The sequence below is a fragment of the Salvelinus alpinus genome, chromosome 5 (assembly GCF_045679555.1).
Source record: "Salvelinus alpinus chromosome 5, SLU_Salpinus.1, whole genome shotgun sequence".
NCBI lineage: Eukaryota > Metazoa > Chordata > Actinopteri > Salmoniformes > Salmonidae > Salvelinus > Salvelinus alpinus.
In genome coordinates, this window is record NC_092090.1 from 77,678,216 (window position 1) to 77,746,552 (window position 68,337).

The following is a 68,337-nucleotide window of genomic DNA, read 5'->3' on the forward strand; positions in this document are numbered from 1 at the left end:
GACTGGAGACGCGACCACAGACTGCAGGTCGCTTCGGGAAGGCACAGGCCGTAGCTGACATAGACACCTGCTCACACGCAGCATCTGAAGAAGGCAAAAACACGACAGGGCGGAACAAGGACACAGAACAGCAAACATCAAACAAGGATCCGACAAGGACAGAAGCGGAAAACAGAGGGAGAAATAGGGACTCTAATCAGAGGGCAAAATAGGGGACAGGTGTGAAAGAGTAAATGAGGTAGTTAGGAGAATGAGGAACAGCTGGGAGCAGGAACGGAACGATAGAGAGAGAGAGCGAGAGAGGGAGAGAGGGAGGGGAGAGAGAGGGATAGAAAGAGGGAAAGAACCTAATAAGACCAGCAGAGGGAAACGAATAGAAGGGAAGCACAGGGACAAGACATGATAATCAATGACAAAACATGACAGTACCCCCCCACTCACCGAGCGCCTCCTGGCGCACTCGAGGAGGAACCCTGGTGGCAACGGAGGAAATCATCAATCAACGAACGGTCCAGCACGTCCCGAGATGGAACCCAACTCCTCTCCTCAGGACCGTAACCCTCCCAATCCACTAAGTACTGGTGACCACGTCCCCGAGAACGCATGTCCATGATCTTCCGTACCTTGTAAATAGGTGCGCCCTCGACAAGGACGGGGGGGGGGGGAGGGAAGACGAACGGGGGCGCGAAGAAAAGGCTTGACACAGGAGACATGGAAGACAGGGTGGACGCGACGAAGATGTCGCGGAAGAAGCAGTCGCACAGCGACAGGATTGACGACCTGAGAGACACGGAACGGACCAATGAACCGCGGAGTCAACTTGCGAGAAGCTGTCGTAAGGGGAAGGTTACGAGTGGAAAGCCACACTCTCTGACCGCGACAATACCTAGGACTCTTAATCCTACGTTTATTGGCGGCTCTCACAGTCTGCGCCCTGTAACGGCAAAGTGCAGACCTGACCCTCCTCCAGGTGCGCTCACAACGTTGGACAAAAGCCTGAGCGGAGGGAACGCTGGACTCGGCGAGCTGGGACGAGAACAGAGGAGGCTGGTACCCAAGACTACTCTGAAACGGAGATAGCCCGGTAGCAGACGAAGGAAGCGAGTTGTGAGCGTATTCTGCCCAGGGGAGCTGTTCTGCCCAAGACGCAGGGTTTCGAAAAGAAAGGCTGCGTAATATGCGACCAATCGACTGATTGGCCCTTTCTGCTTGACCGTTAGACTGGGGATGAAACCCGGAAGAGAGACTGACGGAAGCACCAATCAAACGACAGAACTCCCTCCAAAACTGTGACGTGAATTGCGGGCCTCTGTCTGAAACGGCGTCTAACGGGAGGCCATGAATTCTGAACACATTCTCAATGATGATTTGTGCCGTCTCCTTAGCGGAAGGAAGCTTAGCGAGGGGAATGAAATGTGCCGCCTTAGAGAACCTATCGACAACCGTAAGAATCACAGTCTTCCCCGCAGACGAAGGCAGACCGGTAATAAAGTCTAAGGCGATGTGAGACCATGGTCGAGAAGGAATGGGAAGCGGTCTGAGACGACCGGCAGGAGGAGAGTTACCTGACTTAGTCTGCGCGCAGTCCGAACAAGCAGCCACGAAACGGCGCGTGTCACGCTCCTGAGTAGGCCACCAAAACCGCTGGCGAATAGAAGCAAGCGTACCCCGAACGCCGGGGTGGCCAGCTAACTTGGCAGAGTGAGCCCACTGAAGAACAGCCAGACGAGTAGAGACAGGAACGAACAGAAGGTTACTAGGACAAGCGCGCGGCGACGCAGTGTGAGTGAGTGCTTGCTTTACCTGTCTCTCAATTCCCCAGACAGTCAACCCGACAACACGCCCTTCAGGGAGAATCCCCTCGGGGTCGGTAGAAGCCACAGAAGAACTAAAGAGACGGGATAAGGCATCAGGCTTGGTGTTCTTATTTCCCGGGCGATAAGAAATCACGAACTCGAAACGAGCGAAAAACAACGCCCAACGAGCTTGACGTGCATTAAGTCGTTTGGCAGAACGGATGTACTCAAGGTTCTTATGGTCAGTCCAAACGACAAAAGGGACGGTCGCCCCCTCCAACCACTGTCGCCATTCGCCTATGGCTAAGCGGATGGCGAGCAGTTCGCGGTTACCCACATCATAGTTGCGTTCCGATGGCGACAGGCGATGAGAAAAATAAGCGCAAGGATGGACCTTATCGTCAGAATGGAAGCGCTGGGACAGAATGGCTCCCACGCCCACCTCTGAAGCGTCAACCTCGACAATGAATTGTTTAGTGACGTCAGGAGTAACAAGGATAGGAGCGGATGTAAAACGCTTCTTGAGGAGATCAAAAGCTCCCTGGGCGGAACCGGACCACTTAAAGCACGTCTTGACAGAAGTCAGAGCTGTGAGAGGGGCAGCCACTTGACCGAAATTACGAATGAAACGCCGATAGAAATTAGCGAAACCGAGAAAGCGCTGCAACTCGACACGTGACTTAGGAACGGGCCAATCGCTGACAGCCTGGACCTTAGCGGGATCCATCTGAATGCCTTCAGCGGAAATAACAGAACCGAGAAATGTGACAGAGGAGACATGAAAGGCGCACTTCTCAGCCTTCACGTAGAGACAATTCTCTAAAAGGCGCTGGAGTACACGTCGAACGTGCTGAACATGAATCTCGAGTGACGGTGAAAAAATCAGGATATCGTCAAGGTAAACGAAAACAAAGATGTTCAGCATGTCTCTCAGTACATCATTAACTAATGCCTGAAAGACAGCTGGAGCATTAGCGAGACCGAACGGCAGAACCCGGTATTCAAAATGCCCTAACGGAGTGTTAAACGCCGTTTTCCACTCGTCCCCCTCTCTGATGCGCACGAGATGGTAAGCGTTACGAAGGTCCAACTTAGTAAAGAACCTGGCTCCCTGCAGAATCTCGAAGGCTGACGACATAAGGGGAAGCGGATAACGATTCTTAACCGTTATGTCATTCAGCCCTCGATAATCCACGCAGGGGCGCAGAGTACCGTCCTTCTTCTTAACAAAAAAAACCCCCGCTCCGGCGGGAGAGGAAGAAGGCACCACGGTACCGGCGTCGAGAGAAACAGACAGATAATCCTCGAGAGCCTTACGTTCGGGAGCCGACAGAGAGTATAGTCTACCCCGAGGGGGAGTGGTCCCCGGAAGGAGATCAATACAACAATCATACGACCGGTGAGGAGGAAGAGAGTTGGCTCTGGACCGACTGAAGACCGTGCGCAGATCATGATATTCCTCCGGCACTCCTGTCAAATCACCAGGTTCCTCCTGAGAAGAGGGGACAGAAGAAACAGGAGGGATAGCAGACATTAAACACTTCACATGACAAGAAACGTTCCAGGATAGGATAGAATTACTAGACCAATTAATAGAAGGATTATGACATACTAGCCAGGGATGACCCAAAACAACAGGTGTAAAAGGTGAACGAAAAATCAAAAAGGAAATGGTCTCACTGTGGTTACCAGATACTGTGAGGGTTAAAGGTAGTGTCTCACATCTGATACTGGGGAGAAGACTACCATCTAAGGCGAACATGGGCGTGGGCTTCCCTAACTGTCTGAGAGGAATGTCATGTTTCCGAGCCCATGCTTCGTCCATAAAACAACCCTCAGCCCCAGAGTCTATCAAGGCACTGCAGGAAGCAGCCGAACCGGTCCAGCGTAGATGGACCGACAAGGTAGTACAGGATCTTGATGGAGAGACCTGAGTAGTAGCGCTCACCAGTAGCCCTCCGCTTACTGATGAGCTCTGGCTTTTACTGGACATGACATGACAAAATGTCCAGCAGAACCGCAATAGAGGCAAAGGCGGTTGGTGATTCTCCGTTCCCTCTCCTTAGTCGAGATGCGAATACCTCCCAGCTGCATGGGCTCAGTCTCTGAGCCGGTGGGAGGAGATGGTTGAGATGCGGAGAGGGGGAACACCGTTAACGCGAGCTCTCTTCCACGAGCTCGGTGACGAAGATCTACCCGTCGTTCTATGCGGATGGCGAGTGCAATCAAAGAGTCCACGCTGGAAGGAACCTCCCGGGAGAGAATCTCATCCTTAACCTCAGCGTGGAGTCCCTCCAGAAAACGAGCGAGCAACGCCGGCTCGTTCCAGTCACTGGAGGCAGCAAGAGTGCGAAACTCTATAGAGTAATCCGTTATGGATCGATCACCTTGACATAGGGAAGCCAGGGCCCTGGAAGCCTCCTTCCCAAAAACTGAACGATCAAAAACCCGTATCATCTCCTCTTTAAAGTTCTGATAATCGTTAGAACACTCAGCCCTTGCCTCCCAGATAGCTGTGCCCCACTCCCGAGCCCGACCAGTAAGGAGTGATATGACGTAAGCGATCCGAGCTCTCTCTCTTGAGTATGTGTTGGGCTGGAGAGAGAACACAATATCACACTGGGTGAGAAAGGAGCGACACTCAGTGGGCTGCCCAGAGTAACATGGTGGGTTATTAACCCTAGGTTCCGGAGACTCGGAAGACCAGGAAGTAGCTGGTGGCACGAGACGAAGACTCTGAAACTGTCCTGAGAGGTCGGAGACCTGAGCGGCCAGGGTCTCAACGGCATGACGAGCAGCAGACAATTCCTGCTCGTGTCTGCCGAGCATTGCTCCCTGGAACTCGACGGCAGTGTTGCGAGAATCCGTAGTCGCTGGGTCCATTCTTGGTCGGATCCTTCTGTTATGCTGGTGAATGAGGACCCAAAAGCGACTTAATAGAAACAGAGTCTTTATTCCAGTCTTAAACAAAAAACGATACTCCTGGATATTATCTTAGGTAAATCCAAAACAGGAAAACTGAAATCCTCTCGTCAGTAGAGAGGAACGACTGGAGACGCGACCACAGACTGCAGGTCGCTTCGGGAAGGCACAGGCCGTAGCTGACATAGACACTTGCTCACACGCAGCATCTGAAGATGGCAAAAACACGACAGGGCGGAACAAGGACACAGAACAGCAAACATCAAACAAGGATCCGACAAGGACAGAAGCGGAAAACAGAGGGAGAAATAGGGACTCTAATCAGAGGGCAAAATAGGGGACAGGTGTGAAAGAGTAAATGAGGTAGTTAGGAGAATGAGGAACAGCTGGGAGCAGGAACGGAACGATAGAGAGAGAGAGCGAGAGAGGGAGAGAGGGAGGGGGAGAGAGAGGGATAGAAAGAGAATCTCCACTGAGATTCTCTGCCTCTAACCCTGTTACAGGGGCTGAGTCACTGGCTTGCTGGTGCTCTTTCATGCCGTCCCTAGGAGGGGTGCGTCACTTGAGTGGGTTGAGTTACTGACGTGATCTTCCTGTCTGGGTTGGCGCCCCCCCTTGGTTTGTGCTGTGGTGGAGACCTTTGTGGGCTATACTCGGCCTTGTCTCAGGATTGTAAGTTGGTGGTTGAGGATTTCCCTCTAGTGGTGCGGGGGCTGTGCTTTGGCAAAGTGGGTGGGGTTATATCCTTCCTATTTGGCCCTGTCCGGGGGTTTCTTCGGATGGGGCCACAGTGTCTCCTGACCGCTCCTGTCTCAGCCTCCAGTATTTATGCTGCAGTAGTTTGTGTCGGGGGGCTAGGGTCAGTTGGTTACCTGGAGTACTTCTCCTGTCTTATCCAGTGTCCTGTGTGAATTTAAGTATGCTCTCTCTAATTCTCTCGTTCTCTCTTTCTCTCTGAGAACCTGAGCCCTAGGACCATACGTCAGGACTACCGGGCATGATGACACCTTGCTGTCCCCAGTCCGCCTGGCCTTGCTGCTATTCCAGTTTCAACTGTTCTGCCTGTGGTTACGGAACCCCTACCTGTCCCAGACCTGCTGTTTTCAACTCTTAATGATCGGCTATGAAAAGCCAACTGAGATTTATTCCTGATTATTATTTGACCATGCTTGTCATTTATGAACATTTTGAAAATCTTGGCTCTCTCTAATTTTCTCCTTCTCTCTTTCTTTCTCTCGGAGGACCTGAGCCCTAGGACCATACGTCGGGACTACCGGCCGTGGTGACTCCTTGCTGTCCCCAGTCCGCCTGGCCTTGCTGCTATTCCAGTTTCAACTGTTCTGCCTGCGGTTATGGAACCCCTACCTGTCCCAGACCTGCTGTTTTCAACTCTTAATGATCGGCTATGAAAAGCCAACTGAGATTTATTCCTGATTATTATTTGACCATGCTTGTCATTTATGGAAATTTTGAAAATCTTGGCTCTCTCTAATTTTCTCCTTCTCTCTTTCTTTCTCTCGGAGGACCTGGGCCCTAGGACCATGCGTCGGGACTGCCGCCCGTGGTGACTCCTTGCTGTCCCCAGTCCGCCTGGCCTTGCTGCTATTCCAGTTTCAGCTGTTCTGCCTGCGGTTATGGAACCGCCACCTGTCCCAGACCTGTTGTTTTTCAACTCTTGATGATCGGCTATGAAAAGCCAACTGAAAATTATTCATGATTATTATTTGACCATGCTTGTCACTTATGAACATTTTTGAACATCTTGGCATAGTTCTGTTATAATCTCCACCCGGCACAGCCAGAAGAGGACTGGCCACCCCTCATAGCCTGGTTCCTCTCTAGGTTTCTTCCTAGGTTTTGGCCTTTCTAGGGAGTTTTTCCTAGCCACCGTGCTTCTACACCTGCATTACTAGCTGTTTGGGGTTTTAGGCTGGGTGTCTGTACAGCACTTCGAGATATTAGCTGATGTACGAAGGGCTATATAAAATAAAATTGATTGATTGATTGAAAGAGGGAAAGAACCTAATAAGACCAGCAGAGGGAAACGAATAGAAGGGAAGCACAGGGACAAGACATGATAATCAATGACAAAACATGACACCATCGGTCTTAAATGGAAGAAGTTTGGAACCATCAAGACTCTTCCTAGAGCTGGCCCGCCCGGCTAAACTGAGCAATTAGGGGACAAGGGCCTTGGTCAGGGAGTGACCAAGAAACTGATGGTCACTCTGACAGAGTTCCAGAGTTCCTCTGTGAAGATGTGAGAACCTTCCAGAAGGACAACCATCTCTGCAGCACTCCACCAATCAGGCCTTTGTGGTAGAGTGCCCAGACGGAAGCCACTCCTCAGTAAAAGGCACGAGCGCCGCTTGGAGGCACCTAAAGAACTCCGCTCATAAGAAACAAGATTCTCTGGTCTGATGAAACCAAGATTGAACTCTTTGGCCTGAATGCCAAGCGTCATATCTGGAGGAAACCTGGCACCATCCCTACAGTGAAGCATGGTAATGGCATGCGGTGGGGATGTTTTTCAGCGGAAGGGACTGGGAGACTAGTCAGGATCAAGGGAAAGATGAACAGAGCAAAGTACAGAGAGATCTTTGATGAAAACCTGCTCCAGAGTGCTCAGGACCTCAGACTGGGGTGAAGGTTCACCTTCCAACAGGACAATGACCATAAGCACACAGCCAAGACAACGCAGGAGTGGCTTTGGGACAAGTGTCTGTATGTCCTTGAGTGGCCCAGCCAGAGACTGGACTTGAACCTGATCGAACATCTCTGGAGAGACCTGAAAATAGCTGTGCAGCGACACTCCCCATCCAATCATGACAGAGCTTGAGAGGATCTGCAGAGAAGAATGGGAGAAACTCCCCAAATACAGGTGTTCCAAGCTTGTAGCATCATACCAAAGAAGACTCAAGGCTGTAATCGCTGCCAAAGGTGCTTCAACAAAGTACTGAGTAAAGGGTCTGAATACTTATGTAAATGTAATATTTCATTATTTTTTTAATGTATAAATTTGCTAAACTTTCTAAAAACCTGTTTTTGTTTTGTCATTATGGGGTATTGTGTGTAGATTGATGAGGGGCAAAAACGATTTAATTAATTTTAGAATAAGTCTGTAACGTAACAAAATGTAAAAAAAGTCAAGGGGTTTGAATATTTTCCGAATGCACTGTATGATTAAGTCAGTTGTCATTATTCCCTGTACCTTGCACTCCGCCACACTAGCAGTATGTTTAGTGGAATGATCTAAATCATTGTTTACTTTGAGTTTGTAAGCCAGATATCAGCTCATAACTGTTGACAGTACCAGTGCTGTAGAGCAAACTATTGTATCTATTCCCCCTTTTACATGGGTGGTAGACATTAGATTGTGTATGTTGACAAAGATTATGGCTAACATATTAAGAGTACCTGTCTATACCATGGTTTAAGAAATGTGATTATTGTTTCCTATAAATTACTCACCTGAAGAGCTTGATTTAAACACCATAAGGCTAGTCACTGGATATATTGTCCTGTGTCATCTTCATTCTCATAAAATTATGTTCTGCACTATAACACATACGGACTACAATATAGGATTGCTATCCCAAGCTACTTAGTGTGAGCACTGTGAACTGACATACACTCTCTTTTCCTCCTGTTTTCTCCCATATGAATCACACCGTACCATCAGTTCTAAGGCAGCAGTACACTTTGCTCAAAGTTAAGTAAACAGACACATTTGAACTAAATTTAAAGGGAGCGAAGCAAGCATACAGCCACACCGTTACATGTGTTTGTCTGTGGAGCAACAGGATGCACCCTGCTTCTCCTGTATTGCTCTTCCAAGAGTCCTGCCTGAGGCTTAGATATTGCACTTTCTATGTCATCATCTTCTTGATCTGGCTGTGTGAGATGCCTTTATTTCAGAGTTCAAGAGTTGTTGTTTGAATTTAAGTTTTTGTGGAGAGGAAGTCGTTTTGAAAAGGGGCTAATTTGTCTTGTTAATGGATATTTAATGAAAGGTGTTTGGGTTCGGTCGTATCATCATAGATACTTTCTTCAGGGAGTAGGCACCTCCTCTGAATTCAGCCCAGTAGACTCCATCTTGGTAGCGACTGCGGTAGTGTCCTCCTCTGTACCATACTCCGTTGAGGTTAGAATGAGCACATGCATTGTACCACCAGCCTCCCTTCTGGTAGTGGGCACAGTTACCTGGGTTGAAGCAAATATCAGTTAGACAACATTGTAGAATCTCAACAAAAATGTATTGTGGGCTTACAGTATGGACTAGGCTAATTGTTAGTTAACTGAGTCAGAACTCAGAACACTAGAAACGTTATCTCGTGTTTCTGTTTCAACGTGACTGCGTGAGTGTGTGCTACCTGTATATGCATCATGGTCTCTGTCCAGCGTAGTGAACTGTTTGCCACTGTGCCAGGTGAGGGAGTCTCCGGCGTTGCCATGGTAGCGGCCCACCCTGAGCTTGTAGAAGTCTTCCTCAGGCTCCAGCCTGAAGCTGGCGTACTCTGCAAACACCTTCCTGCCAGACCAGTCTTCCAGAGTCACCAGCAGCTTGTAGTTCCTCTGGTTGGTCAGCCAGTAGATGTTCTCCAGGCCCAGCCAATACTCTCCATCGATGTTCCCAAAGCCTTGCTATGAGGGGCAAAGTGAGAATACATACAACACAGTCAGCATGATGGGCTTTACACAAGTCCCTTCAGCTGAAAGCAGTTGGTCTTGAGGTCTGGGGGATAATTCAGAGCCTCTTCTCTAGTCGGTGCCCCGGAAGTACTGAGATAAACAGTCCCTCTAGATGCTCTGACAGTAAAGGTCAATATGAATCTGTCTTAGAGTGTTGTTTATTGTCAGGGAAGGTACCAGCAAATAGCCCATGAGCCTACTACACCATAGCCAGTATTCAGTGGTCAGATCTTCACTGTCTTGCAATTATAAAAAATTATTTAATGGCCTGTAGAGGAGAATGGGGGATCTACAAGATGTGTGCTGGTCTGGACTGTTCTGCCTCAGTTCCGTGTCAGGACAGGTCACTGGATGTGATATGTTTTACATTACATTGCACATGCTTTGAATCATGGGAAGATCTGGCAATTGTACACATTTAATTCCCATGTGTTTTAATGTGTATTGTAAAGGTCTTGGAAAGTTCTCTGGCAAGGATTTAAACAAGATTCTTGCAAATTGTCTGTCTGCCCTATGATGTTTGCACTCAAATTGTTTTGCCTTGTTGCAGTACTTTAGATCCTTACACTAGCCAGACCCTTTTCACCTCATTCCCCACTGGCAATATTCATCCCTTAGTATTTCATGCTGTCCTCATGACTGCCTGTGTAATGTTGTGTAACTACCTGAATTCAGACATTTATTTTTCCTCAAACCATTGCTATGATGTAAATATAAATCATTTTCATGGACCATGAATAATTTTTCAGTGGGCAATATTTATATTGTGGCATTTATTTCCAGTATGGCAGCTTTTCATCCACATGTTTCTCATTAAGCCTGTATGCGTCCTGTGTGGACTAATTTCACAAAGACCCAACTCATGTTGACGGATGGTATGAGTCATCGGCCAGTGGTGTGACTGACAGGTGCAAAACCCTGTAGGTACAGGCAGTGCAAGAGACCATTCTCCTCAAACCTCAACAATTACTTAGTTTATTTATTAGTTTATATCGTTTTAACGTCAGACACACCAGACATAAGTCACCTGTTTCACTTCGAACTACAGCCAATGTTCAGCATACAGACACAGTTCTACATAGAACCTGCCTCCCCCTTTTACTAAATGAGTTTGCCTTAGAGTGGGGCTGTTTACATACCTTGTAAGTCTCCCAGTTCCTGAAGAAGTTCACTGAGCCGTCCAGTCTTCTCTGGATGACGGTCCAGCCACCAGGGTCGTGTCTCTGGTCACACCACACCTGCATTAGTTTGTTGGCGTTCTCTGGCTTCACCAGGTACATGCCACTGGCCGTGTGGCCATCCTCAAGGGCCTGTAGGCAGTCCTTCCATGGCCCTGCATGGGACAGGAAATGAGACAGACACAGTGGTTAGACAGAAAGCCTGGTGGAGCCAGTGGAGGTTGTCAAAGGATATTTTTTTCTATAATATGAGTCATTTTTATATTCATAATTAACCCTTGTGTGGTGTTCATGTTTTTGTTATTCACCCAATGTTTGCGGGTCTGGACCCACAACATTATTGGGTTTTTAAAACAATACAGCCATAACAATTTTAGAAAAAAATACTTAACACTTAATATTTATATGTTGACTGATATCAATTACAAGGAATATAGACAGCATACATGATTAATATTTGCCATTTACCTCTGCTAGATCACATTGATCAATAAAAGGGCTATTCGTTTTTTTAAATAAAATGTGATTTATGTAAACAAAAATCTATTATAATCAAGACATGGGTGTAAAAAAATCATGTTTATCTTGAACAAATATAAATGAAACAAGGTTTTCATCACTATTGATGTTTATTGCTTTGAACTGAACACATTGGAAGGACAAATGTTACATACGGTATTTTATGGAAATGATAAATGAGCCCCATTGAACACAAATTAAGGCCGGTCTACACACCACATGAGGGACAGAGTTTTACTGTGTGTGTGTTGCAAATGTATTTATTGCATTTGATGCATGTGTACTGTGTCTTCCTGTCCTTCTTGGGTCCACACACATCGCAGTGCTTCTTCTTGTTGCTACCGGTTGCAATCTAGAATGATGAAAACACTTAGTTCAGGAATTTTACTAACATCTCACTCACTCGCATATATAGTTACAGCAGGCCAAGGTAGGAGAGTCAGACACACACATGCAACAACATCACTCACACTTACTTCCGGGATTGGAGTTGTTGGTTCTGTGGGTCGGACGGATGGGGCACCAGCATCCTCCTCACGATGGCTGCAGAAGCTGGGGTCCTTGGGATATGTTGCCTCCTCTGGATTTGAGGTCTTACCAATGCCTTGCCCAGCTCCTAGAGAAAGTGCCATCTCCTCTGGAGCTTCCCTCTGTTCCAATCTGGGTTCAAGGCCATCCAGATGACAAACGGGTTGTACACCGAGATGTCCAAGATGTTGAAGAATATCGTAGGGTTCTTCTTTTCAGCTGTAGCCAGTCACCAGCTTCTCTAAATTGTCCACCCCTCATTTTGTGGCATTGTAATAAATTATGATTTCTGTTTTTTGATGTTCCTGGCCACAGCGTACTCATGAGTACCACATTTTTGCCTTTCTTTGGCACGTAGGACACTAGGGACGTGTAGGCCGTGCACACAAATGTAGAGGAATTGATAGGCCTGTTCTGTGTATTCAACAGCTGAGTTGGGAGCTCTGGCTTGTTTTTTCATACTGTTCCTACCATCGTCAGCTTCATCTTGGGGATCTCCTGTCCCAGCTTGTGCGAAGTAAAAAAATTATTTCATATGATGTTGTGGCCACGGAGTCCCTGTGTCACGTCCAGGACAACCCACATCCCTTGGTTATTCTCAGGGGCTCTTCCATCTGGCTTCCCCATATACACTTGCAAGTTCCACGCATATGATGAAGCAGCATCACAGGCAGCCCAGATCTTGATTCCATATTTTGTATGTTTAGACGGTATGTACTGCCTAAAGGGGCAGTGTCCCCTAAATGGTATAAGCTGCTCATCAACAGTAACGTTGGGCCCAGGGTTGTGAAACAGGGGGAGGCGGTCCACCCACTTGTCCCACACTGACCTGATTGCAGCTAGCTTGTCTCTCTGCCGCCGAGCTGGTCTGGTGTCTCGGTTATCGAAGCGAATAATCCTGGAAATAATGTGGAAGTTTTCCAGAGACATTGTTGAACGGAAAAGTTCTCTGCCAGTTTCTGCATCCCACAGGGATTCCCAATGTATTCCCCAATTGGATCTGAAAACACCAGCAAGGATAAGAACCCGAAAGTATGCATGTAAATGAGTTTGGTCCATCTCATTCCATCGCTCTCCAAAAACACGCTTTCCCTCCAAATTAGTGCAGTCCAGAATGATTTTCTGGATTGTGACTGGGATGAACAGTTCAAAAGAAGACTTTATGTCCTGCCCATGAGTAACCGCCGTCGGCCCTGGTTGCATCCTTATCACATTGACAGCTATGCAGGGTGGCTCATTCCTTGGGCATTTTTTTTTACATCCATATTTCTCCTCCTGCAGGCTGCTGATGAGCTGGTTGCTGACAGGCTGGTCCTGGGGTTGGCTGCTGACGGGCTGGTCCTGGGGCTGGCTGAGGGTCAATCTCATCCTCTTCTTCCAACTCACTGTCAGACTCCGAATTGACAAAGACATGATCCTCATATTCGGAAAATTCTTCATCTTCCAAAGTGAAAGATGCTCCTTCCACACTAGCTTCTCTCTCTACAAACATTATTTCTAAGGTCCTCTGATCAGAGATTATTTTTTACATACTGATTGATTGTGGTAAGGAGTAGACATGCAAAGCTATTTATTTGTTGAGTCCCTCCCCCAATTTGCACCTGGCTGGGGTAGAGTGTGGGAAAATACTGCATGTTTTACAATGTATCGAAATAATGTATTGTAATAACATTGTGTAGGTTCCCGCAAGACATTGTGTAGTTTCACACACTACAAAGGGTAAAGAGTGTGAGGAGAGGAGAGTGCGGGAGACAGGCAGGGAGACAGACAGGTTCTTGGTGCTTTGTTGAAACAGCAGGCCCAGGGAGGAGGAAGACAGGGTGAAGGCACACAGCAAACCTTTTTGTTTCATTTTTACTTGTTTTCACCTACACACACACTTTTCTACACTTTTTTATTAACCTCGGGTCCAGTGGACCCAAACACCACATACTGTATGTAATATGCATCTGTAGGGGGGTGCACAGTGTGCACTCAATGAACATGTGTTATTTTACATGTTCTTCACAGAAAATGAGCCAAGGCCAATGAGTCTCAGGTTGAAAAAATAATTAATTAGATCATTTTTCTTTAGTAAACATTAAAAATGGGTCCCACAGACCTGAATACCACACAAGGGTTAATACAATGTTCTTATTGTGTGACCATCACAGTACTGGGGATAGATGCTATGCATCCTAATTGAAAAGACCACAGCATCATGTTACTGCTGCTACTCCCATTTTACAGTAGGAAAAGCTTTCAGTTTAAGGCCAGGATTGACTTTGGTTGCTGCTCTCACAAGTGAAATGACTGCAGGCTGTGCAGCCAAGAGCAACATTGGCATATGGCTATAGGGAGACCTGATTGCTGAATGATGCAACAGTAGCAGATACTGTAGATCAGCAGGTACTGTAAAGGTCCCTTGTTGATGAATGATATCATGGGCATTGGGCTGTAGAAAACACTCTTTTGTTGAAGTAGAGTTGGAAAGTCTCTTAATATTTAATCACTGTCTTCCTGAACCCCTATTAAACCCTTGCATGTTTCTTATGTTGTTATTGTCAATGGGTGTTTTGACCTACCCCATTGGAGGTCAAACCACATCCTCTACTATACTGACCCAGAGAGCAGTTGTGCTGTCATGCAGATCGGAGACATTCTATGTGATTGATAGTGTTTTCATATAGCGTGTTATCTCAGCAGTGGGCTTTAGCTCGGCCATTCTCTGGTAATCTAATCTCAGATATCAGCCATTAAAACTCTACTGAGACAATGGCCTCCTTCATCTGGAAAGGCCTGTGTATTTGTGGACACACAATGTGCCATACAGCTGTCTGTCCACCTTTCAGCACAATATTGTTTTGAACATTTGTTTTAGGACTGATGCCCAACTGAGCGTTCTACTCAATGCAGTCTTTTTTATTAATTGAACCTTTTTTTAAGAATGTGAAATGTCAGAATAATAGAGAGAATGATTTCTTTCAGCTTTTATTTCTTTCATCACATTCCCAGTGGGTCAGAAGTTTACATACACTCAATTAGTATTTGGTAGCATTGCCTTTAAATTGTTTAACTTGGGTCAAACGTTTCAAGTAGCCTTCCACAAGCTTCCCACAATAAGTTGGGTGAATTTTGGCCCATTCCTCCTGACAGAGCTGGTGTAACTGAGTCAGGTTTGTTAGCCTCCTTGCTCGCACACGCTTTTTCAGTTCTGCCCACAAATCTTCAACGGGATTGAGGTCAGGGCTTTGTGATGGCCACTCCAATACCTTGATATTGTTGTCCTTAAGCTATTTTTCCACAACTTTGGAAGTATGCTTGGGGTCATTGTCCATTTGGAAGACCCATTTGCGACCAAGCTTTAACTTCCTGACTGATGTCCTGAGATGTTGCTTCAATATATCCACATAATTTTCCTGCCTCATGATGCCATGTATTTTGTGAAGTGCACCAGTCTCTCCTGCAGCAAAGCACCCCTACAACATGATGCTGCCACCCCCATGCTTCACGGTTGGGATAGTGTTCTTCGGCTTGCAAGCCTCCCCCTTTTTCTTCCAAACATAACAATGTTCATTATGGCCAAACAGTTCTATTTTTGTTTCATCAGATCAGAGGGCATTTCTCCAAAAAGTACGACCTTTGTCCCCATGTGCAGTTGCAAACCGTAGTCTGGCTTTTTTATGGTGGTTTTGGAGCAGTGGCTTCTTCCTTGCTGAGCGGCCTTTCAGGTTATGTCGATATAGGACTCGTTTTACTGTGGATATAGATACTTTTGTACCTGTTTCCTCCAGCATCTTCACACGGTCCTTTGCTGTTGTTCTGGGATTGATTTGCACTTTTCGAACCAAAGTACGTTCATCTCTATGAGACAGAACGCGTCTCCTTCCTGAGCGGTATGACGGCTGCATGGTCCCATGGTGTTTATACTTGTGTACTATTGTTTGTACAGATGAACGTGGTACCTTCAGGCGTTTGGAAATTGCTCCCAAGGATGAACCAGACTTGTGGAGGTCTACAATTTTTTTTCTGAGGTCTTTGCTGATTTCTTTTGATATTCCCATAATGTCAAGCAAAGATGCACTGAGTTTGAAGGTAGGCCTTGAAATACATCCACAGGTACACCTCCAATTGACTCAAATTATGTCAATTAGCCTATCAGAAGCTTCTAAAGCCATGCCATCATTTTCTGGAATTTTCCAAGCTGTTTAAAGGCACAGTCAACTTAGTGTATGTTAACTTCTGACACACTGGAATTGTGATAGAGTGAGTTATAAGTGAAATAATCTGTCTGTAAACAATTGTTGGAAAAATGACTTGTGTCATGTAGATGTCCTAACCGACCTGCCAAAACTATAGTTTGTTAACAAGAAATTTGTGGAGTGGTTGAAAAACAAGTTCTAATGACTCCAACCTAAGTGTATGTAAACTTCTGACTTTAACTGTATTTCTGATTAACTTTGCTAGCTCATGGCAACCTTGCCATCTCTTTAAAGTAAACTTGACCACATCATAATGATGACAAAGTTGTTTTAATCTACTTCAGCAATGTCCAAGCAGCAATGTTTCCAAGCCATTATAGTGTACATTTGATGAAACAGTCATTAGCCCCCATTCAGAAAGACTTGGCATCAACCATCAGCCAAACATCAATATGCTGCAGCATCTGTAGAACGTTTATAGAAATCGCAACGATGCAACCTAGTGCCGGGGGTGCAACCCATGAATATGCTAGCCCCTTTTCCAACTTGGAGAAGTACAAATACAGGCTATGCTCTGTCTTATGGTTGCACCTCCGTCGAGTAGAAATCATCATAACAATTCTAATAAATGCAAGAGTTGGGCAATAGATGAAAATACTGCAAATGTTTTCTTTTTTTATAATCCATCAGATTTGGACTTTTTACTGACATAGACAAATAATGTATGGAGTTCAGTGATTTTGGTGGGAATTCAGTGTCACGTTCCTGACCTATTTTTATGTTATTTTGATTATGTTTAGTTGGTCAGGGCGTGAGTTGGGGTGGGCATTGTATGTTGTGTGTGTTTGGTTAGTCTATGGGTGTTGTATGTGTATGGGATAGTGTTTGTTAGGTTGTCTAGTTATGTCTATGGCTGCCTAGATTGGGTCTCAATCAGAGACAGCTGTCATTCATTTGTCTCTGATTGGGAGCCATATTTAAGGTAGCCATAGGCAGTAGGCTTTTGTGGGTGTTTGTTTCCTGTGTCAGTGTTTGGACCACACAGGACTGTTTTGAGGTATGTCACGTTTGTTGTTTTGTAGTTTGTAGTGTTTTCTTGTTATTTACATTAAACATGTACAATTACCAATCCGCATCTTGGTCCGATCCATGCTCCTCCTCGTCTGAGGAGGAGAACGACTTTGACAGCCATTACAGAAACACCCACCACAACAGGACCAAGCGGAATGAGGAAGGAGGGCAAGAACTAAAGCAATGGAGAGAAGAGGAATGGAGTTGGGAGCAAATTTTCAATGGAGAAGGACCCTGGGCTAAGGTGGGAGAGAATCGCCGCTCTCGGGAGGAGAAGGAGGCAGCCACAGCCCAGGAGCGCTGGTATGAGGAGGCAGCACGTATGAGAGGCTGGAAGCCCGAGAGGCTCACCCAAAAATGTCTTGGGGGGGGGCTAAAGGGGAGTGTGGCGAAGCCGGGTAGGATACCTGAGCCAACTCCCCGGGCTTGCCGTGGAGTGAGAGGGCGTCGTACTGGTCAGACACCGTGTTATGCGGTAAAGCGCACGGTGTCCCCAGTACGCGTGCTTAGCCCAGTGCGGGCTATTCCACCTTGCCGCACTGGGAGGGCTAGGTTGGGCATCGAGCCGAGTGCCATGAAGCCGGCCCAACGTATCTGGTCTCCAGTACGTCTCCTCGGGCCGGCGTACATGGCACCAGCCTTACAGGTGGTGTCCCCGGTTCGCCTGCATAGCCCAGTGCGGGCTATTCCACCTCGCCGCACTGGCAGGGCTACGGGGACCATTCAACCTGGTAAGGTTGGGGAGGCTCGGTGCTCAAGAGCACGTGTCCTCCTTCACGGTCCGGTATATCCGGCGCCACCTTCCCACCCCAGCTCAGTACCACCAGTGCCTACACCACGCACCAGGCTTCCAGTGCATCTCCAGAGCCCTGTTCCTCCTCCACGCACTCTCCCTATGGTGCGTGTCTCCAGCCCAGTGCCTCCAGTTCCGGCACCACGCACCAAGCCTCCTGTGCGTCTCCAGAGCCCTGTGCGCACTGTTCCTTCTCCCCGCACTCGCCCTAAGGTGCGTGCCCTCAGCCCGGTACCTCCAGTTCCGGTACCACGCACCAGGCCTAGAGTGCGCCACGAGAGTCCAGTGTGCCCTGTTGTTGTTCCCCGCACTAGCCTGAAGGTGCGTGTCCTTAGCCCGGTACCTCCAGTTCCGGTACCACGCACCAGGCCTACAGTGCGTCTCAGCCGGCCAGAGTGCTGCCGTCTGCCCAGCGGCGCCTGAACTGCCCGTCTGCCCAGCGGCGCCTGAACTGCCCGTCTGCCCAGCGGCGCCTGAACTGCCCGTCTGCCCAGCGGCGCCTGAACTGCCCGTCTGCCCAGCGGCGCCTGAACTGCCCGTCTGCCCAACGCCGTCTGAACTGTCCGTCTGCCATGAGCCTGCAAAGCCGCCCGTCTGCCATGAGCCTGCAAAGCCGCCCGTCTGCCATGAGCCTGCAAAGCCGCCCGTCTGCCATGAGCCTACAGAGCCGTCCGCCAGACAGGAGCCGCTAGAGCCGTCAGCCAGACAGGAGCCGCTAGAGCCTTCCGCCAGACCGGATCAGCCAGAGCCTTCCGCAAGACCGGATCAGCCAGAGCCTTCCGCCAGACCGGATCAGCCAGAGCCTTCCGCCAGACCGGATCAGCCAGAGCCTTCCGCCAGACCGGATCAGCCAGAGCCTTCCGCCAGACCGGATCAGCCAGAGCCTTCCGCCAGACCGGATCAGCCAGAGCCTTCCGCCAGACCGGATCAGCCAGAGCCTTCCGCCAGATCTGACCAGCCAGAGCCGTCAGCCAGCCATGACCAGCCAGAGCCGTCAGCCAGCCATGACCAGCCAGAGCCGTCAGCCAGCCATGACCAGCCAGAGCCGTCAGCCAGCCAGGATCCGCCAGCCAGCCAGGATCCGCCAGCCAGTCTGGAGCTGCCGTCCCTCAGCCCGGAGCTGCCGTCCCTCAGCCCGGAGCTGCCGTCCCTCAGCCCGGAGCTGCCGTCCCTCATCCCGGTGCTGCCCCTTATCCCGGTGCTGCCCCTTATCCCGATGCTGCCCCTTCAGTTAGGTGGGTTTAGTTGGAGGGTGGTCATTGGGTGGGGGATACGGAAGCGGGGAGTGACTATGGTGGTGTGGGGACAGCGTCCAGAGCCGGAGCCACCACCGTGGACAGATGCCCACCCAGACCCTCCCCTAGACTTTTGGTGGTGCGTTCGGAGTACGCACCTTGAGGGGGGGGTTATGTCACGTTCCTGACCTATTTTTATGTTATTTTGATTATGTTTAGTTGGTCAGGGCGTGAGTTGGGGTGGGCATTGTATGTTGTGTGTGTTTGGTTAGTCTATGGGTGTTGTATGGGATAGTGTTTGTTAGGTTGTCTAGTTATGTCTATGGCTGCCTAGATTGGGTCTCAATCAGAGACAGCTGTCATTCATTTGTCTCTGATTGGGAGCCATATTTAAGGTAGCCATAGGCAGTAGGCTTTTGTGGGTGTTTGTTTCCTGTGTCAGTGTTTGGACCACACAGGACTGTTTTGAGGTATGTCACGTTTGTTGTTTTGTAGTTTGTAGTGTTTTCTTGTTATTTACATTAAACATGTACAATTACCAATCCGCATCTTGGTCCGATCCATGCTCCTCCTCGTCTGAGGAGGAGAACGACTTTGACAGCCATTACATTCAGGCATTGCATTTATTGTTGAATTTCACTTTTTCTTAGAATGCAATCATATATACATTTTCTTAATGTATCAGATATTTCGTGTTAAAATAGATAACTATTGGGCATATTTGCATTAATAAATTTACACAAAGGGATGGAACAGGGCTGAACATGGCTGCAACCATCAAACACTTTGGTCTACCCTACCTGCACTTACCTGTTCTGTCTACCCTACCTGCACTTACCTGTTCTGTCTACCCTACCTGCACTTACCTGTTCTGTCTACCCTACCTGCACTTACCTGTTCTGTCTACCCTACCTGCACTTACCTGTTCTGTCTACCCTACCTGCACTTACCTGTTCTGTCTACCCTACCTGCACTTACCTGTTCTGTCTACCCTACCTGCACTTACCTGTTCTGTCTACCCTACCTGGGGAATGTGTTGGGGTGTTCCAGCATCAGACTGTGTGGGTTTTGCAGCACTACAATGACACTTTTTGCAAAACATTACCTCAACTCAGATTTTCCTGAACCTTTTCAAGTGTACACTATTAATCTGGTTGTTTATTTAAGTTCATTTTACTGAATTGGACTAATTTAAGATAATCCTACTACATTAAAATCCTTATTTTACCTCAGTAACTCTGCCAGGGAGACCGCTGGAACTTATCCCAAATTCCAAAATGTTCAACCTTTCACTTCACGTTTAATTTATCTGACATAATTCCCAACTTGGCAGTTGGTTGTTTTACAGAAGTACTGTGATGAGGTATTTAATATGGCTATATTTTGAAGACAAATTTGAAAACTGACCATTTAAGCAATGTTGTGTCTTTCTGTAGGTTAAAGTATGTTTCCTTATCTCTGAAACATCCTCCACCACCATAGATGTTCTAATGCATTTAGCAGCATATGTAATATGATTCGCTGCATAGAAGTAACAGAACTGTATGCTAAAATGGATGCTCTGACAGATACCAAAGTCTGAGCAGGATGTGTTTTCTATTGTTCTGCAGTATAACATTTAACGAGGAATGAAGTTTATGTTAAATGCTGCACGTGTTTGGTTTATTAGTCTCTCTTGGTGTTCTCTTTGAAACTGGTTCATATCTGTAATAACATTAATTGGCTTATTGCCTGTTAGCCATTACTCTCCACTCAGAAGAGCTCTAGTCATCATACTTGGAAACCGGCTTATATTGGGCCGCTGGTGTAACAGTATAGCTTCCGTCCCTCTCCTCGCCCCTACCTGGGCTCGAACCAGGGACCCTCTGCACACATCTACAACTGCCTCCCACGACGCATCGTTACCCATCGCTCCACAAAAGCCACGGCCCTTGCAGAGCAAGGGGAACAACTACTTCAAGGTCTCAGAACGAGTGACGTCACCAATTGAAACACTATTAGCGTGCACCCCGCTAACTAGCTAGCCATTTCACATCAGTTACAATGGCTCCACTTCTCTAATTGGATGTGAAAGTATTTTCCTATTCAAGAGTTTACACTAGTGGTCACCAACCTTTTCTGCGTCAAAATCACTATCGCAGTCAAAAAGCAAGCCGAGATCTACCGCTCAGATTTTTTTTAAACATGTATTTTTTATTTACATTAACCTAATAAAAACTGTTCTGTAGGAACGAGGTTTGTGCAGTAGGCCTAATATATTATCCCAGCATATTGGCTATATACCTGGCCTGCCAATATTGTTCTTCTCAGACCAAATTATATTTGAAAACTCAAGCTTTCATAACATAATAGATAAGTTGATGTGCGAGGCACAGCTGAGTATAAATTGAAATAATTAGCTTTTTTATTTTACTGGACTGATGTTACCTGCATCTGATGGTCATGGTGCTTTCAAAACAATTGGGAACTCGGAAAAAAACTAGGTCAAATCATGATGTCAGTGATCTTCAGGTCGGAAAGTTGGAGCTCTAGAAAGATACCCATGTGTTTGATATATTTGATACCATTCTGCTGATACCGCTCCAGCCATTACTACAAGCCCGTCCTCCCCAATGAAGGTGTCACCAACCTCCTGTGGTATCGATACACTTGGCTACACATTTGTTGCAGCTGCAGCGCGAGTGGAAGTAGGGAGAAGCGCGCTTTATGTTTTGTAATAGTGTTGAATAAAAACAGTGTTGACAGTGCTGAATAAAAACATGAACTGGACCAGTTGGTGACCACTGGTTTACACTGATATGATTAGCCAACTGACCCTGTTTAGAACAAGATGTACATTTGTACAGAGACAAGAGGAAGAGAGGTATACACACAGAGACTGAAGGAGCTAGTCTGTGTCCAACCAGGGAATGGAAGCGAGCCCTGGTTTAAATTACTAGGAAAAGGCCGTTTGTGTGTGTTTGTGTTTGTGTGTTTGTGCGTGTGTGTGTGTGTGTGCGTGCGTGCGTCTGTCTGTCTGTCTGTCTGTCTGTCTGCGTGTGTCTGTGTGCGTGCGTGTGTCTGTCTGTGTGTGCGTGTGTGTGTCTGTGTGCGTCGTGTCTGCGTCTGTCTGTGTGCGTGCGTGTGCGTGCGTGTGTCTGTCTGTGTGTGTCTGTGTGTGTCTGTCTCTCTGTCTGTCTGTCTCTCTCTCTGTCTGTCTGTCTGTCTGTCTGTCTGTCTGTCTGTGTGTGTGTGTGTGCGTGCGTCTGTGTCTGTCTGTCTGTGTGTGTGTGAGAGAGAGTGTGAGAGAGAGAGTGTGAGAGAGAGAGTGTGAGAGAGAGAGTGTGAGAGAGAGAGTGTGAGAGAGAGAGTGTGAGAGAGAGAGTGTGAGAGAGAGAGAGAGAGAGAGAGTGTGAGAGAGAGAGAGAGAGAGAGAGAGAGAGAGAGGGAGAGAGAGAGAGAGAGAGAGAGAGAGAGAGAGAGAGAGAGAGAGAGAGAGAGAGAGAGGTGATGATCAGATGAGCTCCTGCATTTTTCAGCATTTTCTTTAAAAAAGATAGATTTAGAGTTAGTTAAACTTGGATTTTTTGTGGAACTGAGAGAGATACAGCTTCAACTGTATTCAACTGTAACTGACTTGATACAGCTTCAACTAGCACTGACGTGTCAAGTGAGAGGTGTCAAAGACCATTAGCCCAACAATGGCAGGAGAGTCGAATAGTCTACCCCAACCAAATGGAGAGGCCTTAGAAGCTCCCTCCTGCTGTTCAGAGGTAATTAAAATACAGTACCCTGTGAGTGTAAAGAATGATAAGGCAAGAAAAGAGCACAAAATGAAGCTCCTTATGGAAAATCAAGAGACACTTTTTGCTGACTATTACAAAAATGGGAACATCAGCAACCTTATCTTCCACACAAACCATCCCCTGGCATGGCACAGTGCTATATTAGCACACTACCCCTCTGTTAAGAGAGGGGGGGTTAACGAGGGGTGGAAACTCAGGATACTTGACAACGAGGACTCTGAGTCAGCTAACATAAATCTATATAAGTCTGGAACAGTATTGGTACAGGGCAACCCCAAACAGTTTCAGCTGGACTTTCACCTAATCAAAGAATTAGCCCAGCAGGAGAAGCTCTCCCTTGATAAAGATACCCCCACCCCAAGCGGGTCAGACCAGACCTCTTCATCATATAACCCCACAGACGAGCAACCCTCAGCAGACAGTCAACCTCCCAGTACAGAGCACTTCTCCCTCATTGAAATGAAGGATAAATTCACCCAGCTGGAGGTAAGGCAGGTGGAGCTGGAACAGCAGGTGATTACACTCCAGTCAGCACAGACCCAGACAACAGTCCAGCACAACAACCCCTTAACCAGACCAGGAGAGCTGGAGGTGGAGAGAGACATATCTGCACTCTGGACAGTGGTGAGACAACTTCAACAGGAGAAAGAGCAGAAGCAGGAGCAGAACAAAGCACTAGAGGAGAGGATCAGACTGCTGGAGGAGAGGGAGAGGGGGATGGAGGAGAGGATCAGACTGCTGGAGGAGAGGTTGAGGGGGATGGCATGTGACAGAGAACAACCCACTAGGGAGGTGGCCATCCCCACAGAGACGCCAGCAGAACAGCCCACCTCAGCACCGGACAAAAGTCTCGACACCACAGCAGAACAGTCCACACCAGACCCTGACCATAGAGTCAACATCACAGCAGAACAGACAAAAGAAAAAACCCAAGCCCAGCAGCTCTCACCCCCCCTGAGCACCCCCCCTGTCAGCCACCCTGATAGCCCTCCTGACAACCCCCCCACACCCACTGAGAACAAACACAAGACACAGATTGTTCTCCTTATGGACTCAAATGGGAAATATATAGAAGAAAAAAAACTTTTTCCCAAACACAGTGTGTCTAAACTCTGGTGTCCAAACACCCAGCGCGCCCTAGACCTTCTGTCTGAGGACAAACTAGGCTCACCTAGCCACATAATAATACACACAGGCACAAACGACCTGAGAGCAAAGCAGGAAAGGGTGGCCACAGCACTGAAGGGAGTGATTGAAAAAGCTTCTTCTACTTTCCCCAATGCACAAGTGGTTATCTCCACCCTGCTACCACGAAAAGACTTCCACCCTGCTACAATACAGCGGGTAAACGCAAGCATTTCCCGTGACTGTGCCTCAAAACCAAATGTTTTCCTGGCCCACCACTCCACCCTGGACTTGAACAGCCTCTATGACCAGGTCCACCTCTATAAGGCAGCAGTGCCCACCTTTGTCCGGACTCTAAAGGACATCGCTCTCAAACGCAGCCCCAACACTTCACACAGGAGCAACAGATCAATAGACACCCCACCCAGACCAGCGAGACACCCTCCAAGACCTGCAGGACCCCCCCGTGGACCTACACATAGAGGACCCACGCCAAGAGGACTTACATCCAGACCACAGCACCCCCAGACACATCCACACCCCCACCCCAACCAATCAACACCCCCCCACATCAACCATGCCCACACCCCATTTAGGCCCCCTCAGATCAGACCTATGCCACTCCTGCCCACCCCATGCACCCCACCCCCGCAAAGAGAGCATCAACATGGAAGTCACACATACGCCCAGGTAGTGAGCGGGCAAACAGGCCCAACCCCCACTCTTACACTCGCCCAAGCCAACGGCATGTACCAGATGCTCAGCAGGCTCTGCTCACACTTACTGGCCTGAGGCCAAACCACACGGCCAACAACATTGGACACTTTATGGAACAAAAAGCCTTCACTATATCATCCTGGAATATCCAAGGCCTGTGGTCATCTGCCTTTGGCCTAAAGAGCAGGAACACGGACTTCACCAAAGAAATCGGTAATGCAGACATTGTCATCCTGCAAGAAACATGGTATAGCGGAGACGGACCCACTGGTTGCCCTCTAGGTTACAGAGAGCTGGTAGTCCCATCCACCAAACTACCAGGTGTGAAACAGGGAAGGGACTCAGGGGGAATGCTAATTTGGTATAGAGCAGACCTAACTCACTCCATTAAATTAATCAAAACAGGAACATTTTACATTTGGCTAGAAATTCAAAAGGAAATTATCTTAACAGAGAAAAATGTCCTCCTGTGTGCTACCTATATCCCCCCACTAGAATCCCCATACTTTAATAAAGACAGCTTCTCCATCCTGGAGGGGGAAATCAATCATTTCCAGGCCCAGGGACATGTATTAGTCTGTGGCGACCTAAATGCCAGAACTGGACAAGAACCTGACACCCTCAGCACACAGGGGGACAAACACCTGCCTGCAGGTGACAGCATTCCCTCCCCCATATGCCCCCCTAGGCACAACTATGACAACATAACCAACAAAAACGGGTCACAACTCCTGCAGCTCTGTCGCACGCTGGGTATGTACATAGTCAATGGTAGGCTTCGAGGGGACTCCTATGGTAGGTTCACCTATAGCTCATCTCTTGGCAGTAGCACTGTAGACTACTTTATCACTGACCTCAACCCAGAGTCTCTCAGAGCGTTCACAGTCAGCCCACTGACACCCCTATCAGACCACAGCAAAATCACAGTCTACTTGAACAGAGCAATACTCAATCATGAGGCATCAAAGCCAAAGGAACTGAGTAACATTAAGAAATGCTATAGATGGAAGGAATGCAGTTTGGAAACCTACCAAAAAACAATTAGGCAACAGCAAATTCAATCCCTTTTAGACAACTTCCTGGGTAAAATGTTCCACTGCAATAGTGAAGGTGTAAACTTGGCAGTAGAAAATCTTAACAGTATATTTGACCTCTCAGCTTCCCTATCAAATCTAAAAATCTCAAATAGAAAACCGAAGAAAATGAACAACAATGACAAATGGTTTGATAAAGAATGCAAAAATCTAAGAAATAAATTGAGGAACCTGTCCAACCAAAAACATAGAGACCCGGAAAACCTGAGTCTACGCCTTCACTATGGCGAATCACTAAAACAATACAGAAATACACTACGGAAAAAGAAGGAACAGCACGTCAGAAATCAGCTCAATGTAATTGAAGACTCCATAGACTCTAACCAATTCTGGGAAAATTGGAAAACACTAAACAAACAACAACACGAAGAATTATCTATCCAAAATGGAGATGTATGGGTAAACCACTTCTCCAATCTTTTTGGCTCTATAACAAAGAATAAAGAACAAAAACATATACATGATCAAATACAAATCCTAGAATCAACTATTAAAGACTACCAGAACCCATTGGATTCTCCAATTACCTTGAATGAGTTACAGGACAAAATAAAAACCCTCAAACCCAAAAAGGCCTGTGGTGTTGATGGTATCCTTAATGAAATGATCAAATATACAGACAACAAATTCCAATTGGCTATACTAAAACTCTTTAACATCGTCCTTAGCTCTGGCATCTTCCCCAATATTTGGAACCAAGGACTGATCACCCCAATCCACAAAAGTGGAGACAAATTTGACCCCAATAACTACCGTGGAATATGCGTCAACAGTAACCTTGGGAAAATACTCTGCATTATCATTAACAGCAGACTCGTACATTTCCTCAATGAAAACAATGTACTGAGCAAATGTCAAATTGGCTTTTTACCAAATTACCGTACAACAGACCATGTATTCACCCTACACACCCTAATTGACAACCAAACAAACCAAAACAAAGGCAAAGTCTTCTCATGCTTTGTTGATTTCAAAAAAGCCTTCGACTCAATTTGGCATGAGGGTCTGCTATACAAATTGATGGAAAGTGGTGTTGGGGGTAAAACATACGACATTATAAAATCCATGTACACAAACAACAAGTGTGCGGTTAAAATTGGCAAAAAACACACACATTTCTTCACACAGGGTCGTGGGGTGAGACAGGGATGCAGCTTAAGCCCCACCCTCTTCAACATATATATCAACGAATTGGCGCGGGCACTAGAACAGTCTGCAGCACCCGGTCTCACCCTACTAGAATCCGAAGTCAAATGTCTACTGTTTGCTGATGATCTGGTGCTTCTGTCACCAACCAAGGAGGGCCTACAGCAGCACCTAGATCTTCTGCACAGATTCTGTCAGACCTGGGCCCTGACAGTAAATCTCAGTAAGACCAAAATAATGGTGTTCCAAAAAAGGTCCAGTCACCAGGACCACAAATTCCATCTAGACACCGTTGCCCTAGAGCACACAAAAAACTATACATACCTCGGCCTAAACATCAGCACCACAGGTAACTTCCACAAAGCTGTGAACGATCTGAGAGACAAGGCAAGAAGGGCCTTCTATGCCATCAAAAGGAACATAAATTTCAACATACCAATTAGGATCTGGCTAAAAATACTTGAATCAGTCATAGAGCCCATTGCCCTTTATGGTTGTGAGGTCTGGGGTCCGCTCACCAACCAAGATTTCACAAAATGGGACAAACACCAAATTGAGACTCTGCATGCAGAATTCTGCAAAAATATCCTCCGTGTACAACGTAGAACACCAAATAATGCATGCAGAGCAGAATTAGGCCGATACCCACTAATTATCAAAATCCAGAAAAGAGCCGTTAAATTCTACAACCACCTAAAAGGAAGCGATTCCCAAACCTTCCATAACAAAGCCATCACCTACAGAGAGATGAACCTGGAGAAGAGTCCCCTAAGCAAGCTGGTCCTAGGGCTCTGTTCACAAACACAAACACACCCCACAGAGCCCCAGGACAACAGCACAATTAGACCCAACCAAATCATGAGAAAACAAAAAGATAATTACTTGACACATTGGAAAGAATTAACAAAAAAACAGAGCAAACTAGAATGCTATTTGGCCCTAAACAGAGAGTACACAGTGGCAGAATACCTGACCACTGTGACTGACCCAAACTTAAGGAAAGCTTTGACTATGTACAGACTCAGTGAGCATAGCCTTGCTATTGAGAAAGGCCGCCGTAGGCAGACATGGCTCTCAAGAGAAGACAGGCTATGTGCACACTGCCCACAAAATGAGGTGGAAACTGAGCTGCACTTCCTAACCTCCTGCCCAATGTATGACCATATTAGAGAGACATATTTCCCTCAGATTACACAGATCCACAAAGAATTCGAAAACAAATCCAATTTTGATAAACTCCCATATCTACTGGGTGAAATTCCACAGTGTGCCATCACAGCAGCAAGATTTGTGACCTGTTGCCACAAGAAAAGGGCAACCAGTGAAGAACAAACACCACTGTAAATACAACCCATATTTATGTTTATTTATTTTAACTTGTGTGCTTTAACCATTTGTACATTGTTACAACACTGCATATATATAATATGACATTTGTAATGTCTTTATTGTTTTGAAACTTCTGTATGTGTAATGTTTACTGTTCATTTTTATTGTTTATTTGACTTTTGTATATTACCTACCTCACTTGCTTTGGCAATGTTAACACATGTTTCCCATGCCAATAAAGCCCATTGAATTGAATTGAATTGAATTGAATTGAGAGAGAGAGAGAGAGAGAGAGAGAGAGAGAGAGAGAGAGAGAGAGAGAGAGAGAGAGAGAGAGAGAGAGAGAGAGAGAGAGAGAGAGAGAGAGAGAGAGAGAGAGAGAGAGAGAGAGAGAGAGAGAGAGAGAGAGAGAGAGAGAGAGAGAGAGAGAGAGAGAGAGAGAGAGAGAGAGAGAGAGAGAGAGAGAGAGAGAGAGAGAGAGAGAGAGAGAGAGAGAGAGAGAGAGAGAGAGAGAGAGAGAGAGAGAGAGAGAGAGAGAGAGACCAGACAGGGGGATGTCAGGCTTTCATAAAGAGTTCACACTGACAGCCTGGCTGTATCGGAATAAAAAGGAGGGAAATCAAGGAGCTAATTCCAAGTAGGACTGTCACAGACAGAGACAGAGGAACAAAGGTTCACATTGTAAATTACCAGGCTAAAACAGGTTAGGTTGTGCTTGGATTGCATGTGGAAAGTAATCCATCAGCTAGCCTCCTCCTCTCCAGTGGGCTTTGTGGAAGAGCTGTGTTGTTCAGACATAAACCAGAGGGCTGAGCCTGCCACTGTGGCAGAACATTTGACTGATACAAGCCTGGTGGGGATGGAATAAATGACATCACACAGATATGTATTCATTATCTTTCCTCTGTCTTTTGATACCCTCTATTCCTTACTCTTGCTCTCTTTCTTTCTTTCTTTCTTTCTTTCTTTCTTTCTCTCTCTACCACCCCACCTCTCTCTCTCCCTTCCTTTCTGCATTGTATAGGACTCCGTTTTTGTGTGAGGAGTTTGTATAACCTTTGAGGGGTGAGTTGCAGTCGGCCCTGACAGGAAATTGCTTGCCTCCCTTCAAACACAGTCAGGAAAGCACACTGTGGAACACAAACATTTATATGGAAAGAGCTGTACAGCATAAGCCAGTGTTTCCTACTACATTCAAATTACATGGTATCTAGTGGATGTATCTGTTAACAAGAAAATACTTATCAAATCATTTTCAGTTGATTTGGCGAATTCCTTATGGAAGCCTCACCGAGTCTCATACATCCTCTGGACAATCCGTGGCAGAGTGCTGCTAGTCTGTGGCGGGGATTCCCTCATAACTGAAACGCTATATTTACCATGCTACCATTGTCAGGGATAGATTGACCATGAAATGCAGTGTAAGCTGGCTTCGCCCCCTCAGCAGTCGGCTTGTAGCCCATGGTGAGTTGAGACCACACAAACCCTGTCTCTAAACTTCCCTTCATCTGGTGTCTGTCCGCTGAGACACATCTGCTTTTCGCTCAGTCCATTTGAAAAAATACTATAGTATACTATGGTATAAATACTATATTATTCACTGTAGGGTTTTTGCTGACTTTAATGTAACTGTTGTGTTTTTGCGGCCATTACTGTAGTATACTGTAGTATTTAGAATTGACTAACACTGTTGTAAAAAAAACTGTAGTATAAACTAGTAGTTACTGTACTGTTTTTGGTAACTGTAGTATATACTATAGTAATTACTGTAGTTTTTTTGCTGACTAGTATACTGTAGTATTTACTGTAGTGTTTTTGTGGACTGTCGTATTAACTGTAGTGTTTTTGTGTACTGTAGTATACTTTAGTATTTACTGTAGTGTTTTTGTGGACTGTCGTATTTACTGTAGTGTTTTTGCGTACTCCTAGTATACTTTAGTATTTACTGTCGTGTTTTATAGCGGACATTACTGTTGTGTTTACTGTAGTGTTTTTGTTGAATTATCTTTGACATAGAAGTGGGGTCTTTCTTCTTGAGCAAACCTACTGGACAAATACTAAAAGAGCACATTTTCCATAACATGTACAGTAGGTAGGTAGGTAGGTAGGTAGGTAGGTAGGCAGGCAGGCAGGTAGGACTGGGGTCTGAACGGATAGTTCAGAGCGTCTGCTCTTTTCTGTAACCTATAGGGAACACAATATATGGTCTATACTTGGCATGTAGGTTTCTCACTTATCGGTGGCACAAATTGGGATATGGAGGAGGGGAATAGGCAGGGTATATGCAAATGAACTGCTATAGTATTACTGTAGTTTAAAAAATAGTTATTTTTTTTTTCGAACTGTAGTGTTTTTGCGGACATTACTGTTGTATTTACAACAGTGTTTTTTTGCGGATAATACTATAGTATTTACTATAGTATTCTACAGTATACTACAATAATCTATAGTAAGTACTACAGATGATCGAGGGATACTACAGTGTGTAGTATAGTATTCTACAGCAGTGGTTCCCAGACTTTTTCACTCGGGCCCCCCTTCCACCATTGGTGAACGTCAGTAAGTTGAAAGCCTGACTGACTTCCTTAAAAAAAAGACAATTGGGGGGGAAGGGGAACTCCACGCCCCCCTTGCTGATCTCACCTATAGTTTGGGAACCACTGTTCTATAGTATATGACAGTTTACTACAGAATTCTATAGTAAGTACTGTAGTATGTTATAGTTAACTGTAGTGTTTTTTTCATGTCGGAATATTCATATCCAACAGCAATAGTCCCTCGCACAGACATACGAGCTAATATTTCACTGTTAACAGTTAAATATGAGGAATAAAGGAATACAACTTTAAGGACAGTGATATACTGTAGGTATTAGTCATGTTTTGTTGAAGACCAGTCAGATTGTTTTACTTCTCTTATCAGATAAAGACCAAGTTAACTCGCCAGACACACACACAGCTAGAGTACATGACAGACAGCCTTATCCAGTTGTGATCCCTGTTGTATTTAGTCAACTATACAGTTAACTAAATCTATCAATTAATCATCCACTTACTTAAGCTTCATTAAGTGTACCAAATCAGGGAGGATAGGTTCAGACAGCTCCACTTTCACTGGCCTCAAAACCAGAGGGCTCTAGTCCAACCATCCATGAGCACACACAAATATGTGTGTTAAGATTCTTGTGTGGATTGTAATCAGCTGACTGTAGTATCAAGCCCATTAGATGATATGCATCTCAAAGGGTTTTAGACAACAACAGCTCTGTTCTCCCTTCGAGGCCTTTTCTCAGGGAATGTGTGGAACTTATTATTCCCATAGACAATAGTGAGAAGAATGGATAAAGAATGGAGAGCTGCTGTTGGCTGATGATTAAGAAATACCAAACTGCTCTCACACACAACCCTCTGTTTCAGACTGGCGTAGACATTAGTCTGATGAGTGTTCATAGAACATGCCAGCTTCTCTTTTTCCGCTTGACCCCTCATATAAATTTAACTTCAGACCAGATCTGTATCAAGGAATATTCATTTCAATTGGTAACATAAAACAGTCAGGCTGCTCAATGAAACAGAGAGACTCACCAGAGGGTTTGGTAGTGATAGAGGGGCTGCCTGTGCCGCTGGGCATGGTAGGAATGACAGGCAGTACAGACTTCTGGTCACTCTGAATCTCGTTGGTGATCTGGTTGGTGAGGCGTGGGTAGGTGGGAGGTTGGTAGGGCTTGTTGATGGGTGGTGATGGTGCAGGTGGGGGTGGGGGCTGTGGCCTTGGCTGGGGGACGGGAACAGGGCGAGGGGGGCTGACGGGCCGACCCTGGCACTGCTCCTCCAGCAGGGCGATGAGGACCGACTGGTTGTTGGCCAGAGAGGCCAGGTGCTGGTACTTGTGCTCCAGGTCCTTGTAGCGGTTAGTGAGCTGCCGCATCTCCGAGGTCTGGTTGAGGATGCGGTTCTCCATCTGGGACAGCTCCAGGGCGTTGTCCCTCTTCCTGATGATCTCGTGTAGCAGCTGCATGTAGAGCTGGGTCACCCTGGAGTTCATGTTCCTGCTCTCCTTCCTCAGCAGCTTCACCTCGTTTACGATGCCTCCGTCCACCTCCACTAGCTGCTGCAGCGTCTCGATCTGCCTCTTCTGCTTCTGCAGCTCCTCGTTCAGCAGCTCCAGCTCCTGCTTGTTGACGCGGTTCTCCAGCGCTGCATCCGGCTCCTTGCGGTTCACACAGATGGCCCCTGTCACCTTCTGCTGGGGAACGATAAAGGTGTAGGAACATTGGTCAGGCTGCTGAGGTTCGGCGGGGGCTCGCCTGCTCCTCTGCCCAGCATACAGGAACTCTCTCTCCAGGCCATCCTCACTGCTCTCCCTTTCCTTGCTCCTGGCCTGGGGGTTGCTCTCCTGAGGGTTCCCCTGACCCTGGGACTGCTGGGCTCCAGAGACAAGACCATACACTAGGAACAACAGCACCACGGGGAGCTCCATCAGTCTGGGAAGGGCTCTCACTCACACACACCTTAGGAGGCATAGGGATTTAGAACAACAGGAATGGATGGGGAAAGAGAAAGGGAGGTCATTGGTTTGGCACAAATAATGAATTGTTTTAAAAATACTGTGGCATTCCACCCTGTGGTCAGCTATCTCATTCAAATGATCTCTAATCGCACAGTATAGGCCTACCGTTTTGATAAATGGATGAATGTGTTATAAAACCTAAACAAACTCATTTGTATAATTCAAAGGAAAGGTTCACCCATTTTTTATTTTATGTTGTTTTTGTGCATCTCTGAGTGATCTATTGATTCCTTGAGTCATGTCATGTTTTCATGTTTTTGAGCTAGCGCCCAATAGACTCCCATTCACTCCTTGAAGGAGAGCACTCTTTTTCCCAGAATACACCTCACGGCCCATTGACGTAGCATGGGCAACGTTTCCCATCTCCTCAAAAGTATATCTGCCGTTGTAGACTCCTAAATTAATTGTGCAGTTTGTTTAAGCGATTTTACAGCTAACTAGCTACGTTTGCTAGCTAGCCAGCCAGCCTATAGACAAGGCATTGCATTTTGCATTTTGTAGTCGACTTGAGCTGCAACAGATTTCCACAATGATTTTCCATGTTGCTACCTACCTTATTATAACGCCAAAATGATACTTCTGTTCACAAAACATATTGTTCTTACATATTACTGTTATTTAACACTGTAAATTAAAGGAATTAGTGGTTTTTCCTTTAAACTCATACTCATATTCACTTCTTGGGGTTAGCATGTCTCAAGGGAAAGGGTATTATTTTGTCAGGTATTGTCACTTGGTGTGTTTGTGGTGTGTTTTCCATGGGTCCTGTCTGTACAGGCTGAAAGAAACAAGACACTGATTCCGACACAAGCTCTGGCACCACATATGCTATGCTTGTGATATCATTGAATGTTATCAAACAGTGGAAATCTCAACTCCGAGACAGATTTGATTTCACCAAGATGCCAAGCTGGCGTGCCATCATGTTTCTAAACAGGCACCAGGCTGGTGGTGTTGGCTATGGTTGTGAGAGCATGGCTGGCTCTGGGCATTAAGAAACCTTTTTCGTGGCCTGCCTGTTTAGTCCATTAAGGCCCCTGCTGGAGCCCCACAGGGCTGGGATCTACTCTTACACTGACAGGACATTAATGTGAGCCTTCACAGCTCCACTGATTGAGACCAGAGGCTGCCTGTCCCTTAGAATGGCCTTCTCCCAGTCTCTATTACCTGTGAGGGCCAGGCAGGCACACCTACCCTGGGAGCCCCTATTCATTCCAGAGCCCAGCCCAGCATCTAGGGCACCTCTGGGGGTCCTTAGGGCTAAATAAATATTGGCCACCATAAAAGGAAGCATTTCCTGCTTAGGATGCTGTGACTTTGTATTATATAACATCAACTGTAACTGTGTTGCATAATAAAAGTAGAGGAATAACCTTAAAATGTATGTTTGAGTATGAAAAACATAGCCAGGCACATGCAATTTGATCTGGATTGTGCTTTTACTTAAATGTAAAGTCATCTGCAATACAGTAGCTTGGGTTTGTGAACTGTTATTCAGTGGACTGGAATTAGATGTGTTAAATGGAAGCTGTTGGAGTGTCAATAGTCTAACCCTTTCCACCTCTGCTAAGGCAAGTGTTGTTTCTTTTAGCTAATAAGGTACTGATCTCTCTAGTTGCTAAGTTTTTTTTTATGATGTCAGGGAGTTGTGTTTAGCTAGCTGTCCTGACTCTGGCTCTCTTGGGTGACTGCCACTGTTAGGAGGAGTGTTTTCACATCTCTATCCCCTATCTGCTCCTCAGTGCTGTGCAGGCCTGGGCATCACTTCTTATGGAACGTTTGACACGCATAGCAGCTGATGCTGTTATTGCGCCTGTTTTAATATATTGATCAGATTGTATCAGACCTGAACTGTTTACCAAGAGCAAGATACTGGGGTGCATTCACAAGTTAAAGTACACATCATTGTGCATATATCATTTCCTATATTTATTTGGAATATTGGAATTTCAATCTAAATTTAACCTGAAAAGAATGTAGAACTCTTGAACCTTCTCAATGTGCTCTGGATCATTACATTGCTCTGTTTATCAGTGTTGAGAGAATGTTGTGTAATATCAATCTTCCCTGACACAGTGTGTCTCTGCAGAGAGGTTACATTTAAGTAGTGTGATTAATGCACAACAACTACATTTTAAGATACAACCCTTAGCTTTTCGCAGGAGTGCATGAAAAAGAGGCACTTTGACTGTTTGTTCCATATTTCAAAGTGAAGGCATTTGTATTAGAAAAATAGCCGGGCAGCAGTTGAAGGGTCTGTGGTGTTATTGGAAGCGGAGGGGATGCCCCAGAGTGCAGAGGAGAATGTGATAACAAGGGCCTGTACCCCTGGGGCTGCTTAATTGAAAGCTGCTGCATATTGTATTACAGAGGAGCCTGTGCAACACCTCCCCAGAGTCAGGACAAGCCTTTCTAATCTCAAAGTGGGAGGCTTGGTGCAGGGCAGGCTCATGGCTGCCTAGTTCTGTTGAGTCTGTTCAGTATAAGGGTAACTATATTAACTGTTCAGTAGTTACTGCTAGAGGTCTGACCCAAAGGAGAACCACGTGCATGATGTTCAGACTGCCTTCAGAATGAGAGGGGAGAACACTTGTTTTTGCCTTGCTATTCTGGGCATGGGGCCAGCACATTAGGTTAAAGAGATGGCGAGCAAAACTGTCCAAGAACAAGGCCTTTGGAGATCTCTGGCTGGTATGAGGGAAATTATAGTTGAAGATATGAAAGAGATAAAGGCATGGAATGGGAGATACAGCCAGATACTAACTCACTTAACCTTTTGTGCTGCTGCCATGTTTTGTTGCTACCATGTTGTTGTCATGTGGTGTTGCTACCATGCTGTGTTGTCATGTGTTGCTGCCATGCTATGCTGTGGTCTTAGGTCTCTCTTTATGTTGTGTTGTGGTGTCTCTCTTGTTATGATGTGTGTTTTGTCCTATATATTAATTTTTTATCCCAGAACCCGTCCCCGCAGGAGACCTTTTGCCTTTTGGTAGGCCATCATTATAAATAAAAATGTGTTCTTAACTGACTTGCCTAGTTAAATAAAGGCCAAAAAAGATATACAATACCAGTCAAAGGTTTGGACACACCTACACATTCCAGTTTTTTTTTTTATATAAGCCTAGCCTACATTTTTGTCTCCTATTAATTGTGAAACATGTCTTTAACACATTTAAAGCTATATATATTGTTACTGAATGCCCATATGTTATTCCCACAAAGCGTCTGCCCACGAGTAAAAGCTCAGAAGAAGCCGTGGTTAAGTTTTGGTTTGAGTCTTAGGCTTTTAGTGTGAAACTCTCCTCTGGATGCAGTATATGGGTCCCTTTCATGGAATGAATCCATTCCCACAAAGCCCTGTTGTATGATGCGGTGTGACGTCATCAAAGTAGATGCTGATTGACTAAGAGACAATAGTAAAGGTTGGATCTAGCTACATTATCTAAACATACATAAAAGAAAGAAAGAGACAGTGATGGCCTTCACTAATATAAGACCACGTTGTGGGATGTACAACAGGGGAAAAATGAATTCCTCAGTGGGACACAGAGGACAACAACACATGATAATGATCTGGTCTAATGGAACAGTCACTGTCTCCCTTATGTTAATGGCCTGGGATTGATGTGGTTTCCCTCTCTGGAACATCAGCTCTGTGTCTGGGAGAAGCTATGCACCGGCCACTCCATGTCACTCCATGCCGCAGAAAAGCCCCATAGTACTACGCGGTCAGCCAGGAGTCTCCAATTAGTCTGCCAGCCAGGCTTCCCACCACCTCAAAGCTGGAGGAAAATGCCTGAGCTGGCAGTGGGGGAGTGTGTGTGTTCAGATAACACAACATGCCAGACTCAGGCTCCCAGGGCTCCCAGGGCTCCCAGGGCTCCCAGGGACCAGAGTTAGTCCCATTTGCCCCAAGACAGTCAATCTATTATTAAAACCCCTCCGTTACCTAGCACCTGAGGCAACAACAGCAGGCCCCATGCCCTCTTCTCCACCGTAGTTATACAAAGACAGCTGACTAACTGGCCTTGTAATTGTTGTGACATAAAAAGAGGACGGTGTTACTATAGACAAATAACTACAGTAGCTTTATGGATGACAGTGCACTTGAGGTAAACAGTGTTCCTTATTTGGACTGTCTAATTAGGGCCGTTTTGCTCATTAGAATGTCTGTCAAATTCACAGCTTGGTAATGACTTTATCAAATCATCTCTCTGTTTTTCTCCGTATCTAATAGTGTGTGACAGGCAGTGCTTTGTGGGTCAGTGTGGCTGTGAGCAGCAGCGTGCTCCAGTGTTTTTGTTCATGCGCAGGCCATAATAATTAGTAGGTGAGCAGAGCGGCCCGGCGGGTCTGGCTGATGTCTCTCGCCCCAGCCCCTCTCATTTCAGAGTGAGTGGCATTCCTCACATTCTTAGCCACTCTTTAGAGTGAGCTGCCACAGACAGACAGACAGACACACTGGTAGTTGTGAAGAGAGAGAACGACAGAGAGAGACCCCTCCTCTCTGCTCCAGCTCTGCTGTACCTACAAGTCAGTTCTGCCTTCTGCTCTACCACACCACAGCTAGTCATACATATACCAGCAGCTCTGTTATCTCAACTACCACAAACTAATAGAAGTGCACATAATTCTTCACAGTTTATTACTAGTCATAACATATCATTTCAACACCTCCCAATCTACAGCACTGAAGCACTGTGCAAAATGAGGCATATGCTCAAATTAGGACCAATTGACAGTGCTGGTTGTAAACATTCAGTATGTCTTGGATCAGAATTAAGTTAACTTTGAAATGGTCATCTGAGTAATTCATTATCTAAGGTGACACCATTCTTTCCTTAAGCATGTAATCCTGGTTAGCCCATAACATGACACTGTAGACATAATTAACCTCAGCCCAGCCTCAGCCCCAACCGCCGCTACCTGCTCAGTCTGCCGCTGATGGAAAGCAGCCATTGTTATGGCTTTCCACGGCAGAGAATAGTTCTGATGATAGTTTACCACATTTAATAAGGTTTCTTTATTTTACTCTTTCAGGATTGTGTGTTGTGGTGTGTTTTGGACATGCTGTCAGGCAGGAGGTTTCAGGAATCGTTTTGATACGTTCCTAATTGCACCATCTAAGCACTCTTATCCACAGCCCTGGCAGCAGAGACAAAGCAGAGATTCAACAGAACAGCCCTTTTCGTCCGTGTTCACTTCAGCATGGAGGTATATCATGAGGCAGCAGAAAGTTGTACTTTGTGCAGAATTTTATTTAAAAAAGACACTGTATATATTCATAAGCTTTATCCATTCATGTACAAATGACAGCAAACTCATTTAGACTAAAATGTATCTGAAATTTGGCATTTTGTGATGTGAATTTCTGTTATTTTTTCTGAATAATCAAACAACCTCAAATAAGCAACTTCTACTGGTGTGAACCACATCACAAAATGAGGGCATAGCTTTTTATGGTACTGCTTACAATCATGAATGCCCCAGAGATGCTCCTGGTAAAAAGACCAGGCTCCTAATATTGACACTTTTCACTGGCAGCCTATCTTTGTTGTTCGAGTATGTCTTTGGAATGATGACAAGCTGAGTGTTTACCAGTGGTTAACAAGCCCTTGCTCTGGAAAGCTCACTACTTCATTATCTCTGCTTTGTGTCAATCCCTCTCTGCTGTGTCTATATCAGAGCCAGCTGCCTTGTTAAACAACTTAAAGGAATCAGACAGGGCAATTGCCCCGGGCAACAAACCTCTCCTTGTATCTCCATTTGGATTACCACTGAAGGGCTAAGCTTCAAACTGATCAGCAGGCATCTCTGGCTAACTCAACACAGAGTGGCCAAAGCATTTCTGTCACTGTGCAGCTCAGCAATCAATGTCTACAAATGTACTAGATTATCAACAGATAAGACTAGCAACACTTAAAGAACTATGAGCAAGCCATGCTAGATGTTTGCATGTACACATTCAATAAAGACAGTGAAAGATACAGGGAAAGTCAAAGGCCACTGAATCCTTACCAGATAATTGTAGACTGTAGCTTGTTATCCCTTCAGTTCCCTTGCCCTCCCGGCAACACTGATTGACGTGTCCCCTTGAAGAAAGTCATCACCAGTCTATGCAAAAGCTGCTTGGGGCTGTCCCTCTCTCTCTGGATCACTTGCTCTTTGGCACCTGAGTAAACTCACTCAATAGTTGACTGTGGTTTGAATCATGTTATTACAACCAGGAGCTGCACTTGCTGGGAATAAGTCCTTTGTACTGTAGGCCCTGAGCAAGGATTAAAAAAAATTACCTGATAAGATTTTAGACACTTACCAATTAAAAGAGAATACATCCAAATGTGTTAGATGTAATGAGTAGTTTCCTCAGAGGCAGTGATAGAGCAGCAGGCAGTGAGAGGCCAGCAGCATCTGGTCAGTGTGCTCTCTGTAGCCCGGTAGGCGAAGACTATCACTTTCTATGTGCTGAGTCCATCACTTCTGCTGACGACTCTGAGACAATATTTTTCTGCTGCCCCCCTTAACTCCCCCTTTCTTTCTCTCCTTTCTCTCTCCCTCCCCCCAGTCTCTCACTCTCCTTCTCTCTCTTTTGCGCTCTCTCTCTCTCTCTTCCTCTCTCAGTGCATTTACATGATGAAAAATGCTCTGACACAATGTTTCAGTAAGATGACAAATTTAGCACAGGCCCTCCCCTTTTCTCCTTTCTCCTCCCCTTGGCACAAAGACACCCACAAGCATGAGATACAAGCTCTGGCTACACACACCTCCCCTCTCTCATTCCCACACACATACACACTTCACTCCAGTTTCCCATCCCCCTCTTGGTCCACCACCACTATTTCTGGCATTGGCCGTTGGTTGTAACAGCAAGGAGTGGTGATATCACAGTAATCAGAGCCTAATTGGGCATGTATGTGAGCCGCTGTAGGAGGAAGGAAGCAGCTTATAGAGATATGGAGAAAATATACCCAAGCATTAGTCCAATGGCAGTTTTGGTTTGAGCTAATAGTAGTTAAGCTTTGGATTGGATGAGAGAAAGTTGTCCCTAGACCAGAGCTAATGGGCAGGTTCTCTCGGTTGTGAAACAGGCTGCTCTACAGAGGGCACCAGATTGGGCTGGAGGGGGTGATGAGGATGATTTAAACTGTTTATTTATGTATTATCGCCTCATCCTTCTATACCCAGTGTTGTTTTTGTTATTGTTGGGGTTCTTTGCATTATTGAGTTTGTGTGTTTGTTTTGTTCTTGTTGTTTGAAGAAGATGCCTGGAATTTGTTAGAGTGATTGGGAACATGTTGCTCAATATGGACAGAGCCAAGGCGTGTTCATGATGTGTCAGTGTGTAGACAAGCTTGCCAAAGCTGAGAAAAGCAGTCATGTGGAGAATTGGCTGTAACAGTCTTCAACTGGCTATAGTCAAAGAGGTTTTGTTGTTCTCTCATTTTGCATAAGGACTGAATTGTTTATTTCTCAAGGTAATAGTCTTGTTACTAGGTTTCCGGATTCCACTTTAATTGTTTATTTACATGACGTGTTTATTTAGAATACTGTCTGAACCAGGGTGATTAGCAACCTAAGATGATAATTATATGTAGGCATTTAAATTAACCTTACCCTTATAAAAAAACAAGCTTCTGGCAAACAGTTGTGGCAAACTTTTGGCAAATTTGCGGCAAGCTCATGTTTTCACATGCAAATTAGTTTGTGGCAAACAATTCACCCTTCACTAAACCCCGACCCACTTGGTTACTGTTGCAACATTTTCCCGGGAAGCCCAATTCCCCATTCAACCACTTGCGAAATCCCCTCACAATGATCTCAAATTTGAATACACAATCAAATTAAACAAATCGGGAAACTCTTGGGTTTGTTGTGGTGGACTGTCATTACAATTGCTTCACGGCAACCGTGTCAAGTTATATTTGTAAGTGTAGCTGAATGGCTCTGAATGGCTCTGAATTCAGTGTCAGCATACAGTCAAACCTATAACAACATTTGAAGCAAATTAGTGCTCTCAAATTATATTCTGATGTCAACAGCAGATGGGAGTTGTATTCATTACACTACTAACTTAGCTAGCTAGCATACATTTTGAGAAAACAAGTTATATTAAGTAGCTAGCTAGCTAGCATTAGCAATGTTTGGTGGTCAATTAGACTGAGAGCTAATAAGCTGACCTAGCAAACAGTGTTGAAATGTCTTATTTTTAAAAACAAATCACATATAACTTTAAATGAATTTGCTACTCACAGAGGAAACTAAACTAAACATACTAAATGTACAAAAAATACTAAACAACATGTATTACGTATATTAAAAAATTTATCCAATATAACTTTCTTATCTATCTCACAATGAAAACAACATTATGCAGAGTGCTATAATATTAACCTTGAAATCATCAGCATGTGAATAAAGAAAGAAGCAGACTGAATATTTCATCTTTAAAGTGTTTATTTAATATTTTTGTATTTAATCTTTTTACGTAGCCACAACATTTACATGAGAAAATGTGAACGCTATGGGGATGTTAACCTTAGGATGTTTAAAGAGACAACGTCAGAATGTACATTAGCTAAGTGATAACTGAGCAATGAGCTTCAACCAATGGAATTTTTAAAGAGTATGAACAAAATGAAATAATTAAATCCACAAGAAACACAAAATCATACCTAGTTCAGAACTATTTACTTTTTGAGCGAACTTTGGAGATAGCAGCCCTCTAGAAGTCCTTCGGCCAAAGCTTGTTGAATACATGCACTAAAACAATCAAAAACAACATTAAGATAGACCTACTAAAAACAATTACTGAAAACATTTAATATTTTGGCATCTTAAAATGTTGACTCAGCTAATGGGCAGGTTTGGCATTAGTTTGGCATTAGAAAAGCGGGGTTATCTGTTACAAAGTTGCCTTGATGTTGCTATGCTTCTCACTGATACTGCCATTCTATATAATTTTCAGCAAGGAAACAATCTGCCTTGTATAAATGCTATATTAACAAATGATGCAGCTAGCATAAACTGGGACACATACTGTGTTTATAACCAAGTGGGAAGGTGGTAATTTCAACTTGTGAAGTAGTAAAAATGAGTTGGATGCATTAATGTGCTTAGAACTCGTTGAGAAACACTGATTGTCTAATGACAAATAATAAACTAAAAGTACAACTATAATGCTCGCAAACAAATTATGGTGTTCAAAAACCATATTAAAGATTGCTTTTTAGAAATAATGTTTTGTCTTCCTATTTAATTGCTGGAAATGCTGTTATTGAAGTCAGCATGTGGGAGAAGTCAGAGCACAAGGATGATAGACGAGCTTCCCACTACTAATTACCAGTTGCAGGGGCGTTTAAGTGGATTTTCCCCAGTTTTATTCGGTAAATACCACCTTCCCACTTGGTTATGAACATGTGTTCACCAGAAACAACTTCTAGTAAACTGATTGCCACTGGCAATACATTGACAAAGGTTTTGCCACAGATTTAAATACAATTTAGAGATAATTGTTTGCCTTGATGAGTGATTATGCCTCCATTAGCGGCAATAAACATAATTGTTGCCAAAGTTTTCCCGCAAATTCATCACTAGTGGCAAACATTTGCATACTTCTGGCAACATTTTGTGGCACTCTATTTGGTTTGCAGCAAATTTGCCACAAACGTACAGGAAATTTGCAGCAACAAATACAATTTTGTAAGGGTACTAGATGGTTAAATATAATATATAGTTACTTGTTTTCCAATAGTGAGTATGTAATAATAACAAAATATTAGCAGTTGCCGTCATTCTTGCTCAGACTGTTGTTTTGTGATACTTGATCAAAGCTGACTGAAGAGAAATATTGGTAGGCTGAAACAGCAGGCTACAACATGTTACCGTATTATAAATGCTACACTCTTATGTAAGCATGTTATTTCTCTGCTTTTATTGTAGCTTGGTGTAAAATAAAATCATTAAGTGAAACTGTGGGTTTTTACCATGTACAGGATGTCTGGCGTTTCCCTTGAGCTACATCCATTCTAATGTGATTCAGATGTTGCCTTTCACTGCTACAGGTATAAACATGAGACCTATAGGCTATTTAGCCTCCCGTCCATCAGGCCAGCCCTAACCTCTTGTCGACCAAATAGTCAAATATAAGATTTACGTTTATAACCCTCCATTGTTTAAACACATAAAACATTGTTATGAGTCAGAGGGAATGTGATACTTACAACACTGAAATGCCAGGCTTTAACTTAACTGCAACCTGAAATATAGATTAAAATAGCTAAAACATCATGTTTATTGCCATAGCTGACCACATTTTTCTATTTAGAGTAGGCATTTTGCTTTCACATCATGACACCGACTCTTATAACACTGAAGTTATTAATTTAGCAGCCTGCCTTTATTGAGATTCTACTGATTTGCTACTTAACTGTTAAAATGCAGTAGGCCTATATCAATGAGCATTTATGAATGAAAGACAGTTTGCATTTATGCATTTCTAATCAGAAACACGTTTGTATTATTTGCAAATGAAACCTTGAGTTCTCATTTCTATACAGAAAGGGCTCTCAAGTGGTGCAGCGGTCTAAGGCACTGCATCTCGGTGCTAGAGGCGTCACTACAGACACCCTGGTTCGAATCCAGGCTGTATCACACCCGGTCGTAATTGGGAGTCCCATAGGTCTGCGCACAATTGGCCCAGTGTTGTCTGGGTTTGGCCGGAGTAGGCTGTCATTTTAAATAAGAATTTGTTCTTAACTGACTTGCCTAGTTAAATAAAGGTTCAAAAAAGAAAAAAGACTGCATTGAGTAGAACGCTCAGTTGGGCATCAGTCCTAAAACAAACGTTCAAAACAATATTGTGTAGTTAAATAAAGGTTAAATATGAAAAAAAATACCTTAGTTTGGAAAAGGTGAAGAGAGTGCTCTGGTGTTCTTCGTGGCATTAGCTTTACTGAGCTGAGCAATTCCTGGAAAAGTGTTGACTTTATAAAAGTAAATGCATATTGTGGATTCAAAGGTATTGAAAATAAACCCACTGAATGGCAATACCTCGAAGCCATTAAAATAAAGTAGCAGTTAGGTATTGGGTGGAGCTTGCAACTAGCGACTACTTTGAGAGGGTTTCTTCTCACTCACTTGAAGACTGCATGAGATCCATCTACCCAATGAATCGTCTTTATAGCTCCAAGAGCCATCCTCCACTGAGCCAGAGCAGGTGTTTTTACTGGACTGACTGTGTGTTCATCATTATTGATCACTTCCATGAATGTCGCTTCCATGAATGACCCTTCTCTGTCCGCCAAATGTGAATGGGCTATACTCTGCCTTTTCTCAGGGTACTACGTTGATATCCCTTTGGTGGAGTGGGGGCTGTGCTTTGGTAAAAGTGGGTGGGTTTATATCCTGCCTGGTTGACCCTATCCGGAGGTCATTTTGGATCGGGCTACAGTGTCTCCCCCCCTCCAGTATCTACAGTGCATTCGGAAAGTATTCAGACCCCTTGCCTTTTTCAAAAAGAAATTACGTTACAGACGTATTCCTCATCAATCTACACACGATACCCCATAATGACAAAGTGAAAACAGTTATATTTTTGGGCACATTTAGAATTTTTTTAAATACAGAAAAACCTTATTTAAATAAGTATTTCAGACCCTTGGCTATGAGACTTGAAATTGAGCTCAGGTGCATCCTGTTTCCATTGATCATCCTTGAGATGTTTCTACAACTTGATTGGAGTCAACCTGTGGTAAATTCAATTGATTGGACGTGATTTGGAAAGGCACACACCTGTCTATATAAGGTCCCACAGTTGAAAGTGCATGTCAGAGCAAAAACCAAGCCATGAGGTCAAAGGATTAATGTGATTAATGTGGATTAATATGCAAGTCCTGGTGAATATTATTTTATGCCCATACAGTAACTTAACTCATGATTGCCAATGAATGCTTATCATCGTTCCAGAATTTGTCATCCCCAAAATATTTCCTTCATGAGAATGGTGTGTACTGTACTTACAGTGCCTATGGAAAGTATTCAGACCCTTTGACTTTTTCCACATTATGTTACATTACAGCCTTATTCTAAAATGGTTTAAATATATTTTATTTTCTCAGCAATCTACACACACTTCCCCATAATGACAAAGCAAAAACAGTTTGTTTTGCAAATGTATTAAAAATAAAAACAGAAATACCTTATTTACATAAGTATTCAGACCCTTTGCTATGAGACTCGAAATTGAGCTCAGGTGCATCCTGGTTCCATTGATCATCCTTGAGATGTTTCTACAACTTGATTGGAGTCAACCTGTGGTAAATTCTATTGATTGGACGTGATTTGGAAAGGCACACACCTGTCTATATAAGGTCCCACAGTTGAAAGTGCATGTCAGAGCAAAAACCAAGCCATGAGGTCAAAGGATTAATGTGATTAATGTGGATTAATATGCAAGTCCTGGTGAATATTATTTTATGCCCATACAGTAACTTAACTCATGATTGCCAATGAATGCTTATCATCGTTCCAGAATTTGTCATCCCCAAAATATTTCCTTCATGAGAATGGTGTGTACTGTACTTACAGTGCCTATGGAAAGTATTCAGACCCTTTGACTTTTTCCACATTATGTTACATTACAGCCTTATTCTAAAATGGTTTAAATATATTTTATTTTCTCAGCAATCTACACACACTTCCCCATAATGACAAAGCAAAAACAGTTTGTTTTGCAAATGTATTAAAAATAAAAACAGAAATACCTTATTTACATAAGTATTCAGACCCTTTGCTATGAGACTCGAAATTGAGCTCAGGTGCATCCTGGTTCCATTGATCATCCTTGAGATGTTTCTACAACTTGATTGGAGTCAACCTGTGGTAAATTCAATTGATTGGACATCATTTGTAAAGGCACACACCTGTCTATATAAGGTCCCAAAGTTGACAGTGCATGTCAGAGCAAAAACCAAGCCATGAGGTCGAATGAATGGTCCGTAGAGCTCTGAGACAGAACTGTGTCGAGGCACAGAGCTGGGGAAGGGTAGCAAAACATTTCTGCAGCATTGAAGGTCCCCAAGAACACAGTGGCCACCCATCATTCTTAAATGGAAGAAGTTTGGAACCACCAAGACTCTTCCTAGTGCTGGCCACCCAGCCAAACTGAGCAATCGCGGGAGAAGGGCCTTGGTCAGGGAGGTGAGAACCCGATGGTCACTCTGACAGAGCTCCTCTGTGGAGATGGGAGAACCTTCCAGAAGGACAACCATCTCTGCAGCACTCCACCAATCAGTCCTTTATGGTAGAGTGGCCAGACGGAAGCAACTCCCCAGTAAAAGGCACATGACAGCCTACTTGGAGTTTGCCAAAAGGCACCTAAAGGACTCTCAGACCATGAGAAACAAGATTCTCTGGTCTGATGAAACCAGGCTGAACTCTTTGGCCTGAATGCAAAGAGCCACGTCTGGAGGAAACCTGGTACCATCCCTACGGTGAAGCATGGGGGTGGCAGCATCATGCTGTGGGAATGATTTTCAGATGCAGGGACTGGGACACGAGTCAGGATCGAGGAAAAGATGAACGGAACAAAGTACAGAGAGATCCTTGATGAGCACTCAGGACTTCAGACTGGGGCGAATGTTCACCTTCCAACAGGACAACGACCCTAAGCACACAGCCAAGGCAACACAGAAGTGGCTTCGGGACAAGTCTCTGAATGTCCTTGAGTTGCCCAGCCAGAACCCAGATTTGAACCCGATTGAAGACCTGAAAATAGCTGTGCATTGACGCTCCCCATCCAACCTGACAGAGCTTGAGAGGATCTGCAGAGGAGAATGGGAGAAACTCCCCAAATACAGGTGTGCAAAGCTTGTAGCGTCATACGCAAGAAGACTCAAGGCTGTAATCACTGCCAAAGGTGCTTCAACAAAGTACTGAGTAAAGCGTCTGAATACCTATGTAAATGTAATATTTCAGTTTAATAGTTTTTTTAGGACATTTGCAAACATTTCTAAAGACCTGTTTTTGCTCTGTCATGGGCTATTGTGTGTAGATTGATGAGGGAGGAAACAATTTAATCAATTTTAGAATAAGGCTGTAACATAACGAAGTGAGGAAAAAGTCAAGGGTTCTGAATACTTTCTGAACGCATTGTATGCTGCAATTGTTTATGTGCTGGGGTGTTAGGGTCAGTCTGGTATAATTCTCCAGTCTTATTTGGGGTTCTGTGTGATCTTAGGTATGCTCCCTCTAATTCTCCAATCTCTATCTCTCCCCTCCCAGAGGACCTGAGCCCTAAGACCATGCATCAGAACTACCTGGCCTGATGACTTCTGGCTGTCCTCGTCCTCAGTCCACCTTGTTGTGCTGCTGATCCAGTTTCTGCTGTTCTGCCTACGGCTATGGAACCCTTACCTGTTCACCAGACGTGCTGCCTTGTCCTGGGCCAGCTGTTTCAACCCTCTCTTTCCCTCTCTCATCTTTAAGAACGATCTGGTCTTAATGGCCATGTAGTCGTATAATCTCCACCCGGCACAGCCAGAAGAGGACTGGTCACCCCTCAGAGCCTGGTTCCTCTCTAGGCTTCTGCCTAGGTTCCTGGCTTTCTATGGAGTTTTTCCTAGCCACCGTGCTTCTACATCTTGCTTGCTCGTTGGGGTTTTAGGCTGGGTTTCTGTATCAGCACTTTTTAATAAGCACTTTGTGACAACATTTGATTGATTGATTGAATGCCATAATGGTTGTTATGCATGCTGTGATGATGTAAACTAGGTATACACTAAACCTTTTTTCTCCAACTCGTCTAATTATGTGCTAAGCATGCATGGTTATTTTTTTCTAGAAATGTGTTCTGTCACATACACTATGAAAGCAAATGCACATATTGTGAGAGGTTAAAGGGGGTTTAGGCTAAACGTTAAAAGGTAAAAGGATGGTCGTTAAGAGGGGACAATGCAATGAGCCGCCTTCCCTATCCACAGAAAATCATGATAATGAGAGGCCTATACAAAGAAAAAGAGGTCTGCACTGCAGATCATCCACATACAGCTTACATCATCACCACATGGTGGGAGACAGGCTCAGTGACTTGTCACAGCCTATCAAAGACTCCCTTGCTAAAATGTAGCAGTATCTATTTAGGGATGGAAGAGCATCTCACACATTGTGCAAAGTTATTATGTTCCACATTAAACTTAAGAGAGTTTGTGGTGGAAAGTGAAGGAATCTAAGTCTGAATACATGCAATGGTGGTGGATAAGCAGATGATTTGATGTGTTGCCTCCTGGTTTTAGGCGACATAGCCTATGCCTATATCAACTTTGTGTTGTCTTGCTGTTACTCTAAATGCCTCAGGCCCTTGATCATAAGTAAAGCTTCATCTTAAATCATGTCTGAAAAAGTAACAGAACTGCCCAAAAGAATCCCTTAGGATTTTGGTATGGATTTTTACTATGGCAAGAATCAAGTTGCAGCCTTTTCTTTGATCAATACAGGGAGTGAATTTGAGAAAATGTACTGTATGTTGTTTTAATCAGCACTGCATCCTGGTAACTGTGACATGAAGTTCTGAGTTCCGTCTGATGCCCAGGGCTGAAGTCCAACAACTTGAAGTTCCTATCTGTCTTTATCCCTCTCTTAGTTGAGGGATGTACTGTAGCATCAAGCAGTAAGCAATAGGCCATGGGAAGATAAACAAGAGTGAACAGAAATAAGAAAACAGCAGAAATCCATGCTTCCATTTTACAGAGACACTGTTACACACAACATTGTTTTTATTCGTATCACTGTGATCAGTTCATCGTGGCTAATACAGATGGATTAACTGGCTTTCCAGTGTTCATGAGTATAAGCTCCCAGTTACTGTCGATGTGGCTGTATGTACTGTCAATGAAACAAAGGCTGAAAGCAGCAGTGACCTTATTCCAACTGCAGAGTCATGACATGCAGTACTGTAGCATAGATATACCGTCAGAGTCACCTAGTGTATTCATAGAACAATAGGTACAATATATTTAGGAAAGAGAGAAAACATAATCTTACACAAATTAAAGAGATGGAATAGAGATGATGCAGACGTCTCTGTGATTTAGCTGAACAGTGTGTGCCTGATGTGTGCCCTACTGTGTCAGATCACCACACACACACACACACACACACACACACATAGTGTAGTATGCATACTGCTCAGCCCCTGCAGGATAAACATGGTTCTGCTGCACCACAAGGCCAGAGTGTGCCCCTGTCTCCCTGGCCATGATGGATGGTTCCATGGTAACCCCTAGCGACCTAGTCACCCCTGGGCTGCTCTCAACTGTTACTCACTGTTTGGTAGCCCACGTTGACTGACAGCTCTCAGACCAGAAGAGAAATATAGGTTTCTTTTTGTGTGGAATCTTAGCATCAGAGCATGCTTATTCCCTCTGGATGAAGTATTGGGTGGGTGAATTTCTGTCTGGAAATTATATTTATTTCTGGATGACTTGTTTACTTACAATTTACAGTACAGTACACTTACTGTACAGACTGTTCCACTCCTCACACACAAGCCCCAGAGCTAAAGTAAACAGTCAGATGAACAACTCATCATCACTCAGTTTCAACTATCATGCATCATGAAGAGAATTACAGAGTCTGGTAGAATTATTGATCTCTGTTTCACCTGTTCTGAGACGCAGAACAGGCACTCTGTAACTACAGTCTCTTGTATCCTCCCCCTAGTTGTTCACCAAGACTGGGGCCTTTTCTGTGTAACACTTGAGTCCTTTTCCATCCTCTCATGTACTTTTCAACTTTGTGATGTTTTTTTTTTATGAAATGGTTGGCTCTATTGGCTGTGCATCTGGCGATGTGCCTGAGGAGGTCTGCTGTTGTGGAGCTGTAAAGACAGCTGGAGTTGCTGGGAAGATGGAGTGTTCTGGGTTAACCTCTCTAGGGTATGTGGGACGGTAGTCTCACCTCGTCAACAGCCAGTGAAACTGCAGGGCGCCAAATTCAAAACAACAGAAATCCCATAATTAAAATTTCTCAAACATACATGTATTTTACACCATTTTAAAGATACCCTTGTTGTAAATCCAGCCACAGTGTCCAATTTCAAAAAGGCTTTACGACGAAAGCAAACCAAACGATTATGTTAGGTCAGAGCCAAGTCACAGAAAAACACAGCCATTTTTCCAGCCAAAGAGAGGAGTCACAAAAAGCAGAAATATAGATAAAATTAATCAATAACCTTTGATGATCTTCTTCAGATGACACTCATAGGACTTCATGTTACACAATACATGTATGTTTTGTTCGGTAAAGTTCATATTTATATCCAAAAATCGGAGTTTACATTGGCGCGTTATGTTCAGTAGTTCCAAAACATCCAGTGATTTTGCAGAGAGCCACATCAATTTACAGAAATACTCATAATTAACATTGATAAAAAGATACAGGTGTTATTCACAGATTTAAAGATATACTTCTCCTTAATGCAACCGCTGTGTCAGATTTCAAAAAAACTTTATGGAAAAAGCAAACCATGCAATAATCTGAGTACGGCGCTCAGACGACAAATCAACCCAAAGAGATATCCACCATGTTGGGGTCAACAGAAGTCAGAAATAGCATTATAAATATTCACTTACCTTTGATGATCTTCATCAGAATGCACTCCCAGGAATCCCAGTTCCACAATAAATGTTTGTTTTGTTCGATAATGTCCATAATTTATGTCCAAATTCCTCCTTGTTGTTCGCGCGTTCAGTACACAATCTAAACTCACGACGCACATGCAAGTCCAGCGGAAAGTACGGACGAAAAGTCCAAAAAGTTATATTACAGTCCGTAGAAACATGTCAAACGAAGTATAGAATCAATCTTTAGGATGTGTTTAACATAAATCTTCAATAATGTTCCAACCGGAGAATTCCTTTGTCTTCAGAAATGCAATGGAACTCAAGCTAACTCTCACATGAACGCATGGTCAGCTCGTGGCACTCTGGGAAAGACCTTACTCAATCCCCTCTCATTCGCCGCCACTTCACAGTAGAAGCATCAAACAAGGTTCTAAAGACTGTTGACATCTAGTGGAAGCCTTAGGAAGTGCAACATGACCCCATTTCCACTGTATCTTGGATAAGCAAAGAGTTGAAAAACTAAAAACCGCAGATTTCCCACTTCCTGGTTGGATTTTTTCACAGGTTTTTGCCTGCCATATGAGTTCTGTTATACTCACAAACATCATTCAAACAGTTTTAGAAACTTCAGAGTGTTTTCTATCCAGATCTACTAATAATATGCATATCCTAGCATCTGGGCCTGAGTAGCAGGCAGTTTACTCTGGGCACGCTTTTCATCCGGACGTGAAAATACTGCCCCCTACCTCAAAGAAGTTAAGACTGACTCGGACGCAGGTCACATCTCTAAGTGAGTCACAGGATTTCCTTTTTGAAGAAGGGGGAGTGGAGGTCAATGATCTCACTGTTTGTACACCATCACACAGCATAAGACTATTCTTTCATGATACATTTAGATGTACACATGCTGTTGTTGTTTTGTGTGTTTTTTGTTATCAGGTCATTTCACATTAATCATATGAGTAATCCCACTTTGGACTTTCTCAGTGATGCAGGGGAAAACTGGCCTGCCTATCTTTCCATAGTATGGTTCCAGCCATTGCATGTCAGTAGGGAAGGACTAAATGCTGTGCCGGATGTGATTGTTAAGCTGGAACCTGGTCTGATCCTATGGGGTAGAAATTTTGTTTTATGATCACAGTGGAAAAAATGTGTCTGGCTCAGGATTCTGTCAGAATCACAGTGACTGTTAAAAGCCTCAGAATGAAACCTCTAAATATAGAACGTGTGAGAATTCAGAGGAATGGGATTTCATTTCAACTTTATGAGTCTGAAGTTGAAAGTGTGAGTGGCTATAGGAATGTAGGCCTGTGTGGCATAGTCTTCACATTACCTGCCCATAAATCCCAGCTTGTATGATTTATTGATTCATCACCATAAGTATTGAAGCTGCAAATGTCACATTTCAGGGATCTAGCAACCTGGTGTGCCTGAACTATATCCTAACCCTGTGCTGTTATTCAATTACAGCAGATTTTAACAGCCATTCAGCTTGACAGAAATCTTGACTAGAGATAGGGAGAATAGTCACCCTTCTGCAATCCTCCAGGATTACAGAGGAGCAAGCTCATCTAACTCAGTACATCTGTCCTCTACATTTATTACATTTGACAACATACTATGTGTTCCAAATCTAAAAGCCATGCCATTTAAAGTTCAAGGTTACATTGGTACAGATGTAGGATCACCTTGTTGCTGGAGAAAATGTAAAATTTTTAGTATATTTGATGTTTCAAAAGGTTTCTAAAGTTTGTAATGTCCACTTTCAGATTTGATTTTCCCTTAAGAAAAACTTATCAACCCCTACAGGAATAACATTTCATGTTGCTGCAGGATTATTTTCATGCTGTAGCAAACTGTCTCAAATTAAAATCCTACATCTGTAGGCCTCAAAGGCTTCTAAAGCCATACCTTATGGTTTCGAGACATGTATTTTATGACTGACCTCATATATTTGACATACTTGACATACCCCCCTAAAAACAACTTCCAGCTTGATTGAAGTGGATGTAGAATATTTTAACTTTCCTGTAATGATAAAATGACATGTATATACAGTTAATAAACACGATAAATGGTAAATGCCTTTACTTCGATCATTCCAGTGGACTGTTCTGTCTTAGTTTGTAGAGGAGTAAAGAATAATACTAACTCCAGTTTATTAGTTACACTTAGTAAGGCAAAACAGGACCCCGCTTCTCAGTTATACCTAAAATCTTAATACAACACGCCTATGTGACAGCTCCGTTTTACAGCCTCTTGAATAATTATGTTTTACACCTCAAATTCCTGTAGTCGGTAATGTTATGCAACCTTTATGAGGAGAAAAACATCATTTTGAAAACAGTTTTGAACAAGCTGGTCTTCATGCCAAGTGTTGCTTGTAGTGGTGTTAACATGAATCCCATTTCCGTGCTGCCTCGACTGCTTGACTGTGGAGAACAAGATGTGCTCTGCTGGTGTGTATTTAGGTTCAGGTCTGCTGACTAATGACTGATGACCTGGGGACAGCCTAATGAACAGTGGGAACAGCGGTATGGGGGGGGACTCCTGTCCTGACCCATCCATACCCAATTTCCACTGTGTTTATGTACCTTGGTGAGTAGAGATGGGACAAGGACATTCCGGCCGGCCAAACTCAGACGATGCTGGGCCAATTGTGCATCACCACATAGGTTTCCCGGTTGCAACTGGCATGGGTCTCAAACCAGCATCTGTAACAAAGCAGTTTGCACTGCGATGCAGTGTCTTAGACCGTTGTGCCACTCAGGACGCTCTATCCAGAAAGTGTTTAATGTCTATCAATTGCCTTGCACAAAGTATCAAAATACTAAAATACTACTTAAACAGGACTCTTAAATAATTTAATTTAAATGTTAATTGTATTTTTTATCACAGAAACAATGAGAAAATATGGATAAATAAATAATGAAATGTTAATTATATAAAACAGCCCGTGCAATCATCTTCCAGAGAGTAGCCCAAATCGGCCCGAGCCACAAGTAATATATTTGGGCCAGATAACTCACACCGGATTCGGCCCGAGCTCAATCCTCGCATCCTAGCCATAAGTAATACTGCCGAAGTCGGCCCAGACTCGGGCCACATGACGTAGGCCAAGTCTGACTCTCCGCTGAGTGCCCCGACTCTCATTGGGAATCAGCCCAGATCGACTGTGCTAGCTGGGCTATTACTTTATTTATGCAATGTCCTGTTAGCCATGTATCCTATTTAAGCTATATTCTACCTTCTGTCACGATCAATGATATACAAAATTGGTTAATGCATGTGTAGTAATCTAAAAGTCAGTACTCATACAGCACTTAGTGAGGTGATTCCTTTTTCTTCTTGATTGGAATGAAAGTGGAAGAAGTTGAAACGACTGTAGTTATGCTTAGCCGCAAAATATCTGACAGAACTTGAAGCCAGGAGACTTTCTTTAATGATGTATGTCTGATGTGTCTTCACTCTCTGTCCTCCATTCCACATTAGTCTGCTAGCCATCCATCATTTTACTCAGATCAATTCCTGCTTAATGAGTATATTTCCAAGCCACAGACAGTGACCCTAAACACCTGGGAGTACACTCTGTCCAGTTTATGTGGCCAAAATCACTAAAGTGTGGTGTTTTCCTCCCCAATGTTTGAGAATAGCATCTGTATTTGTGTGTCCCTGCCAAAAAACACACACCTTTCTGTGGTCACAGAAGCCCAGTCGCCTTGTGCAGAGATGCATCAAAGAGCAGAGACGCTGATGACTGATTTCAACATCTCCCATTGAGAGACCTTGACAACCGGAAACACAGGTGACCTTTGACCTGACCAGGTCCAATCCTCTCAGCTGGACAGTGTTATATTGCTCTATATAACCATGTTTAGGTAGAATCTATGTAGCCCTCCCCTCCTGGTGGTTCACTGGCATCATTCTGGCCCATTGTGGGCAGAGTTTCAGTAGGGGCACTACTACTGCAGTCACACACAGGTAGACCACACTGAGCTCTTTGAAAGCTCAGCCTGTTTGTCTTGGATCATTAGAACTCAAATAAGCAGACCAGAAGTTGGGTAAAATACTCAGGCCACCTTGGTCCACAGCTGCTCCATGGGGTTCATCCCCAGACCAGAGAGAGTTACTGCATGGACAACTTCTAATGAGATACCGATGGTCGAGAGCATTTAATCACCAAGACCTACAAAACTGCGGTAGAGGATCATGAGGTAGGATGTGTAAAGATGCACTGGTACAATGGGACTGATTGACTGTGACAGACATTTGGTTGTTCTGTATTCTTACTTTTTATAGGAAATTTCTCCACACTTGACATTCACCAGAAAGAGAAGGCTGTGTTGGCTGGGCTTTTTCCTTTATGTGTCCCCACTGTGATTGTGTTTGACATGAGCTTACAAATCAGTCGTGATGATTTCCTCTCTGAAAACAATAGTTAATCATTTTCTGGAAGGCCTTGGCTGCCGAGATGAGGAAAGCAGAAGGAAATCACTCTGCTTAGAAAGACTTTGGAAAAATAAGTAATTCTTGACCCTGTAGCCTCACCTTCCTCATTATATGTAAGCAATAAGGCACGAGGGGGTGTAGTATATGGCCTATATACCACGGCTAAGGGCTGTACTTACGCACGGCGCAACGAGGAGTGCCTGGATACAGCCCTTAGCCGTGGTATATTGGCAAATACCACAAACCCGATGTACCTTATTGCTATTATAAACTGGTTACCAACGTAATTAGAGCAGTAAAAATAAATGTTTTGTCATACCCGTGGTATACGGTCTGATATACCATGGCTGTCAGCCAATCAGCATTCAGGGCTCGAACCACTCAGTTTATAATGCCATATTAAACATGAGGGAGTCCCTGACTGTCTGTGGGTTATCCACAGAGAGATTCCCACTCACACCTGTCCAGCAACCCTTCGCCGCCTATAAATAACTGGGCTTTTGGATTGACAAACATTTTATGTTTACAAGACATATGGTTGAGCTAGTTAAGAAGCTGAGAATTAAAGTAGGTTTATTTTATAGATATCACGACACAAGGCAAGACCTAAGGGTGTCAGGTTTCACATTCTTGGATCCTGGGCAGTAGGAAATGGTGAAGTTGAATCTGGTGAATAACAGAGAACACCGGGCCATCCTGGAGTTAAGGCGATTGGCTGTGCGGAGATATTCCAAATTCTTATGGTCGGTCCAAACCAAAAATGGATGTTCTGTTCCTTCCAGCCAGTGCCTCCACTCCTCTAGTGCCATCTTGACCGCTAGGAGTTCTCAGTTACCTGCGTCGTAGTTTCTTTCTGCAGAATTGAGACAATGGGACAGGAAGGCACAGGGATGGAGCTTTTGGTCCACCGCAGGGACAGGATAGCCCCCACTCCAACATCAGAAGCATCGACCTCAACCACAAGCTGACGGGACGGGTCCGGATGGACGAGGATGGGGGCTGTAGTGAACCGATGCTTCAGGTCCACAAATGCTCTGTCAACAGCTGGGGACCATGTGAACAGTACCTTGGGAGAGGTGAGTGCAGAGAGGGGGGCCGTCAGGGTGCTGTAGCCATAAATAAAACGGCAGTAGAAATTGGCAAACCCCAGGAAACATTGTAGCTGCACATTGGACGTAGATTGGGGCCAATCCACTACTGCTTTCACCTTTTCAGGGTCCATCTGGACATTTCCTTCAGTAATGACATATCCCAGAAAGGAGATTGTAGAATGGTGGAACTCGCACTTCTTCGCTTTCACAAATAGCTGGTTCTCCAGGAGGCGCTGAAGGACTTGTCGAACATGGAGGACGTGTTCTTGTTCTCCTTCACGTACCCAAACCAGGTGGTAGGCATTCTGAAGATCCAGCTTGGAAAAGATGGTAGCCCCCTGGAGAGGTTTGAAAGCCGAGGAGAGGGGTGGTAGAGGGTAACGATTCTTGATCGTTATGTCATTAAGACCCCGGTAGTCAATGCACAGACTCAGGGTCTTGTCCTTTTCCACAAAGAAGAACCCTGCGCTGGCAGGGGATGCAGAAGGAAGGATGCTTCCAGCAGCCTTAGAGTCCTCAATATACTCCTCCATGGCCTTGGTCTCCAGGCCGGATAGGGAATATAGCCAAACACCAAATCTTTGAAATGCAAGAGAAAGGCCATAATGTATAGATTTTGGCCACTAGATGGCAGCCGTGTATGTGCAAAGTTTTAGACGGAACCAATGAACCATTGCATTTCTGTTCAAAATGTTGTATCAAGACTGCCCAAATGTGCCTAATTTGTTTATTAATGGAATAATACATTATGGCCTTTCTCTTGCATTTCAAAGATGATTGTACAAAAAAATACAAAAGAACGGTTGTTTTTTTCTTTGTATTATCTTTTACCAGATCTATTGTGTTATATTCTCTTTCATTCCTTTCACATTTCCACAAACTTCAAAGTGTTTCCTTTCAAATGGTTCCAAGAATATGCATACCCTTGCTTCAGGGCCTGAGCTACAGGCAGTTAGATTTGGGTTTGTCATTTTGGGCATAAAGGGGCGAGTCCTTAAGAGGTTATTAACAGGCAAGTCAGTTAAGAACAAATTCTTATTTTTCAATGATGACCTACCCCAGCCAAATCTGGACGACGCTGGGCCAATTGTGCACCGCCCTATGGGACTCCCAATCACGGCCAATTGTGATGCAGACTGGAGTCGAACCAAGGTCTGTAGTGACACTTCTAGCACTGAGATGCAGTGCCTTAGACTGCTGCGCCACTCAGGAGCCCAGTACAGTGTGCATGATGGATTTTTTTTTGTGAGACTGGGGGATTGTGTGGTTGCTGTGGTGGGTTGAAACTGCAGACTGCAGTGTGTCAAATCAAATGTATTTGTCACATGCTTCGTAGACAACAGGTGTAGACGAACAGTGAAATGCTTACTTACTGGTACGTTTCCAAAAATTCAAAGATAAAGATAAGATAAAAAATTTAAATAGTGACACAAGGAATACATGTACAATGAATAACGAATAAAAATAACAAGTAAAATAACATGGCCATACTGTATATAGGGAGTAGAAAATAACATGGCTATATACAGAGAGTACCAGTACCGAGACGATGTGCAGGGGTACGAGGTAGTTGAGGTTGCTATATACTGTATGTGGTGTTTGGCGTCAATATGTGTGTGTTGGGGTGTCAGTGTAAATATGTGTGAGTGTGTGGGTATAGTCCAGTGTATGTGCATAGAGTCAGTGCAAGAGAGTTAGTGAAAAAAAGGTTCAATGCATATATATTCCTGCTCACAGAGCACTCTGGATAGAAGAGGAATCCTACTGATGTTATTGTTTCCCATGTTCTGCAAACCCCTGCAATACTTTCCAGATTAAAATATGGACTTCTATCCCCAAAAAAGACTCCAGGACCAGACTCAGTTTGGTGGGTGAAACCAGAGGAACCACAAAGTGGTTTGCTATTTTCCACTGCATATGAGATGATGGACTACTGTACAATTGGTGTGCCTGGATTCAACAATGACAGACTACAACATTATTTCCATACACGTTTCACAAGGCAATTTGAAAAAGTCATTTCTACTTCAGGCTGAATTTCCTGTAATGTGAAGGGATGGTAATTAGATTTATATATTGTTAAGATGATATCACATACTGTATCATCATAGCATACTTGTGGAAAATGTATTGGATAAAGTACATTGAATAATGCAGAATAATTGTATCCATTGTCCATATCATATACTTGAATAAGAATTCAAAACCATTTAGAACTCAATTTAAGAAGTCTATCTCAGGCCACAGTACCCTAGTTGGCTTGAATTTAAGTAAAGAGAAGAGACAGTTACCTAAGAGCAGGAGTACGGTGAGTCTGAATGGTTATGGCTGTGGTTCTGGACTTGACCAACCACTCACTCAACTGCATAGAGGCGCTCAGTGGACCACATCAGAGGGACAGAATAGGATGGAAAATATCCCCACAGCCCTAACACACACACACCCCTATCCCCTCGGCTCCCTGGTCCAACAGGCTCTGCTTGAGCTCAAAGTTTGGCCCCACCTCTGCAGGCTCTTTGTGCTCATTGAGGAGCTCCTCCACAGCTACAGGACACAGGCCCACCATTCCTCCTTCTCCTCCACAGCTACAAGACACAGGCCTACCATACCTCCTTCTCCTCCAGCCCCTCTTGCTCTTAAGATCAAAGAGTGCTGTGTTTAGCTTGGCAGTACTGAAGAGTGACGCACTTTCTTTTACTCCTTCAAAGTTCTTCATTGAGAGTTATAAATGCAACTAAATGGTAATGATGACTCAGGTTGAATGGGTTCTTCTTCCGGTGAGGATATGAACAGATTATATCCCCGACAGCACACCCACCCACCCACCGATTCAACCCTTATCAAACACAACAACATTGTGTGAAACTGCCAATGAGATGCTCAACATGAAATGCTGTCAATCTCTAACTGACTCCCTGGAGTTGATGTGTACTGTACACCTTTAAGAGCAAAATAGGGCCTCCCGAGTGGCGCAGCGGTCTCTCGACCTTCGCCTCTCCCGAGTCTGTATGGGAGTTGCAGCGATGGGACAAGACTGTAAATACCAATTGTGGAGAAAAGGAGGTAAAAGTAAAAAACAAATAAGAGCAACCTGGTCTTAGAGCATTTCGTATTATTCTGTACGTAAATCCAAGACACTCTATTTAGTGTGATATGTTAGGTTTCGTATGGTATGTATTAATTTGTGGATTACCATCACCCATTTCGTATTATATGTTACGAATTACAATTCGTATTATATGTTATGAATTTGTAAAACTTACAATACATTACGAATTTTCACAATGTGTTATATGTTGCGAATTTGTTAAACGTATGATATGTTACAAATTTGCAAAATGTATGACATGTTAATGCTCTGAGACCACGCTGTTAAGATAGTAAAGTGTTTAATTTCCTCCTAGTGGCAGAATGAGAAATTATTATTTCCTTTCTAACTTCTTCTGACAGATGTTCCTGTAAAGATCACATGTCATTTCTGTAGACTTGACATAAAGACATAAAAATATAGCTGAGAGCTCAAACGTTGCATTCATCCAGTACCAATGTCTAATGAAACATTTACTTGGTTTTACTCAGCCAACCTGGCAGCTGGTTTCCGTTTGGAACAATAGGGGGCCTGTTGATTTAATTCACAAATAGGTAGACTTCATAGTTTAGGCTGCTACTCTGAAGCCAACCAACAGAGTGGCTGCTTTTCCAGGCAGGATGTTACTGAACCCCTGGAGATGTTTAAAGCTGTAATTACCAAAGCTCCTACTGAAAAGCATTATTGTTCTGCACATGGGCAGTATGCTTCTCTAGTCACACACCTAATCAAAACAAAGCAATGGGATGTAATTGAATCGCTACATGTAGGCTTCTAATTCAACCATATTATAAGTAGCGCTTAAGGAATGTAAACATGTATTTAATGTGGATTAATATGCAAGTCCTGGTGAATGTTATTTTGTGCCCATACAGTAACTTAACTCATGATTGCCAATGAATGCTTATCATCGTTCCAGAATTTGTCATCCCCAAAATATTTCCTTCATGAGAATGGTGTGTGCTGTACTTACTATGGAAAGTATTCAGACCCTTTGACTTTTTCCACATTATGTTACATTACAGCCTTATTCTAAAATGGTTTAAATATATTTTATTTTCTCAGCAATCTGCACACAATTCCCCATAATGACAAAGCAAAAACAGTTTTTTTACAAATGTATTAAAAATAAAAACAGAAATACCTTATTTACATAAGTATTCAGACCCTTTGCTATGAGACTCCAAATTGAGCTCAGGTGCATCCTGTCTCCATTGATCATCCTTGAGATGTTTCTACAACTTGATTGGAGTCCACCTGTGGTAAATTTAATTGACTGGGCATGATTTGGAAATGCACACACCTGTCTATATAAGGTCCCACAGTTGACAGTGCATGTCAGAGCAAAAACCAAGCCGCGAGGTCGAAGGAATTGTCCGTAGAGCTCCGAAACAGGATTGTGTCGAGGCAGAGAGCTGGGGAAGGGTAGCAAAGAATTCTGCAGCATTGAAGGTCCCCAAGAACACAGTGGCCTCCGTCATACTTAAATAGAAGAAGTTTAGAAACAACAAGACTCTTCCTAGAGCTGGCCGCCCAGCCAAACTGAGCAATCGGGGGATAAGGGCCTTGGTCAGGGAGGTGATCAAGAACCCGATGGTCACTCTGACAGAGCTCTAGAGTTCCTCTGTGGAGATGGGAGAACCTTCCATAAGGACAACCATCTCTGCAGCACTCCACCAATCAGGCCTTTATGGTAGAGTGGCCAAACGGAAGCCACTCTTTAGTAAAAGGTGCATGACAGCCTGCTTGGAGTTTTCCAAAAGGCACGTGAACACTCTCAGACCATGAGAAACAACATTTTCTGGTCTGATGATAACAAGATTGAACTTTTTGGCCTGAATACCAAGCGTCACGTCTGGAGGAAACCTGGCACCATCCCTACGGTGAAGCATGGGGGTGGCAGCCTCCTGCTGTGGGGATGTTTTTCAGAGGCAGGGACTTGGAGACTAGTCAGGATCGAGGCAAAGATGAACGAAGCAAAGTACGTAGAGATCCTTGATGAAAACCTGCTCCAGAGTGCTCAGGACCTCAGACTGGGGCAAAGGTTCACCTTCCAGCAGAACAACGACCCTAAGCACACAGACAAGACAACACAGGAGTGGCTTCGGGACAAGTCTCTGAATGTCTTTGAGTAGCCTAACCAGAGCCCGGACTTGAACCCGATCGAACATCTCTGGAGAGACCTGAAAATAGCTGTGCAGCAACACTCCCCATCCAACCTGACAGAGCTTGAGAGGATCTGCAGAGAGGAATGAGAGACACTTCCCAAATACAGGTGCTCCAAGCTTGTAGCGTCATACCCAAGAAGACTCGAGGCTGTAATTACTGCCAAAGGTGCTTCAACAAAGTACTGAGTAATGGGTCTGAATACTTATGTAAATGTGATATAAGTTTTTTATTGTTAATACATTTCCCTAAATTTCTAAAGACCTGTTTTTGCATATTCATAATGGGGTATTGTGTGTAGTTTGATGAGAAGAAAAAAAACATTTAATACATTTTATAATAAGGCTGCAACGTAAATCAAAATGTGGAAAGAGTCAAGGGGTCTGAATACTTTCCGAATGCACTGTATGTCTCATATTACTATCTTCACCACTTGAAAGTAGAAGGAAAAGCACAGTTACCTAATATTTGTTACTCATACCTTCCATGCGGTGGCAGCCAATGTTTAGCTTCCACCGATGTGTCAGCTCTTTCCACTGGTTTTCTCTTGGCAGTGTCCTAAAAACCCCTCTATCTAAAGGGGAAGAACTCTGCAGACAGAAACACCCTGGGAATGTACTCTCACTTTCATTCAGTGGCATCAATCGTTTATTTATATGTCTGCTTGTGTGCCTATTATCCATCACTTATTACATAATCATTCATGTTCAATCAGGGCTTTGCTACTGTTTTATAAGAGAACCCAGTGTGAAGTGGTCCTCACAGTACATGTACTGTAACTTTGAACCACTTAAGCCAGCGTCTGCAGTGCAGAGTAAAGGACAGTGGAGCGCCTGCGGTTGCATCGCACAGACTCTCTCTCACACCCTCATAGACAGTCCTTGAGGGTGGAGACGAGAACACGGATGGAAAAGCCATCTCCACAGAGGCAGTCACTGTGGCGTTTACTACCCTCTGGTCCTGTTGCCTCATATGAGGTCATGACAGTGGAATGCTCCTGTGAGTGGTGTTAAAAGTCAAGGCAAAGTAATTGACCTGTTTGTTTGGAGTTTTGAACATATTACTATTGTTTCCTTTGACGAGGTAGAGGCTTACCTTGAAAGAAACAGTCAGGTAAATGAAAGGTTTTGTCACGTTTACTCCCGCTCCCCCTCGCCGGCGCTAGACGTTGGCAGTTGTCTCATCATTACTCGCACCTGCCACCATCGTTACGCGCACCTGCGCCTCATGACACTCACCTGGACTCCATCACCTTCCTGATTACCTCCCCTATTTATGTCACGTCCTTAGTTCCATTCCCCAGGTAGTATTGACTCTCTATCTGTTTCATGTCTGTATGCGGTTTATGTTTCTTGATTTGTACTATGTTCTATTTATTATTACATTTGCACACCCTGTACTTGCTTCCCGACTCCCAGCGTACACATGGCAGGTTTTCACATTGCCTATAGTCAATAAGTTACTCACTCTATCTTTACTGGATTTGTCCCCTTCTCACTCTCTCCCACACACATTTAGAAATATAAATATTCTTGGGACTGGCATCTTATGTGACAAGCAGTTCTTGTAACTCCTGCCTAGAATAAAGTCCTAAAATACTTTCATGTAAATATTATTGGAACATGTCTGCAATGACAGGACACCACTTTTCATGCTAACAAGTTGTAGTCATTGCAGGTGAACAGTTCATCTATTGTTCATTTAGAAGACTGCTGTGGATTTATGAGCCAATGACTTTCAAAACTGCAATTATTCCATTCCACTCAGTGAGCAAAAGATCAAGACCCTTTAAAGTGATTAACACCTGTCTGATCTCTGCTGTGGGGGAGGGAGCTCTAATTACCGACTATTGAGGGTTTCAACAAAGTGCCATTAACACAGTAAGAGCTCGACTGGCTTGTCTTGTGCAGAGCATCCGTCTATTCAGTAACTCAACCTTAGCAATGATCTCTATGCATTGTTCTCCCGTATTTGGCTTGATCCATTTGAGAATGTACACTATGAGTACTCTCTAAGAGTGTTCTAGGAGTGTATTCTTGTGGATAAGTAGCTGAGCTGATCTTGGTAAATGATGAGTGCATGGTTATGGCTCGGGCTTCTCAGAGGGGCAGTGCCTCCAGCAACATGACCTCAGGGAGAGGGCTGGTGGTGGGGGCCTGACAACCATCCATCACTGCATGTGCCCTGGAACAGACTGAGGAGTAAGCCTGGAGTGTGCTCTCACTGGCATGGCCTGCCTGAAACCATTGACCATTGCAGCCATGGACATTTAGCCAGACTCCAAGGTATACATGCAAGCTCTGAAATGGCTACAGTGCACACTTACATTTAGCCTCTCCCGTTTGTTACATTTTACAACCATCCACAGCAGTATGGTCCTGCAAACCTCTCCTTACTGTTGCATGAAATACTGCTGTGGATGGTTGTAAAATGTAGCAAACAAATGCTCTGCAACCTCACTGTAGCCATTTTGGACTTACAGTATACTGTAGACAGGCTATAGTCTAACAACAATATGGAATGTATAATACGTTGCTATGACCTGTGGTGGACTACAGTGTTTAATAAAGGTGTTTAGAGAAATTGATCATATTGCACTGGGATGTTTGCACTGTGCAGTAGTACTCTATCTTGCAGGGTGTGTGGAGCACAGGCATTTTAAGAAGACAGAGCCATAACCATGTATCAAAATATACCAAGGTCAGTCAGATACAGATTCACAAGAATAACTCTTGGGAATGAGAGAGAGGACTTGTGGTGTACATTCTCAATGGATCAAGCCTGATCCTTGAAACCATTCAAGGGATCATTGCAAGGTTGAGTCAAGAAAAGACGGATGATTTCACAAACAGCCAGTTGAGCTCTTCAGGGTAAATGGCACTTTGTTGAAACCCTCAATAGTCGGTAATTAGAGCTCCCTCCCCCACAGCAGAGATCAGACAGGTGTTAATCACTATAAGACATTGGCCTACTTTTAGTTGTGGTAAAGACTTCAATTTATTGGATTCCTTTTTTATGTGCCATTCTACATTGAAACTATACTTAAGTAATAAAACCCAACTCTTTCTATTTTGAAACTAAGTATATTTTATTGAGCCTGACCACACCACTATAAGTATATACTATATTTTTACAATCTCAATGATGATATTGATCAAAGATGCTTTTCACAAACTTTAGCTACATGTGTGTATCCACTTAAATCAAGCTAGAGATCTGCATCGAGGGAAATCTGGTCAAGTGTCCACTTTCTTATTTAAAATGTGTGAAACAGCAGCGAAACAGATTGTGTACGCTGTAGGTGTTAAACACTTGCTTGCTGTTGTTGACTCTCTACACATGGTGCAGGTAGGCTGTCATGAGTGAGCAGTAGGTCATTCAAGGTCACCAGGCTACCCACTGCATTATCCCTATGATATGAATGTGAGGGTCAAGACCTCTAACCCTAACCCAAAGGTTGCGAGTTTGAATCTCATCATGGACAACTTTAGAATTTTAGCTAATTAGCAACATTTCAACTACTTGCTACTTTTTTGCTACTTTGCAACTACTTAGCATGTTAGCTAACCCTAACCTTTACCCTTTTAGCTAACCCTAACCTTAATCGTTTTAGCTAACACTTCCCCTAACCCTAACCCTAACCCTAAACTTAACCTAACTCCTAAACTTAACCCTAATCTTAAACCTAACCCCTAGCCTAGCTAACATTAGCCAGCTAGCTAACGTTAGTCACCTATTCGTAACATATCATACGTTTTACAAATTGGTAACATATAATATCAATTGTAATTCATAACATATCATATGAAATGGGTTATGGACATCTACAAATTAATACATACCATACGAAGCGTTACATACTGTATCATACTAAATGGAATGTGACGGATTTACGTACAGAATAATACGAAATGCTCTGAGACCAAGTTGATACCACATGTGGTACGTGTGCATAAGAACAGCAATAAAGCTGTGGTATATTGGCCATCCACACATCCTTGGGCCTTATTGCTTAAATATAACCTATCTAGATATGCACAATGTCATTGAGTCCTTGGCTATTTGGGTCCAGTAGTCTGGCAGAGCATAGAGGAACAGCTGTCCAAAACATGAACGTTTGGTGAAAAAGTTAATTTACAAGTGTCTGGTTACAGGCATTGCCAGCATGGCATCTGGTTCAGCAGCAATAGGAAGGAAGAGTGGCTGGGCACTCCTGCTGTTTCTGAGCCTGAAACAACCAAATTCAGTGGGGTTTCTACCTTGATCATCACATTTCTGCTACATATTATGCATATGTTGTGGTGGAATCCACCTGCCAATTCTTTTGCATAAAAATGCCCACTGGTACACTCTCTCTCACAACTGGCACCCTGAGGGTTATCATACGGAGGCCCAGAGTGATCAACTAGACACCACAACATGGTCCTATTTTCACATTATGTGACCTGTGTCATGTCTCCAGTGATATTTTAACGTAAACCAAGGTGTTCTCGTTGCTGGTAGACTTCGCCTTGGCGTGAGAAAGCAGACACTGTTCCAGCAGTGTACAGCATGGGGCTTGCCTGAGCATAATCACCGTTGCAGGATTGACAATTACCTGCCCAACATTGCTGTAAATCTCAGCCTACTGATTACTGGACAACTGTGGGACTGGAGAATGGAAACTTAACTCATGCTACCGGGGCAGAAGGCTGCAGAATAACCCTAAGGGAGTGGTAAAGTTCCACTGATTATCATTACATGCAGGCTGTGTGGCAGTGTGTTGAGGATGTAAGTATGCCTCTTATGCAATATTTTTGCCACACATTACATAAAGAATTTATGAAACAATGTTAATGCTGCTGGGTTTGTAGATAGGTTTTGACAATCACTGGAAAAAATGACTAATTCTATCTTCTTTGTTCTGTTTCTTTCATATTGGTGTAATTGTTTTTCTACCTTTTCATATTTCTCGCTGAGAAGAAAACAGGAATTGCGCACTTCTTTTGAATGGTAATGTATGTTGAGTTAGATCTTTGTGTAAAACTCTCAGGTGCTTTGTCTATTTGTAAGAGGGCAGATTATTTCTCCATCACTTGATTTATTTATTTTTATTTATTTATTTTTATTTTTATTTTTTTTTAATTTTTAAGTCATGGATGGGAAATTGATGAGCAACAACATCTGACCTGGCATGGTTACTATCTTTATCAAATGTCTGTGCTATTCTGCCAGACATGAACTAGAATCAGATCCAAAACAGTAGCGGAGCATGGTTTAAATGAAATAAAACTGGATAAATATGGTCTAATTCCTTGTGGTATTTTCGCCTGCTTCTACCATGTATGAACATTTTGGGGATTTGTAGTGAGCCTCTTTTTCCCCAAACTGCAGTCCCTGAGTATAATGTTAGAAAGCATTGCTGGCTGGATGGGGGGGGCAGGTTGGATGGAGCTCATGTGGTTAGAAGTCAACATCTAGCTAATACCCCTGCTCTTAGACTAGTCTGAATCTGAAGAGGACACTTTCATCCAGGTCTTTTGTACAAAAGAAAGAGAACAGATCCCTGAGTGTGATCCGACCTCACACATTTTTAAATGGACATTTCTGAAAATGTTGACTCAGGCCCTACTCAATAGCCTTGTTTATAGCTGCCGCTTACAAGAAGCCTTGTGATCTGATTGTGATCAGATCTTTCTGACCACCTCTGGAGGTAGTCAGTCAGGCACGCATTGTGTCTGGATGTCTTACAAGTGTAGAAGGATCAGGACAGTGAAACTATTTAAATCATTATACCACCCTCTAAAATCATTGACAGGTGGCAACATTGACATAGGCCATCAATATGTGTATTAAAATAAATAAATATAATTTGGAAAGAATAGCAATGAAATAATTAGCATAAAGGGTGGGACCAGGACATCAGAGGGGTATCCTACAAAGCTGGTTCTATGGCAAAGAATCCTTCAGAACTAACCTACTCCGGGGCAGGCTAACTCACAACTAACTCAACTTACCCTGAATGAAATGACTAAGGCACGAGTTAAGGACCAGTGAAATCAGATTCCTCTCTCTTGCAAAGATTGTATCAGGATAAGGTAAAACCCAGATGCAGACCGTGTCGAAGTAACAAAGTTTATTACAGCAACAGAAGCAAAGGTACAGGACGGCAGGCAGGCAGGCTCAGGGTCAGGTCAGGCAGAGGTCAGAAATCCAGATAGGGGCAATGTTACAGGATGTCAGGCAGGCTCAGGGCAGGCAGAGTGGTCAGGCGGGTGGGTTCAGGGTCAGGACAGGCAAAGGTCAAAAACCAGGAGGGTGAGAAAAAGAGAGGCTGGGAAAAGACAGGAGCTGACAGGACAAATGCTGGTAAGGTTGACAAACAAGACGAACTGGCAACAGACAAACAGAAAACACAGGTATAAGTACACAGGGGATAATGGGGAAGATGGCGATACCTGGATGGGGGGAGGAGATAAGCACAAAGACAGGTGAAACAGATCAGGGCGTGACACATTGTGTCAATCAGAATGTGGACAAGATCAGGACATAGGACCCATGTTAGCACCGGGTAAAACGGGGCTTTTGACATCACCTCTTCTGGTCACCCACACCTCTAAATCCTTGTAAGTTGAGTTTTGTTAGGTGATGATGCCAATAAATAGATGCCAGTAAATAGTTGTATTGTGCCAAAAAGTTGAATCATTCATTTCCAATACTTCATCATCTGTCTGTACCAGCAGTGGGGCAAACTCACAAATTTATTTTTCAGATACATGCCAGCAAAGCCACTACACAACCCACACTAAACAATACATTAATTACACTATAACAGTGACAAACAGTGCCCACAAACTGTTAGGGGCTACATGAAGCTGTCCCAACAGCATTCCCAACACCTTACCACTGCTACACCTGGCTTTCAGCGGAGCCTTGTCTGGCAGCGAAACAGTTCATTCAGCCTCATTTACTGCCTTTAAAAAAACATAGCTGATATGGCTGACTTGCTTAAACAAATGTTGTTTCTACTGACAATTGAGATGTACAAACTCTGGCATAAGGGGACGACTAGCAGATATGAGGTAATCTGTTTTTTTGATTAAGACATTAACGAGCGAGCTAGGACGGACGTAGTCAATCAAACTATTTGTTCAGCACTTTTAAAATGTACAGTGACAGAATTCAGAACATGGGCCGTTCTTACAGTATTCTCGTGGTACACCAAGTCAGAACTGTAGGATAAATAAAGCAGCACAAGCAGACAAT

General features: G+C 44.0%; 1 protein-coding gene and 1 non-coding gene across 4 annotated transcripts; both read right to left on the reverse strand.

Annotated features, from left to right (window-relative positions):
- Positions 1–4,416: 4,416 nt before the first annotated feature.
- Positions 4,417–39,281, reverse strand: LOC139576857 (angiopoietin-related protein 2-like). Of its 3 annotated transcripts, none has more exons than XM_071403400.1 (6): positions 38,997–39,280; positions 38,699–38,772; positions 31,696–32,621; positions 10,550–10,743; positions 9,092–9,362; positions 4,417–8,921 (listed from the first exon to the last, which is right to left on the reverse strand). In XM_071403400.1, the coding sequence occupies exons 3-6, from the start codon at positions 32,588–32,590 to the stop codon at positions 8,722–8,724; spliced, it is 1,560 nt and encodes a 519-aa protein (XP_071259501.1). In that variant the 5' UTR covers positions 32,591–32,621; positions 38,699–38,772; positions 38,997–39,280; the 3' UTR covers positions 4,417–8,721. The 3 variants fall into 3 exon arrangements, with proteins under 3 accessions (XP_071259501.1, XP_071259500.1, XP_071259502.1); XM_071403399.1 differs by having other exon boundaries at positions 38,699–38,852; positions 38,997–39,279; XM_071403401.1 differs by lacking the exon at positions 38,699–38,772 and having other exon boundaries at positions 38,997–39,281.
- Positions 30,131–30,184, reverse strand: LOC139577382 (U7 small nuclear RNA). Its single transcript, XR_011675273.1, has one exon. It is a non-coding gene; the product is annotated as a U7 small nuclear RNA (small nuclear RNA).
- Positions 39,282–68,337: the final 29,056 nt, after the last annotated feature.

What these genes read in the sequence shown, in the direction of transcription:
- LOC139576857 (XM_071403401.1), bottom strand. Translation starts at nt 32,590, where the DNA reads ATGGAGCTCCCCGTGGTGCTGTTGTTCCTAGTGTATGGTCTTGTCTCT. An exon ending in TATCACTACCAAACCCTCTG is followed by an intron (nt 10,744 to 31,695) that starts GTGAGTCTCTCT and finishes TGTCCCATGCAG; the next exon opens with GGCCATGGAAGGACTGCCTA. An exon ending in AGACCATGATGCATATACAG is followed by an intron (nt 8,922 to 9,091) that starts GTAGCACACACT and finishes GCTTCAACCCAG; the next exon opens with GTAACTGTGCCCACTACCAG.